Here is a 63,382-nt window from a genome sequence, read left to right on the forward strand (position 1 = left end):
GAAATAATCATTTACAGGAAGTGTTTCCTGTCATTCACAAAGGGTAGACAAACAGATAAACCATGCAACGGGACAAGATGACCATGGTCTTCAGATCTCAGGTGACAGGTGAAGCACTGTCAGAGTGTGTGTCCTGGTTTTGGTTTAGATTTGGAGCACTCAGCTGGAAAAAGTCCACTTGTTCAGAAACATCATCTCTGGTATGAAAATAGCAGCATGTTTTGGGAGACCAGCAAGACCTGTATCAGGGGCTGGGGATTTAGCTCAGCGGCACAGCTCCTGCCTGGCAAGTGCAAGGTCATGAGTTCGATTCCCAGTACCGGAGAAAAACAACAACAACAACAACAAAAAAGAAAGACCTGTATCAGTGACCATGGTGGATTATACAAGTTCTCCCCAGTCCCTAATGTACTTATAAATCAGGAATTATCATTCCTAATTCATCAAATGGTTAGGAGGCATCAGTGAAATAATATATATAAAGCTTCTAGCACAGGGTCTATCATGGAGTGCATAATCAGAATTTTTTTTTATGTTGTGGGAGTTTTAACATGGAGCCTCACACATTCTAAGTGCATGCCTCATCTCTGAGCATATCCCCAGTTCAGAAATGTTTGGTTTTGTCCCTCTTCCTTATCACACTAGGATTCCTCCACCATGAGGATGCTGAGGACAGTCTACTGCCTAGCTGGGACGACTGACTCCGTCTGGGCTGGGAAACCCAAAGGAAAAACAGGTTTTCTTCAGGAATTCCCATTTGCAGGTCCCTCTCCATCTCTTGCTCGCGAAATCTTATGCACAGAGCACACCTGAGAGTCAATCACAGGGAGCCACAAGCCATGAAAAGATACCCTTTTCATCCTTGGAGCTGCTGGACCACAATAGGGGCAACAGTACCAAAAATAAGTTAGTAGAAGCCACAGGACATGGGCCACTAAGAATACACATAAGAACACTTGAAAACATGTTATGATAGAAAGGACAAAGGCAAGTGGTGTTGATTTAGAAAGTATTCATGAAGGAAACTGTTACTGGGCAATATTTTCACAGTTGGAGAAGGGAGAAAGCTGAAAAAGGAGAGAATACCATGAGGCAGGCTTAGGAAGGAAGTGGCTAGAGAGCAGATTTACAGGGCAGCAGCGGGGAAGCCACGCTTGAGGGCCTGTGAAAAGACAGCAGTTAGGTGTGGGAGTAGAGAGATAGCTAATTGGTAGAGACCCTTGAAGCCATGATTAGGAGTTTTAATTTAATCCAAGAGGCAACTGGCACTATTGTAGACTTCTAAGAAGTGCAGTGATAGGATCAGTATGGTGTTTGAGGACAATGGTTCCTGCTGCTGTGAGCCCAGTGGATTAGATGGAGAACCTCTGCAGGAAAACTAAGCTGAGAGTGTTTCATAAACCCAGGCGTAGAGGGGCACGGCCTGAAACAGGATTCTGGGCACGGGATGGAAGAGTAAAGCTGGAACATAGCGTGAGCAGTAAACATTCATTCATTTGTTTTGAATCTGGCACTAGACACCGGGATGCCATGGGAACAGGCACAGAAGTTGGAACGAGGAGAGACAATTAAGCAACTAGAATGTGGAAAGATAAGTGCTGTGACCACTGCAACAGAGAAATTTGGAAGCACCTTGTAGGAGGAGCACCTGATTCACTGGCAGGGACAGGGGTGATCTGCAAAGTCTCCTCCTGAGAAAGTGGCATTCAAACTGGGTAGTGAAGGGAGAATCAGACACGAACTGAATGGAAAGTCACTGAAGGAAATGTTCCAGGCAGGAAGGCTCACACTGAAAGAACAAGAACAGAGCTGTGAAGGAAGAAAAGAATGGTTTCAAGAAGCTCAAGGGGGCAGACGGTGTGACCAGGACAAGAAGGGCAATTAGTCCCCAGTATGGACTGTGAGCTCTGTTTTAAGGGCAGTGAAGGAGGGTAAGGGAGGCATGATTTGTTTTCCATTTTAGAAAATTCCTTCTGGATGTTGTGGGAGGAACAGGTTGGAGGTGGTTTGGGACGGGAATCTGGGAGACTTGTTGCCACAGTCTAAGGAAGAGTGGTTGGGAAGTGGAGGTGAAGACATGGGGATGAATTCAAGAGATATTTAGGATGGAGAATTTATGGGATGAGAAAGAGACTAAAAGGAGGAGAGAGAGTATGGGAAGGGACGTCATCAGCCCAGGCAGGGCTTAGGGTCACACAGGTAAGCCTGGGGAAGCATCAGTGCTGGAATCCAAGTCTATAGCTCTTTAAACAGTATATTTCATACATCTTCTCAGCATGCTCATGTTTCCCTAATATATGTGAAAACAGTTACTAGATTTGTAACATCTGTTTCAAGTTCCTCATCTATAAATTCTATCTCTGTCATTTCTGGATCTTTCCATTGTTTATTTTTCCTGAACATGGGTTATGTTTTTATTCTTCTGTGTATGCCTAGTAATTTTTACTAGAAGCTAGACACTGTGAATTTTATATTCTTGGGTGCTAGATTTCATTGTATCCTAAAGAGCCGTGGACTTTGTTCTGACATGCTGTTAAATTATTTGAAGATGAATTTGATCCTTTCCATATGTTTTCTTCTAAGCTTTGTCAGGAAAATCTAGAGGAGCCTTTGGGACTTTGCTTATGGTCATGATAGAGTAATAAGGATTGAATTTACTTCCCACCTAAAATAACAGGCCTTCAGATAGAGTAAACACTTTTCCGTAAAATGTCTCACGTAATCTAGACTGTACATACTTACATTTTACTTGGCATGGAATGGACCCCAAAGACAGTGAACAGAGTAAAAACTGGAAGAATCCAAATTGCCTAGCAGATTTTTGCTTCTGTCCAGGAAGGATTACATACCAACAGAACTGCCTTTCTAGTGTAAACAACTGAATACTAGACAAAATATTCTAAATGACAATGTTCAAACATCTTTGCTGAACTAGGTTAAATTTAAAAACTAATCCAGCTTCAAAATTTCCAGAACATAATAGCAGTTCACACTTTAATCAACAATAATCACCAGGAAACTCTAGGTGCTTGGTGAAAACTCACCGAGACATTTGTTGGTTAGAGTTCATGTGCAAAGACTTATTAGCCATTATTCATTCACTAAGCTGAGTCTCTATTTTCTGTCAATGTAATAGAAAGTCATGCTTGTCAGTGTACATTTGCCTATGGGTAAATTAGAAAAAGTGCCTCTTGCTTTATCATAAAATTCTGATTTTAGTAGGACAAAAATCTTTATTGTCATTTGCCAGAAATTTTTCATAATAAATATTCAAGTCTACTATGTAAATGGCATCCCTGAGATTGACATGTGTCCTGGACCAGTGAAAACTAAGGTACAAGTAGAAATTATTAAGTTGTAAAGGATTAATATGGAGTCATACATAAGAAGGGAGTATCTTCCCAGCGCTGCCATTGAAAGTGACTCTATTGTGGCATTGCTCTTGGCTTCCAACTAATGTCTTTATGTATTCCTAGAACCCTGTCTTTGTTCACTAAAGGTATTTTCCATCATCTAGGACAGATGTCTTAGAGGATGACTGAGTCCATGAAAGAATTCCCCATCTGTTTGATAAACCATTATTTTTGCAAAAAAGCAAAAATGTCAAAGGCAAAACTGAAACAAAAAGAAGCCAACTAAAAGAAATGTCCAGTGTGCAGTCTGACAATGTGAGCATCAGAAAATAACATCCATTTTAGATGTTGTGGGTAGAAGATATTAGTAGTAAAAATATGAAAGTGATATTGAACTTGTTGAGCATGTATAGCCATCAGCTTATAATCATAATCAAAGGAGAAATTTTCTTGAAACAGAAAATAGTTAGAATAAATGCATAGGGTGGCAGAGTAGGATGGGTTTTTATTTTCACTGACTTTGTTAGAGGTTATTATATATGAGTATTAATTTATAAAGCACAGATTTTTTTCTTTTAAACTAGCAAGGAGGAAAAAAATGAACATACAATGTTATGAGCCAAAATATCCCTGAAGAGATGGGTTTTAAATCAGAAAACAAAAGGTCTGATAAGCACAGATGAAGAACAGATAGAAGTTGGTCAAAAGCTCTCTTTGTGAGCTGATCAACATTGGAAGCCACTAGCAGTTACTAGTGAGAAAGGAATCAACTCCATGCTCCAAGGTTATACATTACCCATTAGCTCAAGAAGTAAGATTTCTGGTAGACCCTCATAACTACCGTATGATGTGGATGAGGCAAGTAAATGTTTCCAACATACTTAAAATCCTAGCACAATAGGTAAAAGATGCAGCCAGCCTTTTCATGCAGTACTTAAAGTATACATCAGTCCTAAGAAATACACTAGGTTAAATGTAACTGAAAGGCAGGACATTAGGTATCCCAAGGGACCCATCTAATAACCTCTATATGGCCCAACCTGGATCTCTTTAAACTGCAAAACCAAGTCCCAGTTCCCAACCAATACTCAGTCAACAACCCAAATTCTCTTTGTTTTGAGAAGATTTTTTTTGTCTTGTTCTTTTTTTTCCAGTCCTTGTAAAATTAATATAATCCCAAGAAAACATATATGTAGTATTTAGTACATTTGTGCGACCTCATCATCATGGTTCAGTTTCTTTGAGATTCTGAAGCTGTCTTAAGGAGACTGATTGGGAAGTATTCAGCTGGTCAGTCTCTATGCAGAGTGAGGAAAGGATTAAACAAGGAGAAGCTGAACCGCAGTGCAGTCATACTAAAGGTCTCAGCCAGTATTCCAGATTGCTATGAAGCTGGGGTGACCTCAGGTTTATCCCAAGGGACCAGGCCTTTGCTCCTGATATAGACCAGTCATTGGATATAGGGAGGCACTCGGGAGCAGTCTGAGACTTTGCAGCTCCTATGGGCAGCTACTCCGGGAGGGCTCAGTAAAGGGCTGTCAGCTGCTGTCTCTGTAGCTGAAGGAAGGATCCTGGTGGCATACCACAGCACTCATTACTCCCAAAAATACAATTCCAGGGAGATTTAAAAGATGAGACTAAGATAGGCTAAGTAAACACAGTTTAAATATTCAGCCCTTGCCTTTTTAGCTAATTTAGTATAAAATATGCAGTTCTGCAATTATTGTGGTAGTCTGTTGTCTGCTACTCCAAGTGTGTAGAGCATTTATGAGATGAATGAATGAAAAAATGCACTTCCATATGACGTTAAGCAGAAGAGTCCCATAGCCCTATTTATGTCTTGGAAAGGTGCTGAGACTAAAGCAGAGTATCAAGCAGCAGGAAAAATGCTTGATGTCTGCCAGTGGGGGACATTAGAGAATATGTCATGGAGAAGCCAGGCGTGCACGCCCTCAATCCCACTTCTGTGGGAGTCTGAGGCAGGAGGGTCAGAAGTTTGAGCTCAGTCTGGGCGTGACTGAATGATACTATGTCTCAAAACAAAAATGAAAAGCAGCTGGGGATGTAGCTAAGTGCTGAGGCCCAGGTTCAACCTCAAGGGCTGCAAAAAAAAAAAAAAAGCAGTCATAGAGGAAGGAGTTTTTAAGCTGAGTCTTCAAAAAGGGTAGAATTTTAAAGAAAAAGATTGGAAAGACTAATGTTATTATATGTTCTAAATTTCACCATCTCTACCATCACTTTATATAACTTTTGATAGAATTATTAATGATTTGAGCAATACAGGGGTGATCAAAATATACAGTCAATGTTTAAATTTTAAAATTTTTAGTACAGTAAAAGACACAGTACTATGAATCTCTCTCAAAATACTCTCCCTTGCTTTGAACATACTCATCCCTTCATGGTTGCCACTTTCCGAAACAGTTGTGCAAGTCATGTTTTGTGAATATCTTTACAAGGTGTGATCAAAAATACAGTGCATGCTGCTACCAAGTGCCATGAGACAGAAAGACAAGCTTGTCAAAACATGGCAATGTGTCCTCATCCACCTTATTCACCAGATCTGGCACCGTGTAACGTCTAACTCTTCCCCAAAGCCAAAACGACCATGCAACGCTAGTCTCTTGAAGAGATTCAGGACATCAAGGCAGTCACAATAACAAAACTAAAGACACTCACGAAAGAGGACTCCAAAGACTGTTTCAGAAAGTGCCAAGAACGATGAGATACGTGTATTCCAAGCAAGGGGAGTGTTCTGAGAAAGGAAGAGTTTGGCTAATCCACCATCTGAATAATTCGGTCCACTACAAGGGAGCCATGCCTGTAAGGTTTTGAGAAAACACAGGCAAAAATCACTTCCTCATTTAGATGTGTCAGAAAGGGAACAACAACAGAAATCTGGCAAGCAAGTAACTCCGCTGACTCCTGGGAGAGCAGTTCTCTGCCAGAGTGGTATTGTTTTACGGGCGAGTTAAGAGCCTCCATAAGCAGGATTACTACATAAAGGCTGACAGTCACGCCGGCTTGGAGAGCTTGCCTACATTTTTAATAAAACTGTCAGATTAAACCATGCTTGGCTGCTGTATATTATTAATACAAATTCTTAACTGTCAATTAGTTAACAGGCTAGTGAAAAGAACCTGCTTAGAAGATTGTTGCTAATGAATATAACGCTTTGTGCTTCAGGAAAACATACGCTTACGTTGTGTAATTAGGAGGCCTCCTCCCTCCCTCCCCATAGGGAGAACATGTGCGGCCGAATAAAGGAGCTTATTATACCTGTGAGGGGTCAAAGTCTGGATCTGTGGCTTATGGTATTATGACAGATTACAAAATCACTCCATTATGTTAGTCAGTCTACTTCCAAGCACCTAGCAGGGAGCTCACTGGGCAGTAGAAGCGCTAAACAAGACTGCCATTGGTTTCCTTCCCGGGTCTCATGACGAGTCAGCTGTTGTTGCCAGCACTGGGCAGCTCACATGTTAGTCAGAGCCTTTCTGTCTGACTTCTGCCTCTCTCACCAGCCAAGCTCTTTGCAAGTCAGCTCACACGTCAGGCCACAAGCAGCTCCCAGGAAGAGGGCAAATGAACTTGAGACCCTCGGGTAGTCCCATCATTTACAGAAAGGGAAGCAGAACCCTAAAAGTGCTGTGGCCCTTACTTCTGACTCTCTTCCTCTTCTGCCTCTCCCTCTCTCCCCTCTCTCTCTTCTGTCTCCCTGGCTGCTCGTCCCTCTCCTTCCCAACACGGGCCTGTGCCCTCTTATAAACCACATTCAGAGAGGAGAACAGCTGGGAAAGACCTGTCTCCTCCAAAAGCCTTCGCCTTGAACTCAGTGGTCATAGGTATCTTCAACACCACTTCAAACGAGACAGGTCCAAAGGTATTTGCCTGATTGTTCAAAGAAGTTTTAAGGAAAAGTCACCTTTATTACCCCAGCAGGGTACAGTTACTCCTCAAAGATTTCCCCTAATATACGTCTATTTTCCCGGCAGGGCCTGCTGTTGGTGGACATCTGTGAGTCTCCGTTCACATTCCTGCCACCTCCGGCCTCTCTACCTAGTTTCTTTATCGGCCCGGAGTTTATGGAGACAGCCCAGTGTTGATGAAGAACTTCACTGGGGGGATTCAACATGTCAAATCACGGCATTTATAAAATGCCATGACTAGGAATAAAACCACACTTTCCAAGGACTGAAGCAATATCTGGAGGGAAAAGTATGAAATCCATATCCCCTGGAGCTTCGAACAGTACAGCCACTTCCTGAAATGGGAAAGTCTGGCTGCACCGCGAAGTCAGTGCTGTCAGCCCCCTATGCATTCAGGAGATCACACTGCTTGGAAGACACAACCATTGCTCAGCAATGAATACTTTGCAGGGAACCATTAGGGAGTGAAAATACCTGTGGTAAGGCGGGAGATGCCAGGAATACAGACAGACCAAGGGGATACATGGTGTTACCCAGAATGGGCCTTTTGGTTATAAGTGAGCTATGCCTTCTAACGGGTTTTTATCAATCATCTTTGTGTTTTATGGTTTGGTGTTCTCCCCTCTTCTGTGTATCTTGCTGCCTTATTTAATGGATCTATCCATACAATTTGCCAAGGGACTGCACCCTCTTTGTAAAGAAGCCACACAAGTTCACAGTGTTTTCACCTGATATGAGTGAGATAGTCTCTGCTCAGAGTAGAGGAGGGAGGTTGGGAAAAGATCCACTGCATGTGAAAAGTGGAGGATCTAGGTCTGGAAATATTTGAAACAACAGTCTGCACTTTAGTGCAAGAAACATGTGTTCTGTCATTACATACACCTGGGTTGGATGCAGGGCTTTCACATACTAGCTGTGCAACCTTGGAAAAGCTACTGAGCTTTTCTGGGTCCTGGTTTCTTCAAATATACCAGTGAATATATCATTGGAACTATCTTGGACAAAAGCCCATGGCAGGATCTGGCACATAGTAGGCACTCAATAATAAGTAGTTTTTAAAAAATCGTAGTTAGTATAGAAATGCTGGGCACTTCAGTGCCATCTAAAAGGCTTTGTTTCCAAAGGTGAAGGATTGGAAAACCATTCCAGTATCTTGCATTGCTGAACAAGGCTGCTGAGGCACCTTCTACGCTAATGAACAGCCCCTGTTCGGGGCAATGTACGAAAAGTAAATCACCTCTGTTTTCACAGTTAGGTTACAGGAGCCTTAGAGAAGGAAGATCGGTGGCCACATCTCCGCATCCCTAGCACCTACCATTAACAGACACTCTCACTGAGGTGTGAAAAGGCTCCCTTTCACAGTGAGCACAAGGTGACAAGGGGCTGAGGCCACCTAGGTTTAGGAAGAGTCCCTGTGAGAAACAGTTTCCTTGGGCCAGTGAGTTTATGTGTCTTACTGCCCACAACGATGTTCTTGGAGACGTCATTCCTGGCAGAAAATTCCAAATCCAGTTGACACTGTAATTTTACTTGGACAGCGGCCCACAACCCTACAGATTGTTTTATTTGTTAGCTCATAGAGTCAGAAAATATTTAGCAAGCATCTCCAGTGGGGCAGGTGTCACACAAGATACTAAAGACATGTATGATGAATAAGAACAAGAGTAAGCCTAAAAGGCAAGCAGATTTGCCCGAGGAAGGACATGGGAAGATAATATAAATGGAGGCAAAAGAAGATAAAATCCAAGACAAAAGAAGAAAAATTCAGAGCTGAAGCTGGATCACCTCTGAGAGTACCAGAGCGTTTCGGGAGCCGAGCCGAGATGTGGGTTCGAGATTCTACCTGGACTTGCCATCATGGGCGTGTGCTCGGTCATTCCCAGAGTGGCCACCACATACGTCCACAGGTTCTCTAACGGACGCAAGGAAAAGAGAGTCGCCAACTTTCCATATCAGTGGAGTTTGATGGAAAGAGATAGGTGCACCTCTGGAGTTAACTGTTACTATGTGTCAAAGGGTTTGGAGAACACTGATTAAGGAAGCATTTTCCTGATTGATGAATCAGTATGGTCATCTAACGCTGTTGGAAGCTTAAGCAGTATATTGTATGGCATTCAGTTTAGTTTACTGTGTTATGTAATGCTTAATAAAAACAAAATGGAAAAGAAAAAAAAAAAAGAAAAATTCAAAGACCAAGCTCTTAGCGTTGTACAGTAAAGTCAACCTGCTCTCTGTTAAACGTCTTCAGTAATGTTAGATTAACTGTTCTGAGCTTTTCATTTTCTCTCCTGTGCACCTGAAGGCAGAAGCACAAAGGGGCACCACACCTGGGGAAAGCAGGGAAGTGGAGGGTGGAACAGAAATGAAACCTGTGTCATCCACACACTGCACACAGCTCTCAAGTCGTCCAGATGCAGAAGTGGCTCTGTTTCTCCCCTGACAGTTTGGCCCAGAAGTCCACAAAGTTTAAAAGGGATCTTTTCTCCATGTGGGAAGTTCCCAATAATCTTAACTGAAAAGTATCCCTATTGCTTAATTTATCCAGAATCTTCTCTTAAGACGTTCGCAGTGCATGCCATTAGGGACTTCAAGGACAGATGGTTGCCTTCCAGATATTTTGCTAGGTAAAGCATAGAAAAGTATTTTGTTTTTGTTTTTCTAAATCTACTTTTATCTTTTATTGTCTACACTGGTTTAGAATAATTTCAGGGCAAATTACCCTCAAAAAGACATCAAGAATTGTCTTCAGAACTGGGCACAGTAGCCCACACCTGTAATATCAGTACTTGGGAGGCTGAGGCAGGAGGATTGGTGCAAGTTCTACGCCACCCTGGGTTTTATAGTGAGTTCAAGGCCAGCCTCAACTACAAAGCAAGACCCTGTTTCAAAGCAAAACAAGTTTTCTTTCAGTGTCCAGAAGCCAGTTGTAGGGAAAGAATATTCTTGAGCATACTAAAGAGAATTCACAATTTCCTATCCCCTCAGTGACTTAGAAAAAGTGTCTTACTGAGATTTATTCAGCTCTTCAACAAACCAAGCCTGGGGGTGGAGTTGGAGAGGTGGGTGAATGAACAATAATGACAGCACATGGCAGAGGAGGCTGGCATGGGGTGAGGGAGCGCATGGGCCGACATTGCAGATGAGCCACCAGGGCAGCTTGGACGAGGGCAGTGGCGGTGGATAGACAGAAAAATAAGTACATGCTGCAAGGGGGGAAATGACCAAAAAAGGTGATAGGCGACATAAGGCACATATGCTAGGGGAAAGGATGCCTTTATAGATTTAGCAACTGGGTGGGCATCAGTACCTGACTGATGGCATGGAAAATCAGGAACTCCAGTTTGCATATGCTCTCTAATATGCTATAACTCCTGAATTAAGCTATAACTTCTTCTGGGGAATGCGTACATTCTTTTAAATGTGGCTCTTATGGATCAACAAGGGTGAAACTAGAGCAGGGGACAGGCAGGCAGCCGGGCTGTCATTGTAGAATCAGGATAAGGCTGATTGGGATGCAGTGACATACATGTGGGAAAAGTGCAGACTCTGGAAGAACGCCCCGGCCACTTCCTCCTGTCTCCTCTCATCTGGCTCCAGGCCCTGCTTCGTGGTTGTGGGGGGGGCAGTTGTGGTTGTGGTTGTGGTTGTGGTTGTGGTTGTGGTGATTGTCCTGGTGCTGTGAATCTGAGGCTTGGTGGAGAATTTCCCCTCGGGTATTCCTGACTACACCTTCCCCTAAAAGGCTGGGTAAGACACCTCACTCCCAACCCCTCTCCCCCACCTCCAACCTCTCCCACAGCAGCACTTTGTCCCCGTCCCTGAGCTCACTGCCTTGATGGGGACATGGCTGTAGCTTCTAAAAAAAAATGGTATCTGTCCCTGGGAAAGGAGCACAATTCTTAATATCACTGAGAGGAGTGAGGGAGAAGTGGTCATTGCAAATTCACAAAAAGGGTGAGAAAGATGCTTCTGGGTGCCTAACACCAAGTTTTCTGAGCTCCGTATTTCACAAACCTTGCTCTTCTCCATAATGATCCATGCTTGGGAGGCCTCCCAAATTCACACCGAGAAGCAATTTGAGAAACAAAACACAAAACAAAGCAGAACAAAACCAGCAATCCTCACTTCAGAAGGGCTTGTATCCAAAATGTTCTGCATACCACACACTTGTCTAAGAAGACTTACCATTCACTTGGCTTCTGAGAGATTTTGAAGTACAAAACCATCCCTAAAGAAGATTTTTTTGGGGACTCTACTTATTTTGCTGAAATAACGCTGTGCAGCCTTCAAGTAAGCATGGGTATACGTATATTCTCTAGAAGATCAGCTAACCCAGAGGGAAACCGTTAAGCTTTTTTTTGGTTTTTCTCCGGTACCGGGAACTGAACTCACGACCTTGCGCTTGCCAGGCAGGCGCTTTTGCCGCTGAGCTAAATCCCCAGCCCCCCGTTAAGCTTTTATAGTCAACTTTGCTTTTCATGCAATACTAGAATTCTTTATTAAAACAGCAAAAGAAATACTGGCTCTATTTAAAAGGAGAGGCAATTTCAATTTCTAAATAAAATATAATTTCTTACATATAATTAAGTTCCATTCTCACAGGTTATAATAACCGGTATTTTCTGGTTTTGACCCAGGTCCTGACTTGGCTCCCGCCCTGGACACAAGGACACCCTGCTGGCACTGGCGTTAGCCCCCAAGGTCTGTGAGGCCAGCGCTGCAGCGCCAGAGCTTGGCACTCTTTCTGCCTTGTCTTAGGGGACTGGTGATATTTCTTCAATGAATGTGTGGACACTGTCCAGCATTGGGGCTTTGAGATAAGCTGAATTTGGTCAGATCATTTTTGGAGTTACTGAAAGGAGATAGAATTTAAGGAGTGAGTGGGAATCAAAATGGGGAGGGGGGCACAACACCAGAGGGGTATCGAATGGGCTATGTTTTAGTTTTTCCTTCCTAGGGATTTTTAAGAAGCCAAAAATGAGAGATACGGGAAGAGTTCAGGCACAGAAGGTCACGAACTTCTCAGAAACTTCTCTGGAAGTCAGGGTGTGACCAGACCTAGAGAAATGATTCACGGGATCAGAGCAAGCAAGTCCTAGGGGTCACCCCTGCTGGCGCCTGTCATGTCACATATGGGCAAACCATCCAGCGTACAGCTTAACCTGGTTCCACATAGGACCTTTCTAGACATCAGAGTCTTCCTGGAATGGCTGAGTATTTTTACAACAACCTAATAGTAAATGTCTTTCAACCAGCTACATGGTAGTTAAAGGAACTTCCATTCAAGGACACATTCCCTGGAGCAGGCTTTTCATATTTTCTAAATTATTTACATGGGGGATTAGTAGGGGTTTGTGAAGGAAAAGAAGGGTGTGAATATAACACATGTGAAGCAGATTTATTTACTGTTGTAATTCTCAGAGCCTTTAATATTAACATTTTAGCCTGGCGTGGTGGCGCCCACCTGTAATCCCAGCACTGAGGCAGGAGGATCTCCATAAGTTCAAGGCCACCCTGCGCTACTTAGTGAGATCCTGTCTCAAAAACAAAAACAAACAAAAATATTAACATTATATATATATATATTACTGAGCTCCAAGTTCCAGAAACCTTGCTATTACCCAAAATCAGTAGTTACCCAAAAATCAGGAGTCCCCCCGATCCCAAACCCACACAGAGGAGACCTTGAAAATAAGTAATCCTCTGTTCAAAAGAGTTGTGACTTAAGAATCTTCAAGAGAAGGGGTGTAAATGTTTGTCCATGTGTATCATCTTTTAGGACCAGGATTCTGCAGAACTCTTTATGGGGAAGATGGACTGATTCAGAGATCTTGCTTCCCTTTAAGCTAAAGAAACTCACCATAAATGTCAACACTTTTCAGAAATCTACATTTTCTTTTTGTGAGGGCTGGCAATAGCCCAAATGAAAGTTTAAAGATTCAAAGTATATTTTTTAAAATAAGAAGCAAGTTTTCTTCTTTTGTGTTTTTGCCTATTGAGGTCGGGGTTTTTATTATTCCTTTTTTTCCTATATCAACTTCAGTGATCATCCAAAAAAATAAAACAAAACTGCTTTCTGAAAGAACACAAAGTTAAAACAAATAATTTTAGCACAACAGAACTTTTAAAAATACATTTAAATAAGACTTACCCACAAAACCAGAGCTATGATGTGCTTTTACCACCACATTTGGGAAAAGCAGAATGACTTGCTATTTTCATATTTCCTAAGAGTATCATTTCATAATTGGCCTAAGGATTTTATTTTATTTTCTAGCAACCCCCAATGTCTGCTTACAAAAGCCTAGGTTTGGGCTGTGCAGCCTGCTGAAATTTTTTTCAGACTTATTCTCATTAAAACAAGATTGCTCTCCAGGTCAGCAGTGTCACTTACGCTTCCCAGAGGCTTCTGGGACCACAATTCAGTTTTCTCTTTTCCTTGCACAACATACTTTTCTCATAGTTAATGAGTGTGACGTGTTCTCTAAGAGGAATTTCTGGGGATTTTTTCTTTCCTTCTTAGAAAGCGAAAAAGAGTAAATTATAGGTTTGCTTACCCTTCATTTTTCTCCAAATATTTCCTCACTAATTCCCTGCATCCTTCTCCCTTCCTTTAAACAGAGGATTTGTGGGCACTGTGAGATACACACAGTTGATAGATGCAGGAAGGGCCTTGGCCTGTCATTGCTTATCATATAAAAGGGGTTGGCATAATATTCACTGTTTTTCAAAAAGTGATCTACAGCAGGCCAAGTATAAAACACATGTTAGTTTTATATTTGTTAGTTTATACACATGTTAGTTTTATACTACTGCAGGGACTTCTTGCTTGACCATGGCCTAGTCCCTTCTGCTCTCTGACGGTTGCTTCTCCTCCTTGTACCGTGAAGGAAAAGAGCTGTGAAAGCTGAGGCTATCCTAAAGGACACCTGGAGAGGAGGTGTTAGCCACACACAACAATGGGCTGCAAGATTAGCTGCCCACACCGTCCAAAAGACTCTGTAAAGCTGAGTAAGAAGGTAGAGGGTCCTGAGCTGTGAGAACTGCCCTCAATCCTTGGGGGTTTTCCCTCAAAGAACTGCCCAGACAGTCTGTTTTCTAGAAACGTCTGAATGGCGGCTGGATTCCAGAGCTGTAATTTAGCTTAGTGGTGACTGTGCAGGTTATAATTCCTCCACTTGCCTCCCGGATCCATTCTCTGTCCTTCCCTTCCCTGCTGTCTGGCCCAAGACTCTGACCCAACCCCTTCAGACCACAGCAGGAGGACAGATATTCTGGCAGGCTCCTCGCTCAGGAGACAAGTCTGCCAGGAGCGGTGGTGCTCCTGGCTGTGGCCTATTTCACCAGGCTCTACCATCAGTTTCTCCCTCCATCCTTTCAGCGCTAGGGAAAGGCTTCCTGCGGCTGCCCCACTCTGGGAGCCTGGAAATCTCTCTTCATTTCCTCAGTCCTGCCATACCTCTGCAGGTGGTCTAGCTTAGCTACTTTCTCATTGCTGGGACACCACACCCAACACCCACAACTGTAAGGAGAAAAGGTTTATTTTTGGCTCAGGTTTGTGGAAGGTTCAGTCCATAGTCCACTGGCTCCAAGGCAGGGCGGCATGGAAGAGGGGCATGGCGGAGGAGAAACAGTCCCCGGCAGGAAGCAGAGATGCTCCAAGAATGGGGGAAGATCTACCCTTCTAGGTCACACCAGGTGACCCAACTCCTGGACCAGGTTTCACCTCCCAATATCACATTTAGCTATAAATTTATCAGTGGATGAATCCACCCAAGAGTTATCAAAGCCTGAGACTTTGGGGGGGGGCATCTTGACATAAACCATAACACAGCCCCTTTATTAACGTCTCTTCACTGAACTATCCAGTGAATTCTGCTTCCTGTGGGGAACCTCAATGATGTTCCAAATACAACTTTTTCTAAATGAAGCTATTAAATGAGACCTTGAGGGTTTGTTTTTTGCTATTATTGTTGTTGTTTATGTCTTTTTGAGACAGGGTCTCGCTATGCAGTTCAGGCTGGCCTTGAGCTCACTTTGTAGCCCAGGTAGGTCTCAAACTCACAACGATCCTCCTGCCTCAGCCTCCCGAGTGCTGAGATTACAGGCATGCTCCACCACACAAGATCTTGAGTTAATAAATGTATTTTCTTCTCAATCTCAACCCAAGTGTTATTTAGAAATCATAGGCTTTTGGTCAGGCAGCTTTTTGTTTTGTTTTGTTTTTTGGTGGTGGTGGTACTGGGGATTGAACCTAGGGTCTTAGCACTGAGGTACATCACCAACCCTTTTAAACTTTTAAATTTTGAGACAGAGTCTCACCAAATTGCTAAATTCCTTAGGTTGGGCTCAAATTTGTGACCCTCTGCCTCTCCTTCCCAGAGTGCTGGGATTATGGGTATGGACCACTACACCTGGTTAGACTCATTTTTTTTTCTTCCTTCCTTCCTTCCATTTTTATTAGTATGTTTTCAATACATAATGGTTACAGTCATCTTGGGGAATTGCTACATATACATAGATATAGCATCCTAATTGTATGGTTCTAGGTATGCTTAGTATTTCTCAGAAAGCAGCAGTTTTCTCATCCAGATGATAGAGGATGATTAGGTTCAGATGAGATAATGTCAGTAAAGCACTTGGGGTGGCACAGTGCTTCAAACAGAAATTCAGTAAATTGGAGCTCCTCTTTTTATTATTAAAGTACATTTATTTCCATTTGAAACTGAGGATGTCTATCTATTAGTTGTTCAGTGTTGCAGGGTAAGAGAAGTGGCAGAGGGGATACAAGGCAGGTCTCCTCATTTTTCTAAATAATCCAAATTCCTAGGCAGAAAAGGAGAGCCAACCTGATCTCTTCCTTCCCTCCTTACCCCTTTCCTGTCCACTGAAGGAATCCTGACCCAGCTAAATCCCATCCAGATGAGCACACTTGGCACCCCTTCAACCTGGCTAGAGCCAGCAGAGACCTGAACTGACCAGTTTTACACAGTAAAACACAATAGACTGCTATTAGCGCAGCCAGGAAGGCAGAGAGGAGAGGTGGGAAGAAAGAAAGTGGTGACTGACAGGGCCACACAAGTTTGCTCTGCTCCAAAGCTGGGTTTGAAGGGCAGCGTGTGAGAAGACATGTTTTCCTCCAGCTCTTTTAAAATTTCCCTCATTTCTGCTTAAACAGCAAGGGGTTTGTTAGTTTAGTCTTGCGAGGATGTGGCACACAGTAGGTGCTTAATACTTATTGAATGAAAGGGCAGCAAATGGACGGGTGAATCTGCTGGCATCATGTTGACTGTATCTGGGTCCTGGATGTTATGAACCACAAAAAGGGAATCTGCTCCCTGGAAGAGAAGGTGTGGGCAGGACAGGGCTCCTGCTGTGCTCTGCCAGAGCTGCCTCCCACTCCAGACCCGCTCCAGGCAAAGTCACAAGGGGCCCCAGGCCACAGAGGGCCCTCCCTCAGCACAGGAACACAAGCCATGCATTTCTTGGTCCCTGACTTCTGAGAGCTCGCAGGCTAACCGAAGAGACAGCATTAGCTCATACAGAACAATGATACGAATCACACAAATCAACAAATAATCAGCCTTAAGTAATGTAGGGAGAAGTATAATTATAATTAGAGCTCGAAGAAAAGAGAGATGAGTGAGGCTGGAATAGTCCAAAAAGCTCTACTGAAGAAGCAGGATTTGACCTTGACGCAGAGAACAGGCGAATGTTCGTTCACATGGGGGGGATGCGGGTTAATTTTCTGGACCCTGCTCCCATCTGGGGCATCCCAGTGCTATTTTCCAGATACATGCCTAAGCCTCTTTTCAATTTGCCTGCCACAGCCTGATGGCAGGCGAGATTTCCATCACCGTCGAGCAGAGGGGGCTTCACAAAGCGGTGCAATTTGAGCGCTGATGAGGCCAACAGGTTCGATGCCGAAGGTCGTTATGCTGCCAGGCTGTAACACAGACGTATGAATTTGCTGCTTCAACTGTTCCATCAGGAGAATTGGCTGGGGAGCTCTAATCCTAAGCGAAACCATCTTGATTACAAAGGAAGAAAGGACAGCACCGTATCGTTTAACTGCTGAACCTTCCAGTGAAACACAAAGCGGCATTAAAGTTCTCTGCCTGTAAGGCTGTGGTTTAAGCAGTTAATCTTATTTCAGCCGAATGGCATGTTCATTACAGCAAATAAGTAGGTAACGTGTGGGATTACTGAAGAGGAAAGGAATTAAACCAGTTATGGGCATCCTTGCCATGTTTTTCCACTGTCTGCTTTAGAAGTTGGTATTTTTCAAAAGTCTGGTCTAATACTATCACTTAGGATCTAGGGTGCTAGTGTTAGGGTAGCAGCCCATGGGCACGGGCACTGGCTCCAGCCTGGAGCCTGCGGGGTTTAACTGGAGGGTTCCTCAATGTAAGGGAGGGCATCTGGCTTTCCATCAGGTAGCTGTATTTTTACCCCCTACTGTGTACTCTTTATGGGCAGCCGAAGGACTTTCTTCAAGGTTGAAACATCCCTTTCCATGGGCCTGCTACAGAGACAACTTACAACCTAACACAGAGTAGCTCAGGAATATATCTTGACATCTGTCCTAGAGAAATAGTATTCTGGACTCCAAAATCATTCATCAAACTATTGGTATAAATGACAAAGAAGAAACCAAGGTGACAGTGCACACCTATAATCCCAGCACTCTGGGAGGAGGCTGAGGCAAGAGGATGAAACGCTCAGGCCCAACCTGGGCAACGCAGTGAGAATTCATTTCCTTTTTTTTTCTTTTTTCTTTTTGGTTTTTCTCCGGTACCGGGAACCGAACTCACGACCTTGCGCTTGCCAGGCAGGCGCTTTGCCGCTGAGCTAAATCCCCAGCCCCTGAGAATTCATTTCAAAGTAAAAATTGAGGGGCCGAGGATAGAGCTCAGTGGCACAAGCACCTGCCTAGCAAGCGCAAGGTCCTAAGTTTGACTCCCAGTACCAAAAAAAAAAAAAAAAAGAAAAATTGAAACAGCCTGGTTGATGTAGCTCAGGGTGAAGGGCCTCGATTCAATCCCCAGTTTACCAGCATGACAAAAATGGAAAAGTCAAGAACAGAAGAAAAACCATAAAAAAATATCATGGCACCATGAGAGGAGTGGAATTGGATGAGTCAGAATGTATTCAGCAGGACATGGTGGAAAATGCCTGAATCCCAGCACTCTGGGAGACTGAGGCAGGAGGATCAAAAGTTCAAACCCAGTCTGGGAAACTTAGTGATTTAGCAAGACTAGCAAACTTAGTGACTTAAAAAGGGCTGGCAATGTAGCTCAATGGTAAGGCCCTGGGTTCAAGCCCCAGTACTGGAATAAAACAACAACAAAAGAGAATGTACCTGCAACCCACCTTAAGTGCAACAAAAACTTTTACCAGTACCCATTTGACTGTCTGCTTTCAGAACTAAACTTAACGAAGTAATTAAGAAAATTTCCTCTGAGCACTCTGAGAGACTAAAATAGGAGGACTGCAAGTTCAGGGCCCACTCAGGCAACTTAGCTACTTAGAAAGGCTCTGTATCAAAATTTTTAAAAAGTACAATAAAAAGAACTGAAGATGTAGCTCAGTGTGAAGGCCACAGACTCAATCACTAGTACAAAAAAAAAACCATTTTGGAAAATTTGTATCCATTTGCACTATCACAGAAGTAATTATTCTCATTTCACCACCAGATACTACCATTTCTTCTAGTATCTGCCAACCATTCGATAGAATCTAGTTTCATTATGTAGCTGCGATTTTTTTTAAAAAAATTATGGTTCATTAATAGTTAATGGAATACCTATTCATATTTCCACTGGCTTTAATACTTCTCTTGTACCGACTTTTTTGTGAGATACTTATTTACCTCTAGTTAGTTTTATCCTTTAACTTTTACAAATTATCTTATTAATCTTAAGCACACTATAGATTAAGATGAATTACTTGTCATGTATGTTGCATATTACTTCTCCCAGCTGATTATTCATTTTGTGCCTTCAGGAGGCTCTTTATTTTTTAAAATGATGGAAATATTTTGTTTTTACATAGACAAATCTGAGATTTTATGATTTCTGCAGCAGAATTCTAGGGAAATGCCTATGATGAGAAATCACCTTCAGAGAGTAGGTAGCTTTCTAGGTGGTAGCTCAGGTGACAAAGGACAAGGTCAGAGTTGTGGGAATTGTATTTATCCTCAAGGCCCACAATCTTGTGGCTGTACAAAATCAGGGTTCCAACAAGGTGACACGTGATGGCTCTATAACTAAAGGATACCTCTATTATTCAAATTTATTAGTACCCTGAATTTCAAGAATAAACTTTAACTTGCTCAAGGTATACTATCTTTTAGCACACTCATGAGTTCACAGATACTGTATTTGTAATTTTTCTTTTGGTACCAGGAATCAAACTCAGGACCTTGCACTTGCCAGAAAGGTGCTTGTGCTGCTGAGCTAAATCCCCAGCCCTATATTTGTAATTTTTGCCTCTGTTTTTTTTTTTTTTTTTTTTAAAGAAAGGGTCTCACTATGTAGTTCATGCTGGCCTTGACTCACTACATAGCCCAGGCTGGCCTCAAACTCACAGCAATCCTCTGCCTCAGTCTCCCAAGTGCTGGGATTACAGGTGTGTGCCACCACACCCAACCTTGCCTCCCTATTTTTATGTGCGATTTATTGTTTGCTTTTTGTGTCATGTCCATCAAGTCTGGTTAGAAAAGGATACTGGCTTCAACTCCCTCTCTACCTCCCTCTTCCTATTTACACTTAATCTATTTACTATATTTGGATTTAAATCTACCATCTCACTGTCCTGTGTGTTCTATGTTATCATTTCCTTTTCTTGACTTTGTTATATAGATAATTCCCTCTTCATTTCACTTGGAAATTACACCCTCTTTCACTTTTAGTAGTTACCTTAACAATTTCAACATGAATCCTAATCTCCAGTGTTACATGGACTTCTTACTTTCTTCACAAATAGCACAACAGCCATAAAACATTTTGACTCCAAGAATCCTGTGACGGTTAATTTGGGGTGTCATTTGACTGGGCCACACTCATTCCATGGTACTGCTAACTGAGATACTGGGCTGGAGCCAAGGCTACGGCCTGAGTAGACGGAGGGAAAGCATTCCAGACAGCACCAAGTCACAGATCTTTAGCCCTTCCCATAATCTCACCTCCCCAACGTATCTCAGTAGACACACAATCTACTACCAGACAGTGAACCTAGGCAAACCGGCCCTCTCCCCTTTACCATCAGACTGCACCCTGGGATCCTCAGGTACATTTCAGGACTCTCTGAGTGGAGGGAGCAGGAATTCCATATGCAGATTCTTAATCTTCCAATGCCACAGGAGAAAAGCAATGAGACAGAACACGTGTATGCTGTGGGACAGGAGTGGGATTTTGACTGGTAAGGTCCCTGAGTTGTACACACTGTGGCTTCTTCCAAGATACAAAGAGGTTTCAAAAGAGCCAAGCTCAAGCTCTTTGTATCTCAGCTCCTATTGTATGCCTGGCAGCAGCACTTCAAATGGATGCAGAAAGTGATGTGCTAAGAGGACAGAATGAAAACAAAAGCTACTCTGGTTCCAAGGCTTTTCTATTTTGGCTTCTGTCTCTGAAGACACACAGTACAACGGCCAGAACAGCAGCTCTGGGGTTCTACGACCAGATGGTCTTGAAGGTTTCTTCTAGTTCAGAAAATACAGGTAGTTGGAACACAGTTCTTCCCATTTAAAACTGTTACACAGGTCACTACTAATAGTTTTGTTCTCAAAAGCCATTGCTACTGAGGTCTGGTCTTTGACAGAAAAATAACCCTAACTACAACATCCTTGCCAGAAAACATTTCATTTTATAAGGAATATTTTACAGTAATAAGTACAGTCAGTTCATCCATAAAGCATCGCAAAGTACTGGTCCCACAGAAGTAAGTAACATTTACCAACTAAACTCCAGTGTTATTCACTGATTTAGAGTTACACTTAACATAGCTGATGTAATTTTTATTTCTTGAACAACACAAGAGAAATAATCCAAAAGTACATTTTATTTGAATAAAATCTTAAAAGATGAACATTTAAACTCAATACTTGAAAAACTGAGGTGTGATGATACATCTGAAGTTTTCAAAAAGTATTTAAAAATTATACATCATTCTAATTTCCTTAAATTCTTTTAAAGTTTCAAAAATTTGGAGATATTCTTGTGCAACACAGGCACGATCTGTCTCAGAATTTAGAACTATGCAAATAACTTTTGCTATGACTACAAAATGAAATACTTATGAAATTTAGTACAGCACTTAATACTTATTTTTGAATTCTATTACTGCTTATGCAACCTCTAAAAAGCAATGACCTCACCAGAAAAATTGTAAAGACTGTCTCTTCCTTTTTAAAGTGCTTATTAGTTTTATATTCAAAAGCAACGGTTTTTACAAACATAATATTCAAAGGTGCTCAAGTCACTACTTTGAGACTGAAAACACGTCATTTTTCTAACTTTTCATGTGTAAACTGGTTTTATCTGCATTAATGAAGATTGCTTTCAATGACCCTCAGCCACATGCGTCAAATCAAGACAGCAGTTAGCACGAGCAGCAGGAACAGCGGCAGCAGAACCGCAGCACATTTTAAATGGATCCCAGCAGATCAGAGAAACTGTAACAGTTTTAGAAATGTCACATACTGAAGGGTGGGCCTTCTCTTTCACTCTGCATACACAGTAAACATAAAACAAAACCAAAAGCATTCTCTAGTTTCTCTAACATTTTATAGTCTATGAAAAGATTCAAATTCTCTTACTATTTAACCAAACTATACAAAGGAGCCATCATATTCTCAACATTTAAAACAAAGCCTATTTCTGCCAAGAAATCAAAAAGAAGTAAATGAAATACTCTAAAACCCTGAGAAATAAAATTGTGAACAATTCTGAAACAAAGCATTGTTTTAAAGGCTGAAACACGTATTCTAAAATAGAACTTGTTTTCTGACAGTGAAGATGTGACTTCATTTCAGCCACATGGACTTCATCTCATGTGTGGGACTGAGAAGAACTGAGCATCACCCTTACCTACCCCTGCGTGTGCGGATCACCGCCTGACTCCCAGCTCCGACGTGAACCATTCCACGGTCCGCTACTGAGCAGCCCCTCACGGCTCTATTTTCTGACCCTTGAACTTACTCATTCCTCTTTTCTCCCTTCTCCAAAAGTCTCCATGTATGCCAAGAGTAATTGCTCATTAAAAAAACCCATAATTTAAATACAGTTTGATAATATTACATTTGATTTAAAGTAATAATAAATTATAAATTGCCAAATAACTTAATGTAATTCACAATGTAAATCCCTGGTAGAAAAAGAATCCATCTTGCCCCTAATATAACAAAGCAGTCCAGTGAGTTCAAATTGCTTATGAAATAAAGGCAAAAATAAGATGTAAAACACTATTTACAAAATCAAGTAAGAAACCAGTTACCATAAATCTTTTTACAAAGATAAATGTAATGTGGCTTACCACTCCTAAAAATTGTGAAGGGTGCTTACAATTAGTGATTTCAAAAACATTAAGGAAACAAGACACTGAGTGATATATTATTGTATAAATGACATATTAAATATATCCATAACAGTAATACTGCAACGAGGAATGATTCAAATTAATTTTTGGATCTGCTACCTTTTAGCAAGTGTATTTCTTTTTCAAAGACTTTGCTATGACATTAATTTTTTTTGTACTGGGAATCAAACTCAGGACCTTGAGCTTACCAGGCAGGTTCTGTACCGCTGAGCCATCTCCCTGGCTCAGTTAGTGATTTCATATGTCTTTTTTTTTTTTTTGGTACTAGGAATGCAACTCAGGACCTTGTACTTGCCAGGCCACCGCTGTGCCACTGAGCTACATCCCCCGGCCCTTATAACATTAATTTTTAAATGTTAGTCTTCAAAAACTTTTCTACTTGAGGTACTTATGCTAATAAGGAGATAAAAGAAGTCTCAAGTAGTGATGGTATGTCTACAAAATAAAGGTTTTTCTTATATTTTTTGTTATTGTAACAAATACACTTTAAAATAGACAACTATGTTTTTTAAGGAATCGGATATTCCTTTAAAAAGGGGTGAAAAGAAAAAGAAAAGTTGAAAATTCTTATCGAAGAATAAATCCAATTCCTTGCATTTCTCAATCACTTGACTTGTCGGGTCGGTTTCTCTTGTCTCTCACCACGCTGTCTTCCACCTCTGTCCACGTGACAGGTCGAATCTCCACTTTATAGGTTTCAGTTTGAATTTTCTTGAATGTGTGCAAAACTGGTACTAGACTTCAGACGTTTGGCTAGATGAGACAGAAGTATTTTAAATTTAATTCTCTAACCCACAGTATTTATTACTCCTATAAAAACTACAATATTTGCCTGTTTGAATCTGAATAGATCCAATTTTTTTTCTTTTTTGAGACAAGGTCTTTCTTTGCAGTACAGGCTGGCCTTGAACTTACTATGTAGCCCCAGCTGGCCTAGAACTTGCAATTCTTCTGCCTCAGCCTCCCGAGTGCCTGGATTACAAGCGTGTATGTTGCCACCATGCTCAGCTTGAATAGATCTAATCTTGAAAGAAACAAAACCTAAGCTTTTTCCCTACTAACCTCGGAAAAATCACTTTGAAACTACATATGATGGTTTTATTATAAGCAGTACAAACAACACAAGCATCACATATCTTCTTAAATATCACAATCTTAAATATATATTGTCAGTGAAAGTAAATTACTTAGAAAATAAAAGTACTATGAAGTATAATTTTTAAAAAGTACATATTTAGTGCTAGGCCCTGTGTTAAATCCCTGGTACCAAAAAAAGGGAACGGGGGAGAAAAAGACAAAAAAATATATATTTAGAAGTCTAAGCTAGAATCTAATCCAAATTCTTCTTAGAAGAATTCAGAGAAAACTCCCTCAATCTGATCAAGGTATCTACAAAGATTCTACAGCCAGCACTATGGTTAATTATGAAAGCCTAAAGCATCCTCCCCTAAAACCTTGAACAAGACCAAGGTACTTGGTCTTATTCAACACCACACCACAATTTAGTGAGTGAAATATGGCAAGAGAAAAAAAATGAAAGGTATAGCTATGGAAAGAAAGAAAACTGCTTCTATTTTTAGTTGAAAAGAAATTCAGGGGCTGGGACATCAGCCTGGTGGCAGAGTGCACACTTCGCATGTGTGAGGCTCTGGGTTCAACACCAGCAACACACACACACACACACACACACACACACACACACACACACAAATAACTGACAGGAATGAGGTTTACATTACACACACATACATAAATATACTGGCCACTAATGAAACAGGGTACAATCAGTTTTGATTATGACGTTAGTGGCACTGAGTCATTATGGTTAATAGAAGTAGTCATGGGTGTTTGGCTTGGCAGTATATTTTGTAACAGGTCTTGTACTGGATAACTAGGAATCTCCTGACTTCAGAAGTTTGTAGCACTGGACTTACTTTAAGGTTATAATTAGGAAGATCTGCAGTGTGCCCGAGGTACCTGTATTAGTTTTAAACTCTGCAGATAATTCTGATACACAGCCAAAGATGAGAATGACTGCTTTAGTTTCTCCCAGGGTTTCCCTTGACCACCACTGTATATGCAAAAATGACCACATCACTTCTTAAACCAGTGTATTGCTTCAGCCTAAACTAAAGGGCAGACTTGACCTAAAATATGACCTAAACAGGAAGTCTACTTCTTAAACCTTCAGTGGATTTGGGAGCCAAACTAAATCAGTAGTTTGATATTTTTGGTTTTTCTATTTATTTAAAATTACTAGAAGTGATCTAGCTTCTAATTATCAAATTACTTAATAAACTGACCAGGTAGCAATACTCATAGGTACATACACCTAAAAATTCCTTAAGCCTCTGGTCTCTATCTAATTAACCTCTACATTTTTAAAAATTCCACCCCTGGGATCATATAATGGTGAATTCCAAAACCCTTAGAGTCTTATTGTGTGGCCCAACCATACTGTGTCTCTCCCTCTACTCAGGCATATGCTAGGCAAGCACTCCACCTCTGAGCTACATTACCAGGCCCCTCGCATTGCCTTAGATGTGTTTTATGAGCACTGCTTCTGTGAAACATTAGTATGTGTTATACAAAGTTCCTATTCTTTAGTTTTGAGACACACAACCTGAAGGTCTTTACTTTATATTCCTGTACATAAGAAACTCATGAAACAGATATAGTATGCAGTATTTCTTTATATTTGACCCATCATTTTTTCACACAGAATTTCACATGACTAGTATTTTGAAAAACACTAACATTAAATATAGCATAATGTTTCATTCAACAAAAATGGGCCAGTACTTTCTAGACGCTGGTGATATAAAAGTGAACAAGATAAAATTCTTGCTTTGATGGAGCTTAAATGACTCAAATTATTTAACTTAAGTTAGTGATTGAATGCCATTAAAGATACATAAGAATGAAGGAAAGGGTGTATTTTTAACTGAGAGAAGGCTAAAAGGTCTCTGAGAAAGCAACCTTCAAGAGAAGCCCTAGATGACCAGGGGCCAAGTTAAGGAAAGTGGGCAGGGCCTTGGACAGGCAGTGGAGTGCATGAACTTGGAGTCTGAGAGGAACAGGAAGAAAGCCAACTGCCTACAGTAGCACAAGCAATGCAGAGATGTGAGGAGTCAGATGGAGGCTGGGTCACATACAGCTGGGAGGGCAGATTGTGGAAGGAAGTCCGAACTGCCCCAGGTACAGCAGGAACACACAAAGGGTTCCAAGTGGGAGAGGGACATGGTAACATCTGTGTTTAAAAAAATTAATCTGCCCAGGCACAGTGGCACACATCTGTAATCTTAGAACTCAGGAGGCTGAGACAGAAGGATTGCAAGTTCAAGCCCAGCCTGGACAACTTAGTGGTTTAGCAAGATTCTATCTCAAAATTTATAAAAATTAAAATGGCTAGGCATATAGTTCAGCATGAAGGCCCTGGGTTCAATTCCTAGTACTGAGAAAAAAATTATGCCAGAAAAAAAAAAAAAATCAAATGGCATGTAAGCTATAATTCCATCTATCACCTGCACTGGAGGTGGCTCTACCATGACTCCTAAGAGCTGTCTACATCACCATCTGCTACTGCCATGCCAGGACAACATGCCCTGCCACTACCCTTCCGCTGTCACCAACCCTGTTCTAAGGGCAATCTAGAATTGATCTAATTCAGTTAATCACTTGAAAGACACTGTCTTTTGATATTTAGTTATCTATACTTACAAAATTCTCATACACCTCTTCCATTAATAAGTATGATTGTAAAATGTAAAACACAGAGCCATTTTAGGCTTATATACTTCGAGTTCTCTCTCTATATATATACTATATACACGTATTAAAATAGATCTAAATAGATAAGGCTGCTATCTAAACAAACGAATGACTAGAAGAGAACTTACGTAGAATGAGCTTGCGTTTCTTTTGCTCTGAGTGAAGAAAGCTACTAAGGTAGAAGACGACGGGGAGGAAGAGGATGAACACAGAGACCGCGATCACAGGCACGGTGTCGCTGCACGGGACCGAGCAGTTGAAAGTTCGACTCCAAAGTTTCCGAGTAATGTTCATCTGGGAACAACAGCAAATGGTATTGTTCTCTTCTGTATTTAACTTGACTTCAATTTCTTGTAATATTTTGTTAATGTCTAAACAGGCACTAGGAATTTAAACTAAATACTCAACCCTAAAAAATATACTGAAGGTTGAAGACAATTTTTTTTTGCCAGGGAAATATACTGATTTATAATTAGTCATTGTTTACATTTACATACTGAGCAGGGTGTAACAGAATGTCGACCACTCGGTAGCTTTCAAACAGAGAACTCATATGAGTAGGAGTGCAGCAGATTTTGCTTCCTTCCTTAAAGATTATTTATTACTTATTGAGAGCCTACTACAAACTGAATACTATTCTAGGCAACAGGAACAGAGCAGTAGAAACAAAAACCCATGGTACAGCCAACTGAAGTGCTTCTTACCATCCTCAATGTTACCAGTCCATACAGTTTCTGAGATGCTATGATAATTCACACTCATTATTCTCAGCTTTTAATCTTGATTTCTAATTCCCTACTCTGAGCCAATAATTTGTTTCCTCTAACCCTCAAGTCTCAGGCATCATATTGCCTAAAAAGGCATTACTGCCATCTAGTGGTACCCCATGTAAGGGCAGGCTACCATGGGGAAAAAAGCTTTTGGTTGATCATTTAATCAATATATATTTATTCAGAATTCACTGTATGTCAGACATTATCTTACTGAATGATGAACAAAAAAGATTAGGTCCTTGTCCTCATGTGGCTTATATTTTAGTGAGTGGTGATATGCTATAAATGAATAAACACTGTCAGATCATGATAGATATAAAGAAATAATGTGATAGGAAGTGACTGAACAATCACTTTTTGAAAAAATTATAGTAAAACCTAGAAACTTCTTTAACAAGTGTACAAGAAACTGAAATATAAACATGTAACAATGCCCACACCTTATGAAGTGCCTGATTAATTTTCATTCTAGTTTGCCAGACCAGAATATTCTAAAACCTTACTATTTTATAACTACTACAATTATTTCTGATTAAAGACAACATACGCAGATTCCAATGTACCTCTGAGAGAGATGATACTGAGGATACATTCAACAACGCTGCAAAACACGCATCTCACCAGAGGGAAAGTACTTACCGCATCTTCCACGTCGATGCACAAATGCGTTCCTGGCTCAGCCTTATTCTCAAGTTCATTCATTTTCTGCATTTCACTGTACAGACTACTTAGATTTTTGTATTTTTCACGGCAGCTTTTGCACACCTCTGAGTAGTTTTTTGGTGGTAGAAGACTGTGTGTGCTCCCCTAAAATGACAAAGACAGATGAAATACAAAGAATAAACGCTACACACATCTCTGTCATGTAAACTATGGACACTTGGTCTCCCAGGGCAAGTGAAAACATGGTGTGCTAAAGTGCTGAGCTGGGACGCTGGGCAAGACACCTGTACTGTGGCTGCTAAGGGCTAGAGGCCTGCTGTGTAAGGCACACGGCAGAATATCTGGCACTTTCTAAGGTGTCCTTAAATTTTGAAAATCACTATACCAGCCACTGTTAAATGAACACTAGCTTATGTGCCAAACCACCGGCACGAACATACCAAATTCCTTAAGTTAGCTCATCATTATCTATCTGCACTTCTCTACCCTACTTTCACTGAAAAAATAAAATATGTCCCTGCCAGTGATGACTTCATCACATTTACTTGACTGAGGCAGGACTTTTATAACGGGAGGAGAAAAGGGAACAAAAGTGTGGCCCCATGAAATTCTCTTCACAAGGCTCATAATGCAGGCCTTTCTAAGCCTGTAACACTGGACACAGTGGCACATTCCTGTAATCCCAGCACTTAGGAGGCCAAGGCATGAGGATCACTGTGAGAGCAAGGCCAGCCTGGGCTAAAAATGAGTTCAAGTCCAGCCTAAATGCCATAGACAAACCCTGTTTCAAAAAGACCCAAAAAAAAAAAAAAAAAATTACAGCTAACTGTGTATGACTCATGAACATTTTCTTTTCTCAAGTACTCAGGAGGCTGAGGCAGGAGAATCACTGTGAGTTCGAGGCCAGCCTGGGCTACATAGTAACTTCAACGGCAGCCTGAACTGTCTAGCAAGACCCTGTCTCAAAAATAAAAATAACATAACATAACATAAAATAAATAAAATAAAATAATCCAGACCTTTCTAGTCAACAAAAAGGGGCAAGTACAAAAAAGAAATAGCCTACAATATGGGTAGAGATAGCATATAAATTAGTAAGTTAGCAATCTCAATTTTTACACTTTTAGATTGACATCTGCCTTTTTAATAAAAAGCTTACAACTTTGGTTTCTATTACTTGCTTCTTTACCATATAACAAGGAGGAAACACAATAACTCCACAGAAGTGTACTGCCTAGCATGCAGCAGGTCCTGGGTTCAATCCCTAGCACAACAACAACAACAACAACAAATTTTAAAAAGTATTTAAATATAAGACTCCTGCTTTAACAAAAATCTGGATTTCACGTTTCAGAGTATTTCAATTAATTATGAGTATGGAATTCTACCTTGGTCTAGGAAAGAATCAGTAGATATTGTTTAATCTTGCAAACTGAAAGAGAACTACAGATTCAAATATATTTAAAACTTTTAAGATAAAAAGATGTTTAAATTGCCAGATGTGGTGGTACATGCTTATAATGCCAGCACTTGGGAGACTGAGGCAGGAAGATTGCTGTAAGTTCAAGGCTAGTCTGGGCTACAAAGTGAGTTCAAGGCCAGCCTGCACTAAATAGCAAGACCCTGTCTTGAAAAACCAAAAAAAAAAAAAAAAAAAAAAAAAAGCTTAAATATAGAACATGAAACCGTAGAAGTACTAAAACAAATTTTAAAGATAATCCCTATGTGGCAAAAGCCTTTTTCATGTGTCACAAATACCCACAGGCTATTTAAATAACATAAATCTAACAAAATTAAAATTTTCTTCATGACAAAAGAAAAATACAACAAAAAACAAACTAAGAAAAAATGTGCAACTAACATGACATGAAAACTAATTTGCTTCATATACATCTCTTAAAACACTAATCTTTGAAACCATAAATTTCCTACTAAGTTCCAATGCCAAAATTCAAAGATCAAAGATGGAGACAATAAAAATCTGTAGGGTAGAATTCCTTGGTCTGGTCTTGAACTCACTTTGTAGCCTAGGCTGGCCTCGAATTTGCAATGACCCTCCTGCCTCAGCCTCCCAGTGCTGGGATTACAGGTGTGCACCACCATGCCCAGTTTGTAAGGTAGAATTCTTGAAGGCTACCCTGATATCATAATTCAATACTCAAAGTTATTTACTAAACAGTGCCTTTTTTTTTTTTAAACAGTGCCTTTTTAAGTATATGAAACATATTTTTAAAATATTGAGGCAGAAAATAAGCTTCCCATAGACAGAATTATAATGCACTGCAAAATATTTTATTCCATAAACAAAGTCCAGGTATTTCACTGTATTTTAATTAAATAACTGCACGGCTCAGTTAATGTTCCCATGTCCATTATCTCATCAGATCCTCACTACACAATACCGAAGGAAGGCAGGGTAGATACTACTATCCCTACTTTATAAGGAAGGCAATTGTAGTCTTAATGATTTGTAGCTAGAAGAACTCAAAAGAAATACAGATCGAGGTCCTCTACATTGCAAGTATGCACAAATATCAACAATTCATGCTATAAAAATTTAGAATTACACATCATTCATTTGTATAAAACAGCATTTTCATTTCAAATATATTTAAAATACCTGAAGGTTACTCTCAAAGCAGGTCAAGGTTTGATTAAACAGGTTGAGGAAAGATACTGTAGTGTTTGACAATTCTTCACTGTTGTTTGTTAAACAATCTGTTTTTAAAAAAAAGTGCATACATATAAGCAACAATCATTTAGTTATTGTTATTTTGTATTACTTTGTGGTGTCAGGGATCAAACCTAAGGCCTTCTACATGCTAGCTCTATCTGCTGTGGTTTGACTCTCAAGCTATCACCTCTGCTTACCACTATAGTGATTCTTTACCCCAACAAACATGAAGTATTCCACATGAGAAAAATGTTCCAAGGACACTTAAAACATACCTTTTCCCAATTAAAAAAAAATTTTTTTTTCATGAAAATCTTAATTACATACCCACTTCCAAATAAAATTTAAAGTGACAGCCAGGCTTAAACAAAAAGATTAGAAGTTCAAGGCCAGCCTGGGCAATCTTAGCAAGACCCTATCTCAAAATAAAAGAAAAATTTTAAACGGCCAGAGGATGTAGCTCAGCGATGGAGCACTGACCTAGCATGCGTGAGGCCCTCAGTTTAATCCACAGCGCTGCAAACAAAATTTTAAATTGACTTTTAATGGTGAAAAAGGTCTTAAATCATGAACATCAGCTATCAAATGTTGCCTTAATAATGCTATTTAGTTATAAGACTGCTTATCCTATATTAATTTTACCTATGCCATTTTATCCTTGCTTGTATCAAATCTAGTAGTTCTGTGTGTCTCTTCCAACTTCAATAATGGGTCATTTTTTGTAGCTAACAAGGTAATTTAATTTGCTCTTTCTAATCTGTCGTGAGCTGAGAGTACAGAATTTTGCCTAAAATAGTAACAAGTGGGACTTCCAGTGAGGTATTGTTTTACATGTGTTTATAAATCTTACATAAGTGGTATTCTGCAACTTGCTGTTTCCGCTGAGCAGTCCCTCAAGTTCATTTATTCTTTTCATCATCTATGTTTGAATATACCACACTTTTTCATTTTTGATACCAGGAATCAAACTCAGGATCTTGCGCTTGCCAGACAGGTACTGTGCCACTGAGCTATGTCCCTGGCCCACTCCACTCTTTTCATTCATCCTCCCCTTGAAAGTGACCCTACTTTTCGCCTTCCCTTCGTCTTTTCCTCCCCCTGTGGACTCAGCCCGTTATCTCCAGTGCAGGCTGACTGCCTGGCTTCAGACTGTAGAACTGGTAGCCAGCCCTCGCCATCTCAGCTCCTCAACCCTTGTCCTCTTTTCTGTCCACACATCCACAGATTTCCACTGCTTTCTCTACTCTCCATTCTGGTTATAGGATACTACTAAAAAAAAATTCTAAAATGATAATGAAGGCACCTAATTCAAATGCATGTTTTTCTGATCTCAAGGTCATGAAACCATCTCACAGACGTCCTACTAATTGTCCCATAAGAATATTCTAGTTTGCAGCCCTACTTCTGTCCTTAATTTTAACAGATAGCTTTATATTACATCCACCTTACTCAGAAAGTCACAGTCATCTGATCTTTCTCAACAGGGAGTGGAGAGAAAGCATCGGATGCTGTTGCAATAACCCAGAAGAAAAGTGGCAATGCAAACAATCTGATGGCTAAGAGAAAATAAAGCTGATGCAGCAGTACACGCATGTAATTCCAGCATTGGGAGGCTGAGGCAGGAGGATTAGAAGTTCAAGACCAGCGTGGGCTACACAGCAAGCTCAAGGCCAATCCAAACTGATGAGACTTTGTCTCAAACAAAACAAAACAAAACAAGAACAAGAGAAAGAGAAGCTGACACTGAATGTGCAGACGGCAGGCCGTGACAATAAAGGCCTGTGTACTACAGGAAAGGACAATCACGGCAGTTACAGTAAGGAAGGCTGATACAGCTGAGCTCGTTATGTTCAAGAGCTATGCTTACACTTGGAACACACTGACTCGCTGAATTACTGCAATGATTCTGTGAGACAAGAAATACCATTACCTCCACTTAAAAAGAAAGAGTGGATATTCAGAGAAATTAAGACGGCTGCCCAAAGACATAAACTTGATAAACAAAATGCTGGATTGGGACTCAGACCGAATCTTGAGGCTGCACTTTCAAACGCTGCAAAATAAATAACACACTAGGGGCTGGGGATTTAGCTCAGCGGCAAAGCGCCTGCCTGGCAAGCGCAAGGTCATGAGTTCGGTTCCCGGTACTGGAGAAAAACCAAAAAATAAAAAAATAAAATAAATAACACACTCACATCTATATTTTAAGCCATTAAAGAGTTCAAGCCTCAGAGTCATCCACATCTTGGCTCCTCCCTCCAGCGCCCAGAGATATATTACACAACACAGGGTTCCGGCATTCCCCAACCAGTCAGAGTGGGCGCCGATACGAAACCTAACCTAGTGAACAGGGCAGCAGCAACTAACACTCTAAGACTCCTTTGCGCAAACTAGAAACATCACTCCCTCTGGGTAGAGGAACTACAAAAGGGCACTGCACCTCCAGAAGCCAGCAAGCACTTAGCCCCTTTGCATTTACCACCCCCACCCGCCCAGCTCACCGTGTGTGCCCAGTGTAGCAGGCCCTCCTCACGAACCTATTCCTGGACTGTTTCTCCTGGAACTCTCTACTCTACATTCTCTGCAGCTGAATCTTAAAGAACATCAGTCTCATTCAATTCCAGTGCTATCAAAACAAAACAAAACAGACTTACTGTCAGTCCCTCTTAACGCTAGCTTAACACCATCAGGAAGTAGCCTGGAATTCTCAGGGATGAGGCAGAGTAGGTATAAATAAAAAGAAACACAGTTGTTTGTAATTGTGGATAGGATACTAATATAAATGCAGAATATTAGTATATGAGGCTAACAAGGTTGAGAAGGTTTTCAGTTTTGGTAGTTGATGGTTTGTAGAGAAGCTGAGGGAGCTCAATTTCATCCATCCAGTTGTACAAGTGTGTCATAATGAGCCATGTCATAACTGACATACAGTGTAGGGGGAGAACAGTGTGTATCCCTGCATGGCCTGCAATAATATAAAGTACAATAATATGAGGGAGCAGGATGTTAAGTGAAATAAGCCAGGCACGCAAGCTTAAATATTGCATGGTCTCTCTTATATAACAAATTCGAAATATATATGCACATGCACACACACACATACACATACATACACATATACATCTATAAAAAGGGTGAGAGAGAGCGCAAAACAGAAGATGGGTAAATAGGAAGCAGAGAAAAGTTCAATAATTCCCCAAATTATCTATTCCATTGTTTCAAAAATATTTTAAAATATATGCTAATTTATTTCATTTATACTACTAGTTTCTCTTCGTTCATGGAAAGAAAGTTGTTTCTTCTTTGTGAGAGGCAGTCTTTTCTGTCTATGACTTGTACTCTGAACAACATTTGGGCCATCCCTTTAAGATCCTGATCCACCATGAATTAACTATTGTTATTCTCTAGTTATTTTATTACAAAATTTTATTTTTTCATAAAAGGAGAATTCTTTTTATATATTCTTTATTAATATTTTCTTGTATTACATTAGAATAAAAAATGGCAAATTCTTCTATGCAAGATATATAATTAAAATAAATTACAGCACTTATGAAAAAGTGATTTATAAAGATTCTCTGAAGAACAAAAGGATTCAATCTCTTCTGCTTTACTCATAGTCATTTACTTTTTGCTTAGAATAATTTGAACATTAAACTAAAAGGTAATGTAAACTGGTCATTTAGGTAAGAACGGCATTAAGAAAATACCATCAAAATGTTTTCAGTAATTGTTAGGGCAGTGGTATTAAAGGGCACAAAGGAGTCTGAGTATGTAATGGGTTAAAATGTCATTATTAAAAAGTCCTGACTTTCCCGATTCGAAATAAAATCCAGCAAGTTCCTCCTTCACCCTTTTGCAGAAACTGAGAGCAGAAGGTTAAAAATAACGAGGAGCTATGTATTTCAGAAATTAGTATCTTAACAAATCTTAGTAATAACAAAGCTTCCTATAAGCACTAAGTGAAGTGGTCATTATGAATTTTTCTCATCTCAGATAATCAATGCAGCCCCAGGAGGACAAATTAACACAGCTTCCGTCTCAGTGAGGGCTCCAGCTTCAGCCTAAGAGACATTTTTAAATGTGGCAAGGACCCAAGCCAGGACCCTACTAAATCACCCCAACAGGAATTATGTGCTTTTAAATACAGTATTTGTCATCTATTAGGAGTTTATATAAAGAACTTGGCTATTTTCAAAACTACTTTTATAGAGAACACATAATCACTAATTCCTGAAAAACAGGTCAAGTTTCAAAAAATATAGAATAAACTGGGCAATTTTGTAATTAAACTTAATAAGAAAACTAAGACATTTTAAATTATAAGATACACAATGACTCTAACAATAAATTTCCATCTAGATAAATTATTGGAACAAATTCTGGTTTACTGACCTACTTAACCAGTAAGTTTTACTGTTGATTTTTTAATCATCAAGACATACGTTACATGTACCAATTTAAAGTTAATCTTCCTTTGATGAATCAGAATGTACATCAGAATTACACAATAGTTCAACAGCATCCTTATGCTCATAAATGATTACCCAGGTCACCGTAGATATGAGTCACTCAAAAAAAAAGAATGAGTTTTCAGTACATAAGAACAAATATCTGAACTCATTAATTTGGGAGTATTTCTTATTACAATAGTACTTCATGTTATATATGGTTTACCAAAGATCTAAGACATTTTACAATAAAGCAGTCCATGGTCTCATCAAATCCAGTCACTCTGTGAATTATACAACTGTAGTATGCACAAGGTAACCAACAAGGGTCTCCATAACAAGGCTATCTCTAGGTCAACAATTCATTCCTAATAGCAGGTTTTTAATTCTATACAGCAGATAGACCTTCCTTACCTTCTTTACTTCTTAGCAGTCATTCTCCAGAAGAAAAACACTAGTTTGCATTTTGGGAGTACTGTGAGTAGGAAGTGCTGGGCTCTTTGGACTTACACCACATCCAATAACCCACTTCCTGCAGACTATCTCATTCAGAGACACAGGGATGCTAAGGGGTGGGGATAAAAGTGGTACCTGCATGGCACTCTTCACTTTAACTCCTAGCTTTCCTTTCATCAACCAGTGCCTGCAGAAGCTAAATGCCAACCCCATTTCAAGCTACAGAGCAGAAATGAACACGAGGTTTTGGGTAGTGTACTAATTTTAATAATATTCCTTATAATAAGTTTATCTTTTGTACTTTTAAATAATTTTCACAAAAATTGTGAAATAAAAATTCACAAAATTTTTCTTCACAAAAATTTCAAGTGTCACCTAATGGTTTGAATACTGTTACACATCACTTAACAACAGGGCTACATTCTGAGAAGTGCCTTGGTCACTCTGGTGTGCGGACATGACAGCGTGTACTTAGAAAAACCCAGATCCATACCTGGGAAGTAACGTGGAGTCTATTGCTCCTCGACTACAAGCCGATATAGCATGTTACTATACTCAACTATAAAACAGTAAGCATTTCTGTAAACAAACACATCCAGGCTGGGCGTGGTGGCACATACCCATAATCCCAGCACTCAGGAGGCTGAGGCAGGAGTGGGTATGAGGCCAGCCTGGGCTAAAAGGGAGTTTAAGGCCAGCCTGAACTGCACAGTGAAACTCTATCTCAAAAACAAAACAAAACACCCATCACTAACAACAACAGAAAACATACCCAAACACGAAAAATGCACAGTAAAAATATAGCATAGGAGATTAAAAAATGGTAGCTACACCTGCAGAGGGCACTCACCATGAAAGGAGCTTGCAGGACTGCAAGTTGCTCTGGATAAGTCAATGGTATGAAATGGTTAGTGAGTGTGAAGGCCAGTGACATTATTACACATATTACTACACGTTACTATAGCAATAGCATAGTAACAACACTGTACATTTAGGCTATACTACATTTATTTAAAGTTTTTTCTTCAACAACAACAAAAAAACAATCTTTAGCTTGCTGTAACTCTTGTACCTTATAAACTTTCAAAGTTTTTATCTTTTGGTCTCTTTTGTAACTACCTTTAGCTTACTTGTGTTTGGACATACTCGTCAGCTGGGCAGAAATATTTTCCTTCTTTTTAAAATTTTTTTCATTCCTTTTGTGCTTGTGTGTGTCCGTTTCCTGGAGAATGAACCCACGGCCATATCTGTGCAGAGCATATATTCTACCAGTGAGTCAAACCCCTTAACCACTATTTTTCTTTCGTATAGCCTTATCCTATAGCCTTTTTTCTGTTTTATCTATTTCTTTATTTTACTTCTTAAACTTTTTTGTTAAAACTCAGAGCACAAATGCAAACATTAGTCCAGGACTACACCAGGCCAGGACCTTTAATATCGCTGTCTTTCATCTGCACAGCTGTGACCCAATGTACTGCCCACAGGGCAGAAGTTGACCTAACTCAATTTCTTCTTCACCCTAATCTTATCTTTGAGGAAAGGGTGTCTGGAGGCCAGAAGTTCCTCTTCAGGTGGGCCAGTCAAAACTTGCTGGATCTAAGAGGGCTACCAGAGTGGCCATGAGACAACCTGCAACTCCACTTTAATTCTATCGGCATGCTAAATGACACGCTTCCTAGCTCCAGGACAGTGGACCACTGCAATGATGGCCACTGGACAGAATCATAAAAGGACTAAAATTCCCCAAATCGCCACCCATTCTGAGAAAAATCATGAATATTCCTCCTCTTTATTTAGCCTATCCCTGCCCCTCATTTTTTTATCCTATAGCTGACCTCTCTAACCTCTACAGTTTGAGAAACTGATTCACAAGTTTATTTCTTACTCCTATTCTTGGCTAAAAATAAAAGCTTCCTTCACTACCAATCAGAGCTGGGTGTCATTTATTGGTTTCATGATTCTGAGAGGAAAAAGTGATCTGGTTTGGAGTCAAAAATTGCTCATACCTCTGTCTCAGTGGAAGAGCTTCAGGGACAATGACAATCATGGACAGGTCAGTGATGATCTAGGTCCACGATGGCGAACCTTTTAGAGCTTTCAATGATAATAAACACGTGTGCCATGAGTTCGCCACCACAGCCCTAGTGATACCTTCTTCTCTAGGCAGCCTGAAGGACCTGCTTGAGGCTGTTTTACAGTTAACTTTTCTTTCCTACAAGTAGGACTATATTCTAAAATAATGATAAAAATATAGTACAGTAAATATCAATGACAGTCATTTACATCACTGCCAAATATTAGCTACTATATATAATTATATGTACTACCTTTTCATATAACTGGCAACAAAACAGCTTTGGTTTGTTTACATCACCATTACCAGAAACACGTGAGTAATGTGTTGTGTCAGGACCACTACAGCACTACAAGGAACCCTTCACCTCTGTTATACTCTTACCGGATCATCTTTGTGCATGTAGTCCGCTGTTGAATGAAATGTCATTATGCAGCATATGACTGTATACTCCCCAAAACTCATGTGCTGAAAAAACTTTTTTCAGGCGGAGTCTATGTTGTCCAGTCTGGCCTTGAGCTCTTCAGTTCCAGCAAGCCTCTTGCATCAGCCTCCCAAATAGCACTACAGGATATATATGTATATCTATAGATCAATATATGCATCTATAGATATACATATATATCTATAGATATATATAGAGAGAGATACAGATATATATATATAAAATTTCTGGTACTGGAGCTTGAACCCAGGGCCTCTTGCATGCTAGGCAACTACTCTTACCACTGAGCTACACCGCCAGCCCCCTAATCTGGTAATTTGTTGATGAAGACTAATCAGAACCAGAGAGGTAGAGTGCTGGTATGACAAATACCTAAATACATGGAAAAAGTAATAGGTAGAGGCACGGAGGACTGTGAATGGAAAAAGTCTGCATTATGGTGAATGAATCATTAAGTGCAGTTCTAGTGAGGGCTCAGAAGAGGAGAGCTGTGGAGAAAGTTTCAGTCTTAGAGATTTTGTACACAACCATGTAGGTTATAAACAAAACATTGGTAGAAATATGGACAGTAAAGGCTGTTCTGATGAAGTCTTAGAAATAAGTAATACCTTATTGGAAATGGGAGGAAAGGCCATCAGTGCTAAAAAGTAGCAAAGAACTGAGCAGAATTATGCTCTGTCTTACTGCTTTGTGAAAGGCAGCATTTAAGAGAAACAAACTAGGATGCTTGATGGAAGAAGTCTCTTAGCAAAGGGTCCAGGATGGCTGCTCATAGTAAAATGAGAAAAGAGACAAAAAAAGTTAATGGTGGAATTTACAGTCAGAATGGAAGCACAACATAGAGATCTAGAAAATTCGGCCATATAAAGCCTGGCCATATAAAGCCTGAGCCTGGCCATATTAAGAGTGCATTTGGAAGACAAAACCAAGGGTATGACCAAATTGATACAGACGTTAGTACAGAAAAAAGGAAGCTCCATGTCACTCATGAAGACAATGGGAGATTGATCTAGATAGCAGTTCCAAGATCTTCAAGGCTGCACCTCCCACCAGGGACTCGGGTGCCAGGGCCTGAGGGTAGCACAAGTTCAAGGAAGGCCTCAGTGAGACCTGGAGGTGCAATGCCCAAAGCAGTCTTGAGTGTCTGATGCCCCCGCTCCCCTGTAGAGTGCTTCATGGCTGCCTCAACTGTGGCTCAAGTAGGCCCAGGTGCAGCGTTCACCAACTGCCCCACAAGGAGCTGTAAACCTGGGCAGCACATATGCAATGTTAACTTCGCAGGCAAGCAGTATTCAAGCTGTGGAGGCATCGCTACCTCCACTTGGGAGAGCCCTGAGGATCAGGCGAAGAAATCCCACAGGATGCAGCTGCTGCAGGGTTCCTTCTAGATCAACGCCAATGGAGCTGTGGGCGCAGGGCTGTCACGGAGGACCCCTGACAAAGCAATGCAGCTGAGTTGTGGGGTCAGAACCACCAGAGTCTCCACTCAAGCAATGCCTACCAGAACTGTGATCCAGGCCACCAGAGAGGCTGGACACAGGCAACGGCTACAGAAACTATGAGGCTGCTCTACTACCAACACTCCAGACCTGCATGGGGCTCCAGACTGGGCAAGCCAAAGACTGAGACTCCAAAGCTGATGGTGTGGAGTCACCCAGTGCTTTAGGGACTCAGGTCCCAGTGTGTCTAAAAGCAGGACATGGAGCCAAAGATGATGCTAAAGCCTCAAGGTTTATTACTATTTGGTTCAGATTTGGGTTCCCCTGAGACCCATTACCCTTTCTTCTTTCCCAGTGCTCTCTTTTGGAACAGAAATGTATCTCCTGTACCTGTCCCACCACTGCATTTTGGATACGTGTAACTTGTTTACCTTCTCCAGGCTCACAACTGAGTCCCTAAATAATCCCACTGTGAATGGGATTAAGGCCTTACAAAGAAGCTTCACATGCAGTTTTGTCATTGTTAACGTTTCCACTGTTCTCCTATGTGTACACACAGTATGCGCCCCTTTTGTCCTTTCTGTCCCTTTTGCCAGGTAAGAACAGAAGAGACAACGCCACCTTTGAGGAACAGAGTTTCATCAGACACTGAACCTACTAGTGCCATGATTGTGGACGTCCAGCCTGCAAAACTATGCAATAAATTTCTGTTCTTTATATATTACTTTGTCTGTGATATTTTGTTATAATGGCACAGACTAAGATAGCCCCTTTAATACATTTAAGAATATTTTTACCTATATAATTACAGTTTTGTATTTAGTAGGGTAAGAAAGGAGAAAGGAACAGTTATTTTATATCAAAAGATACATTCTGCTAGCTGTAGTGGTACACACCTATAATTCAGGCTAGAGTGGGAGGATTCCAAGTTTGAGGCCCATGTGGGCAATTTAGTTAAAAGATCCTATCCTAAAGTAATCTAAACTAAAATTGGATAGGGATGTAGCTCAATGGTTAAATACTTTCCAAGCCATCTATGAAGTCCTGGATTTAATCTCTAACATGGGGTGGGGGATTACTGATCTTTGTTCTTCTTCTGTAATTTTTTTCTTTCTCATTTTTATTTGTAAGTACTAGACTTTAAAAAAATCTCTAATGTTGGTATCACTTAGCTGTGTATATGCACATTTAAAAATCAGATCACTAGAGAAAGGTAAAAGAAAAATCATTTGTGCTTAACCATTTCACATAGATTCTAAGAAAACTATCAGTTTTTCTTTGTGGCAGATAAAAAAAATTAAATAAAATGGCAAATAATCTAAAAACTTGTTTTTGAATACTTACATTGTGCTCTTTTATATATGTATACAATTAGTTTAAAATTTTACAATGACCTGACTGTCTTTTTCCATTTTACTAAAAGAGCAAATACACTTTATATTCCTTTACACTTTCTGAAAGGCTAAACTGGGCATGGTAGTGCACACTTATAATCCCAGCACTCAAACTGAGGCAAGAGGACTGCCATGAATTGGAGGCCAGCCTGGGCTACATAGTGAATTCAAGGACAGCCTAAACTACACGATAAGACTCTGTCTCAAAAAAAAAAAAAAAAGGGTAGTGACTTAAAAGAAACAAAGACCAGATAGGTAGGAAGTTGATGGTGTTTAAAGAAAATAAGGTAGCAAATATCCAACAAAATCAATGGCTTAACAGATCTGAGGTTGTTAAAGATGTGGATGCACGAGAACCTGATGCTGCCAGGGATACAGCTCAGTAGAATGCTTCCTAACTCCTTCCCAACTCAGTTCTGTAAGGCCCAACCTGGGGGGGACCTTTGATGCTTACGCTTTCATCACTGCTGAAGGTTGGCATTAGAAAATGTACAATTCTACTTTAACAATTTTCTTTCCTATTATGTAGTACTAGTTGATATTTAGGGGAAGAAAGTGTGGATTAACACATATTTTTAGTAAAAGATTAGACTTTGTACATATGAAATATGTCTGCAGTATAAAAGTTAAACTATACTGGGCCTAATTACAGTGTATTTATATTTCTTCAAATGAGAGACAGCAATGAATTTGCCAAGTGGTAGTATAAAAAACAAAAGCTTGCAGTAGAACATGTGCTTAGCATTCTCCCATATGGGTTCAATCCCCCATATGAAAAAAATTTAGACATTAACTTATGAAATACACTGTCCACTCAGATGAACAATCATAAAAGCTTTGGATTCAGTTCTAGATTCTATCTGCAGTTTTTCCACACTCTTTCATCCTCCTCATATCTCACTGGGCTTATCGTGAAGCTCACATTTAGGCAAGGGTTATGAAAACAACGTAACTTGGGAAATTATATTAAATTGTTGACTTGTTAGTCACCTTGCTTAGGTTCCATTTTTTTCCTTCCTTCAAATTCCTTTACTCTTGTTACAAGTATCTCACCACACTGTAAGAGACTATGCTTTAAGTAAGAAAGCTCTGTTAAATTTTGAAGTTTTAAAAATGATCTGAATATTCTTGATTTTTCAGAAAAATTTCCTCTTACCTTTATCAAATATGTATGCAAAGTGCTTCCATGTAATTGGGTAAAGATTATAGTTAAAGTGATTACTTAGTAAGATAAAGATTATAATTTCATTAACGCATATGTTTGTCTTCCCTTGGTAATATTTGTAATATGTCTTTCTCCCTCATTAAATTATAAAGGTGGGAAGGTAAGAATACCTAGCAGCATTCAAAACATGTCTGAATTCAAAACCTACCTGAATTTGAAATAATGATTTAAATTTTTCCAAGGAATATCTGAAAACAGATATTTTATTACATAAAAACAAACCTACAAAGCTGGTGATGTTACACCCCCTACACACACGATGTGACATATTATAAACATCATAACTATTATTATATCAAAATTAACATTTCTTAAACATTATGCGCCAAGAACTAAGCTAAGTCCTTCTGTACAATTTCTTTCATTTAATTTTTAAAACAACCATTTAAACACGTTCCAATATTACCACCAATTTACAAATGCAGAAACAGAAGTCCCAAGAGGCAAAGTTATTTGCCCAAAATCTGACAGCTAGTAAGTCATAGAGTTTAAAACCAAATCCATGCCTGACTTCAAAGCTCATCTTATTAACTGCTATACTTTTCTAATGCTCGGTATCTGCCCAAGTAGTTACCACTAATACCCTATAGCGCTAATGCAGTTCACTTGAACTGAGTATAAAAAATATTACCTAGCTTCAGAGACTCTACACTTCACAAAAATGAAACGGTATCTATACTACTGAGTTACAACTAAAACACGAAAATGAAACCAAAACATGAAAATGAAAGAATTACTTACTTGCACAGTTTGCCTCCTGCCATGTGGTATTAAAAAACTCAGAGAGAACGACAACTATCTGCATTCTATCTGCCATCAAGAGACTTCTGGCACAGCTCTGACTTTCTGAAGTATTCTGCAACAAAAGAAGACAGAAAAATGCAATCTGAGTATTTTTAGATTCCCAATCAACAACTCGAGGTGATAACCTCTTAAAAAATATTCACTGTTTTAAGATTTTATTTGCTATTATCAAATAATGATGGCATTAATAAAGTGTTACACAGTGGAGGTAAATAATTGTAATGGCAAATTATGAAAAATGGTAGAATAGGGTAAATGTTAAAAAGTGATAAACTAAAAATGGTAAATTGTTAAATGGTAAAACACAATTGTAATAAATAATTAGTAGCTAACATTTATTGGCATCAAGTTCACCTGCAAAGGAGAAAATTTTGCTTAACTAAATATTTGCTGTCATAGTAAATCTCCACTTCATCAGCCCAAATTGTCTGTGTATCATAATCTCTTTTTATGCACAGGAAATAATTCTGTTACACTATTCACCAAATTCAGCAGTAGGTATCTCTAGACAATGAAAATGTGGCAATTTCTATTTTCACTTTTGCTTCTCTTATGCTGTCTAAATTTTTCTACAGAAAACACTTACATATATTTTTAAAATGTTGGGTAAATGATCACAAATTGTTTGGTTTCATACATCCAGGTAGCACCCAGTTTGTACTTAGATTTTAAAAATATGTTTTAGACAGATAAAGCTAAATGCTCAAAGTACTTAATCCTTATCTACTTCCTTTGCCTGCAGCCCTTCATTCTTTCAAAGCTACTGGACTGCTACTATTTATCAAGCACTAAAAAAATCCTGGAGTTTTGAGGACGAAAACTCCCATGTATACTCAGCCATAAAGTATAAGAGAATGCTATTAACAGTGGGGCTTCAAAAACCTCCCTGCAGACAGACAGACAAGGAGTTACATAGTGTGATCCCTATCAGTCCAATATTTCCAGAAAAAGAACTGACCAGCCATGTGGGGTGAAAAGGAAGTAAGGTGAGCTTGAAAGAAGAATTCTTGCTTTAAAATATTGTTGACATTCATTTTGCAAAGATTGCCCTCTTTGTGGCTTACTGTCATCTCATTAAAAGATGAATCCAAACAAATGCTCGCTTTTAAAATAGTGAGTGGAACAAAACATTTTGAAAGGTCTTTCTTGGAATTATTTCCAGCAATACAACTGTAGAAGAAAATTTATATTAATACTTTGTAAACAGAGCTTGGCCAAGAAATCAGATAAATGCAGGTCACGGCTGATTATATTGGCAGCTGACCTAACCTCTCTAAAGTTCAATGTCACAGTCTTGAGTCATATAGCTACTATTAAATGAAATAAGAGGACTAGGGTTATAGCTCTATGGTAGACAGCCTGCCCTGACGCACTCACTCCTGCATTCAATCCCCAACACAACGCATGCACGCGCGCACACACACAAGAATTAACACACATTAATCACTTTGCATACTGTCTGACATACATAACTGATATATGGGAACTAGTTATCTTGTTGCCAACCTGGAATGCTCTAAGTGGGTGTATTTGGGTCAATATAATCAATTACTTAAGTTACATCTTGACAACTAGATGACTGGCTATTGAAAAAAATCAATACATGACTTCTCCGAGGAAGACAGAGCAGTGAACAGCAGAGAAAGAGCCTCTCTGAGGTTTGGTGTCCTGATACTAGAATATAGCAACACCAGGAAGAGGGGAAGGGAAGTGAGTCTCCAGGGCCCAGCAAAGATCTGAAGCAAGAACTAAAGCACGCCAGGAGAGTGAAGAAAGAGACTTCAAATAAGAACAAGGAGGTGGCAAGCAGCACTTGCTCCCTTAGCCCTGACTCACTATGTGGCAGTGGCAGTTCAAACCTGGAGATGTACAGTGACTACTGGCAACTGTAGAGGCCTCCACAAAGAAACATATTAGTGGAACAGAAGATTGGCCATAGTGAAGTGCAGTGGCTGGTGAGTCATTTGGTTTCAGATGCCCCCCAGGAGAGGGTGATTGGCTGGTAGCCATCTTGGAGAGGGGGCAAGCTTGGGACTCACAGCAGCTGTGGGGTGGCTCCACCTAGCAGCTCCCAGTGTCAGGGTGAAGCTGAAGCCAGTACAAATCGGCAGGAGTTCAAGACAGTTCAAGTCAGCAGGCAGTCAAGAAGCCAAGTTCAAGCCAGCAGGGAGCTCAGTTCAAGCAGGCAGGAGGCACACTGAGTGTCGCAGGCTGAACAAATAGGGTTTCATACTCACCGCCAGAAACCCACCTGAACTTTGGTGGAACTAAAGGTGCAGGTTTGCTGGGATTATCTACACCCCCAACATAAATCTATGGCTGGCTTGCTGGGATTAATCAACACAGATCCTGAACTCTGTCTGGCCACTTTGTATGACTTCAAGTAGAAATTACTTTTCTTAATTTCTTTTCTTGCTTTTGTTTTGTTTTTCTTTTTCTTGATGGTTTGTTTTCGTTTTTATGAGTATGAACATTTTTCTAGTTTTTGTTGTTCTTTGTACTGTTATTATTTATTTCTTCCTTCTCTCTTTCCCTCCTGCCTTCACCAGTTTCAAAATGTTTACATAATCTTCCTTTGTCTTCCTGCCTTGCTTCTAATCTCTTCCTCTTTTTCTACTTCTTTATTTTTCCCTCAACCCCTTTTAAATTTTTGCCCCTGGGGGTAAAATTACCATACTGAGGACATATTTACTATATACAATTTTCTAGCTTGTTTTAAATTTTGTTCTATAACTACAAATCTAGTTCATACAATTAAAGGTGGCAAATTAATAGTTACCACAGTTTGTCATTTTCTAGGATGTCTGATATTATTGTTACTGCTGATTATACTTTAGCCAAAGTGACATAATTGCTCTAGTCTGTTGTTCTTTATGGTATGCAAAGACTGAGATTTCATAAGGATCAAAAAAAAAAAAAAAATACTATACACCAGTGCCAAAGAACCAGGGGCTAGGCTAAATAGGCAGTAACTTATCTCCAATAAACTCAAGAAGAAGGATCTTGCATCAGACTCAAAACCCAAAAGCCAGCCTCATCTGGGAGACATTTCTGAGAAGTAGTAATTTCCTAAGGGAATTCAGTTTAATTATTGGGTTGATTCCTGAGATTTGGTGTCCAGATACTGGAATGTAGCAACACCAAGAAGAGAGGAAGGGAAGTGAGTCTCCAAGACCCAGCAAAGATCTGAAGCAAGAACTAAAGCCCACCAGGACAGTAAAGAAAGAGACTTCAAAGAAGAACACAGGAATCAACCCAGGAATTAAACTAAACTAAAAAGGAAAAAAAAAAAAAGAAGACACTAAGAAAGATGCAACCCAACTTCCAGCTCACCAAAGGCAAACCCAGAAGGCAACAACATAGAACAATCTGAAAGCCACCCACCTGGACTCTCTGAGGTAGTAACAGCAGAAGTAGCAAAACAGATGAATGAGGCTTCAGAAAAAAATTAAATCAGAAATAATTTCTCAGATAACTATAGAGATGGTGACCATAATGAAAGACATGTTTAGTGACTCTACAGCAGATATACATAAAAAAAGAGGAGCTTAGGAAAATGATGGAACCATGAACCTCCAACATAGGAAAAAAATGAAATCCACAAAAACAGATTCAAGTAGATACCCAGGAGATAAAAAATTCCATTGAAAGTATACACAGCAGAATGAGCCAACAGGAGGACAGCACATCAGATATAGAAGACAGGATTGTGGTTAGTGATCATGAAAAAAGTTCTTAAAAATAGCAAGGGGTCCCAAAAAATCAATACAATAGCTGCTAGATCAGGTAAGGAAGAATAAGATAAGACCGATCAAAGTCAATAAAAGAGCAGGAGATAGTGCAAATGACATTAAAAAAAGCCTATTCACAGAAGTCATGGCAGAAAACTTCACAAGCATGGAAAAACAATTTTACATACAGTAAGTGAGGCATATAGAACTCGAATTAGCCAAGATCTTTTTTTTTTGGTCTTTTTGAGACAGGGTCTTGCTAAGCAGTTCAGGCTAGCCTCAAACTCCCAACAATCCTCCTGCCTCAGCCTCCCAAGTGCTGGGATTATAGGTGTGTTGCTAGAATATAGCAACACTACACTCAGCATAGCCAAGATCAAAAACAAATCTACTCCAAAGCATATAATAGTCACAATTCCAGAAATTCAACATCAGAACAGAATATTAAAAGCTGTTAGAGAAATGCAAATCACCTATAAAGGAAAGCCTATCAGAATCACAAGAGACTTCTCAACAGAAACCCTCAAGTCAAAGAGAGCTTGGAGTAAGCTAGGGTATTTCAAGCCCTAAAATAAAAAACAACCTCCAGCCCAGATTGGCATACCCCAAAAAACTGTCAAAGTTGATGGAGAAATAAGACACTTTCATGACAAAAAACACCTGAAGAAATTTATGATCACCAAACCAGCACTTCAAAATGTTCTGAAGACTACAAGGACCACAACTCCATGAACCCCAACAAAATGAATCTACCATGCAAGACAGGCAATTAAACAGGGCCGGGGGCGGGGGGGGAAGGGAGCCAACAATGGAAAATAAGATGACAAGGATTAAGTTAATACAGATCAGTTATAACCATCAATGTTAATGATCTCAATTCACCAATCAAAAGAAACAGACTGGCAGATGGATCAAGAAGCAAGATCCAACAATGTGCTACATACAAGAAACACATTTAATTTAAAAATAAATTCACAGACTGAAATTCAAAGGATGGAAAACAATACTCCATGTGACAGGAACCTGGAAAAAAGCAGGGGTAACTATTCTCTGCAGACAAAGTGGATTTCAAGCCAAGACTGATTAAGAAAGATGAAAAAGGCCACCATATCCTTGTAAAGGGAACAATTCAAGAGCAAGAGAAAACAATCATAAATATATATGCAACAAATACAATGCACCCAATTACATAAAACAAATATTAACGGCCATGAAAAATCAAATAAGCACTAATACAAGGGTAATAGGGGACCTCAGTATAGCACTGTCACAAATAGATCAACTAGACAAAAAAATCAACAAAGAAATATCAGAATTGAATCAAACTTTTGAAGAAATGGACTTAGTACATGTCTATGGAGTGTTGCACCCCACAACATCAGAATACACATTCTGCTCAACTGCACATGGGACATTGTCCAAAATAGACCACATACTAGCTCATAGAACATGCTTAAGTAAATGCAAAGGAATTAAAATTATGCCATGCATATTATCAGACCATAGTGCAATGAAATTGGAAATCAATGACAAAAGAAACCACAAGAACTTCATAAACACGTGAAAACTAAACAACACTCTCCTGAACAACCAATGGATCACAGATAAAATTAAAGAAGAAATTAGATAGTTTTTATAATTAAATAATAATGCCAATACCACATATTGGAACTTACAGGATGCAATGAAAGCAGTCCTAAGAGCCAAATTTATACCAGTGTATTTCCATTTCAGAAAACAGAGCAACTTCAAGTGAACAATCTAATGTTGAACCTCAAGCTTCTAGAAAAAGAAGAGTAAGTCAAGCTCAAAGCTCATATGAGGGAAGAAATTATAAAGATCAAAGCAGAAATTAATACATTGGAGACTAAAAAAAAAATACAAAGAATTAATGAAGTAATCGTTCTTTAAAAGAGTAAATAAAATTTGACAAAACTTTAGCCAATCTTATTCAAGGAAGGAAATGCCTCAAGTCAATGCAATTAAGAATGAAAAGGGTGAAATCACAACAGATGCTGCCGAAATCCAGAAGATCATCTCATCTATTTTGAGAACTTGTATTCTAATAAGATGGAAAACACAGAAGAAATGGACAGATTGTTAGATACATATGAATTAGCAAAGCTAAATCAAGAAGATATAAAAATCTTAAACAAATCAGTATCAGTCAATGAAACTGAAGGTATAATTAAAAACCTACCAACAAAGAAAAGCCTAGATTCACTGCTAAATTCTATAAGAAACTGAGAACACCCAATGCTGCTACCTCTTCAACTCTTCAATGAACTTGAAAAGGAAGTAATAGTCCCAAATTCATTCCTGGAAGCAAGCATTACCCTGATACCAAAACCAGAGGATCCAACCAAAAAAGAGACCTATAAGCCAAGCTCCTTAACAAACATAGATGCAAAAACCCTCAATAAGATACTGACAAACAGAATGCACCAAATCATCAAGAAGATTATACACTATGACCAAGTAGGATTCATTCCACGGATGCAGGAATGATTCCACATATGTAAATCAATAAATGTAATATACCATATTCACAGAGCCATGGACAAAAACCATACAATCATCTCAATGAGTGCACAAAAAGCATTTGACAAAAGTCCAACACCCATTCATGATAAGAAAAAATCCAACAGAAAATTGGAAGAGATGGTCTTTATCTCAATATGATAATAGCCATCTATGACAAACCAATAGCCAACATCATACTAAATGGACAAAAGCTGAAAGTTTTCACTCTAAAATCAGGAACAAGACAAGGACGTTCACTGTCACCACTTGTATTCAATATAGTTCTGGAAATACTAGCCACAGCAATTTGACAAGAAAAAGAAATAGAAGGAATAAGGATAGGAAAGGAAAAAACTAAATTATCATTATTTGCAGAGGACATGATACTCTACATAAAAACCCCAAAAACTCTACCAAGACTTCTAGACTTAATAACCAAATTCAGTAATATAGCTGGATACAAAGTCAACACTCAAAAATCAATTGCCTTTCTGTACACAAATAACAAACTCACTGAGGAATTGGTGAAACAACACCTTTCACAATCACATCAAAAAAAAAAAAAAAGAAATACCTAGGAATCAATCTAATGAAGTAAAAGACCTTTACATTGAAAACTATAGTACTCTGAAAAAAGAGATCAAAGAGGATATCAGAAAATTGAAAGATATCCCTTGTTCTTGGGTAGGAATAACCAATCTAGTGAAAATGGCCATATTTCCAAAATTGTTACACAGATTTAATGCAATCCTAATAAAAATACCAACAGTATGTCTCAGAATTAGAGAAAACAATCCTAAAATTCATTTGGACCCAGAAGAGAGCTAGAATAGCAAAATCAAATCTGGCCAACAATGACAAGGCAGGGAGCATTACAATCCCTGACTTGAAATATACTACAAAGCTACTGTGATAAAAATAGTATGGGGAGGGGGCAGATCCAAGGATCAATGGAACAAATTGGAAGATGCAAAACAACTCCAAACACACTCAGCCAGCTTATCTTTGACAAAAGAGTCAAATATCTTCACTGGAATAAAGAGCCTCTTTAATAAATGGTGCTGGAAAAACTTTCCACATGCTTAAGATTAAAACTAGATGCATCTCTTTCACCATGTGCTAAACTAAAATAGAAATGGATCAAAGACCTAAATATTAAAATAGAAACATTAAGTCTCCTGGAGAAAGAAGAGGCAAAATTCTTGAAGAAATTGGTGTAGGCAATGATTTTATTAGCAAAACCCTGGAACAATTACAAAGAATCAATAACTGGGATCTCACCTTATTAAAAAGCATGTGCACAGCAAGAGGAAACACCAACATAGTAAAGACACAACCAATGTTGCCAGGTGTTCCTTAGACAAAGGACTACTATCTAGAATATATAAAGAACTCAAAAAAATCAGACTCCCCAAACTGAAAGACTCAATCCAAATATGGGCACCTGAAATGAATAGACACTTCTCAGATGAAGAAGTAAAAATGGCAAACATATGAATAAATATTCAAAATCACTGGTCATTCAAGAGAAGCAAGTTAAAACAACACTGAGATTCCATCTCACACCAGAAAGAATGGCTATTATCAAGAAATCAACCAATAACAAATGCTGGCGGGGCTATGGGGAAAAAGGAACCCTACTCCACTGCTGGTGGGAGTGTAAACTGATACAATCACTGTGGAAATCAGTGTGGCAATTCCTCAAAAACTAAAATTAGAGGTTCCATTTGACACAGCTATTACCCTTCTTGGTATCTTCCCAGAAGAATTAAAAGCATCATACCACAATGTTTACAGTGGCACAGCTTGTAATAGTTAAATCTTGGAAACAGCCCAAATGCCCACCAACCAATGAATGGACAATGAATATGTGTTTTTTTATACACTGGAGTACTACTCTGCCATAAACTAATGCATACACCTTGAGACCAGACTGTTAGGTAAAATAAATCAGACACACATGTTTAAACACCACATTGTATCTCTGGTATGAGAAACCAAAAGTGTAAGTAAGGACCAACATGTATAATGGAAAATGTTCAAATGAGAAGAGGAACAAGGGAAGGGGGAGGAGAAGAAGGAAAAGGAAAGAAGGAACAAGAAAAAAAGAACAGAATAAGAAAATCAATATAGTGGTGGTATATGCCTGTAATCCTATGAATCTGGAGGCTGAGGCACAAGAAATACCTAGCCTGAACAACTTAGTGACTTAGTGAAACCCTGTCTCAGAAAAGTGGCTGGAGCTGGAGATATAGCTCAGTGGCACAAGCACCTGCCTGGTAAGCCCAAGGTCCTGAGTTCGAGTCCTGGTACCAAAAAAGAAAAAAATGGCTGGAGATGCAGCTTGGCTGAAAGGCCCTTAGCTTAATCCTCAGAACCACCACGAAAAAAAAAAAAATCAATACAACACCACTGTGTAAGTGGTCAGTGTGTAGAATAGTTCAGTAGAGGAAGATACTAATGCAGCTGGGACAGATTTAGAAAGAGTTCATGAGGAAAGCAGGACATGAACTAAGCCCTATATTGAGAAAGGAAAAAGAATTCTAAAATAGTAAGATAAAATGATCATAAGGTGAAAGCGGAAATGGTTATATGGTGCTCAGGAATACTCAATATGCCAAAATAGCTAAAGTGGAGGGCATCTCTATGAAAGCAGAGGTATGAGAAAGGTCAAGATATTTAGAATAAGGAAGCAGGGAGACTACTTTAAAAGATCATGAAACTCGGTCTTATCTTTGTACTCCCAACACCTAGCACAGTGGCCAAAAAAAAATCAGTCCTTAATTTATACCTAGAACAGCTGACAAAAATGTCACAACCATTTGACAGAACCCTAACTATCATGAACCAATTGTAATACCTGCACCTAGGAAGTTGGACACAGCTTTCTCAACAATGAATCCACAATCTGACACTATATTCCCTACTTTCGCATTGCTCATTCTTTCCTCTTTGCAACCACTACTTCAGATCTTCTCCACACTCCCTGAACCCACTCTTTACTCCTAAGAGAAGATCTAGCCTCCTAGCCCGCAGAGAAAAAAGCCATCAACCTGAAACTCTGACTTGCCTATTTCCACACCTAGCCTCTCCTCCTACCCTCTGATCACAGTGGAGAAAGTGCCTGTCAGAGCTTTGCCTCTGTGGATGCCCTATCCCAGTGACCGTGAACCTGTGAGAGCTTTCAACGATAACAAACAGCCAACTAGCTACCACACATTTGCCACTGCCCTATTCTACCAACTCTGCTTTCCAAGGAAACTGACCTTGTCTATTTCCCACTCCCTCCCTCAGGGTTGCTCACCTCCACAAGGTCTTCACTGTCTCTAGAAATCCCTTCCATCAACATTCAAAGGTTGTCAGGTACTATGGAACACACCTGTAGTCCCAGCGCTTGAGGCAGGAAGATCTCTTGAAAGCAGAGTTTGAGACTAGCCTGGGCAACACAGCACCCTATCTCCAACAACAACAACAAAAACCTATTTAAGTTGTGCATAGTAGTGCTGCCTATTATCCCATCACTCAGGTGGCTGAGGCAGGAGGATCTGTGAGACTGAGGTCAGCTTCAGCAGGATAGTGAGTTCAAGCCTGAACTACAGACAGACACCCAGTCTCCAAAAACAAACAAATAAAATGACTCTTGTTAACGTCACTCTTTAAGTCAATGTTGATAGATGCACTTCCAACCCTCTCAGCAGATTTGACACAAAAACCACTCCTTTGGTTTATAAGACACTAAACTCTTAATTCTCCTTCATCTCTCTGACTCCTTTTTAGTCTCCTTTGATAGTTTGTCCTCTATCTCAAACTTCAAACTAAAGAGCTTATTCTTCAGTTAGGCTCATCCATGCCATGGTTTCAAACACTATTTTTATGCTGACTACTGCCAAAAGCATTATCTCCAGTGCAGACACCTAGATGTGTACATCCAACCATGCAATATCTCTGTTTAGATGGCTCAACATATCACAAAATCAACAAGTTTCAAAACTGAATTAATGATTTCCTGCCAAATAGGCTCCTCCTTCCCTAGTCACTAATTTGCTCTTAGTAAAACTCTGGAAATCATTCCTCTCCCTCACTCCTCACTCAATTAGCCACCAAGACTAATCATTTCTACTTCCTAAATATCTCTAAAATCTACCCAATATCTCTCGATTGTAATGGCCCCATGTGCCCTAGCAGCCACCATTTCTCACAGCACTGTGACAATCGCCTGATTCATCTCCCCACAGATCCTCTTCTCCCATCTACCCAGGTCCTACCCCAATTCCTGTCATGTTGCCCACATGGTCTTAGGAAGCACAAGTCTAAGCATGTCACTCCACAGAATTAAAGCTTCCAGTAACATTGCACTGCTTTCAAATCAAAGTCTAAAATCCCTCGTAAGGGCTGGGGATGTAGCTCAGCGGCACAGCACCTGCCTGGCCAGTGCCTGCCTAGCAAGCAAAAGGTCGTGACTTCAATTCCCAGTGCCTAATTAACTAATTTATTTAATCCCTCATATTCCCTACAAGGCTCACATGATCTAGCCCCCAACCAATTTTTCAGGCATAGCTCACTAGTCTCCTTGCTAACTGTGCTGAGTTCTTTCAAGTCCTCAAACACTCTACCCCATCCATCCACAGTTCTCACACCAGAGATTTCTTTACACCTATCCTCACATTTTAAGTGTCAACTTTACTCACCAACCACTCTGCCTACTCCCAACTATACTTCAGATTACACCTGGTTATACAGTATGTGGTTTTTTTCTCTGCAACATTTACCACATTTGAATTAAATAATTACCTACATAATATGTTTAATGTCTATTTTCAGACTATGAGTTCTGCTCATTCAGATATATCCTTAGTAATTATCATAACCTGTACATAATAGGTACTACTTTTCAATAAATGCATAAAAGTACCTACATATTCACCTATCTAAATTTTAAACTAAGTGGAACAGGATTGAACTTTAAATTCAAAACTTCAAGAAGCAAAAGTTCTGATGATGCTGAACAGCTCAATAAAACCATGCCCCTATCAGTTTAAACTAAAGGACTGGACACCTCTAAGGAACAGGGAACCCGTCAGTTCCACCACTCAGGTTTCACAACCACTTCTTTACTGTGAGATTATAAAACTGTATGTGAGCTGGGTCCCATAGTGCATGCCTGTAACCCCAGCTACTTGGGAGGCTGAGTACAGAAAATTGCAAGTTCAAGGCTATCCGGGGCAAGTTAGCAAGACCCTCTCTCAAACTGAAATAAAAAGGGGCTGGGGACATAGTTCAGTATGAAGCACAGGATTCAGTCCCTAGCACAGAAAAAAGAAAAACATGAAACTGTATGTGGTCCTTGCCCCAGTAATTCTAGGAGGAAGTGACATGAACATAAGATTTGCACTAGATAACTACAGTAGAGTTAATTAGCTTGCGGTACCATATAAACACCTTCCTAGCTTCTACCTCAGTTTTCTTCTCGCCCTGTTATACTTTTGTCCTCTCTCAATCAACCCTATCCACTCACCCTAAAGGTGAGAAATGATGCCTTGTTCACAATTCAGCCTGTGGGTTGCCCTGATGAACCAAATCTACCATGTTCTGTTCCCTGCTGTAACTCATACTCTCCTTCCCTTTACTCTACATTGCTATCATATGACTTATAACACACTGGTGACATTTTCCTTTTTCTTTTTCTTGATATAGTTTTATTTTCTTTCCAACTACACTGATGCTCTGAGGCCTGTTTTTCTATATCCTTTTACCAGCCCCCAACACAAGAACACTAGGTGTTGCTAATTAAACTGATGAGACTGAAAGACAGTCTAGTAAGTCAAAAATCTGTTACTCTGGACAAATAACCTCCCCAAAAGACAACTAATTCCTTCATGTTAATTCTTAAGACACTCAGAACATATTTTTCCATAGGTTCGTTATTACATATATTCGTTTAGCTCCCAAACCAGTCTACAAAAGCCTATGGAATCCAAAAATTACCTGAGAACTACAGAAATAAAATTTTTAAGCTAATGAACCACATTCCGCTTTACTGTAGGAAGAGGAACAATGACCAAAGTCTAGAATGAATTGGATGAAGGGTTTTCCCACTTCTTTTCACCCTTTTATTTCTCCACACTGGGGTGAAGTAAGCTGGGTGCCCATGTCAGTGGCAGAATCTGAGGGGCAGGAGGTAGAGGAAGGCTGCATGTGCATCTCCCATATTGGGAAACCTCACTAGACAGTGGAGAATTCATGCGGAAAGTCACACCTAGACTGGGTGATGCCCATAGTACTACTAGAGTGTGGGATAACTGTTTAACTTCTCAGTACCTACAGAAATGAGAAAAGCATTTGCTGCCTCAAAAGATCCACACTTTAGCCAGGTGTGGTGGTACGCTTCAGGAAGCTGAAGCAGGAGGACTGCAAATTTGAGCCCAGCTCAGTCACTCTAGTGATTTAGGAAGAACTTATGTCAAAATAAAAATTTTAAATGTTGCTCAGTATGAATGTTGCTCAATATGTTGGCCTTGGGTTCAATCCCCAGTACCACAAAAAAGAAAAAAAAGTGAGAGATAGAGCTAAGCTTTGATCATGATTCTGACCATAACACAGACACTTGCTTTTCAGAGTAAAAGGCACCCTAAATATAACTCACTAAACTGCTGAAAACCAAATATAGTGTGGTATATCCTGCTGTAGTTGACAGGAACAAGCTTTGAATAAAGTTATATATATAATTATGCATGGAAAATATGACATGTAAGCCTCAATTTATTTAAACTACTTTGAAAATTAGCTCTTTAGAGAAAGACTGACCATAGAAGTTGATGCAAATAAATCCCTTCTTTGTGTAAAATAATAGCTTTCTACAAATAGCAGGCTGACTTAAAGCAAGATGAGATTATATACAAGCCTATATTCAAATCAACTATGATTTATGAAATTCCAACCATATCTTCATCAGATTATGTGCTGTCCCCTTAGTACAGGAGGAACTTTCACACTCCGCAATCCAATATTATTCCTCTTGTCTTCCCTTTGCCAGGCATCCTCGTGACTCTCACCAGGGCTAACTCTAATCCTTTCCTATTCCACACCCTCTACACTACTTGGGGAAGGGACTGTGCCTTCCTTTTTCTGGTCCCGCAGCACCTAGCAAATGGGCATACGAGCTCTTAGGCTACCAAAAATGGAGGGCAGACTTACCAACCCCTAAAATTTTAAATCCCATACACAGAGAATTATTTCTCTCTGCCAGTTTTCTAAGACACGCTTTTATCCCCACTTTATAGATGAGAAAAGAGGCACAGAGAATGCAACTTGCCCAGAGTATAATTGCACTCCTGGCCAACTAACTCTACACTTTCCTCATCACTAAGATGAACGCCCCAATATATTTCTCTTAATACTTGTAAGAGCCACGTCAAGGCAGCTGGTGGTTTTTCCTTCCTCGCACTATATAGGAGGAAACTAACGCTCTGAAAAGATCATTAATCCAAAATCACACTGCTAGAAATTAGTGGATCTGAACATTTCTGCTACAAAACTCAACCTTCTAGCCACTACCAGCTTCTCCGCTCCATTTGTGGTTTCAGAAAAGGGTCCTTTCTGGGAACTCCAGACTGAGACGGAAAGAAGCGATGGCGGTGTTGAGGGCATGGCGTGAAGAAGAGGAAGGTAGGGTTAGGGGAGCACGACTCCCCAAGAAAACCAGGCATAACCTATCTGCAAACAAGTCTTTACAGGTGTTGATCCCTAACAAGAGGGTGCCTAACAGCACCTACAGAGGTACAAACCCACCAGCTCACCCCCATCTCCATACAACTGGAAAAACGGAGAGCTCTACAGCTGACCATCGCCGCCGCCTCCTCCTCTCCCAGCCCTCCCGCCACAGCGCCCGGGCGTCTCCTCTACCCACCCCCACGGCGCGGCTGATGTTGTTCATCTTGCCGGCGACCAGTTGGAAGAGCGGGTAGCAGGTCTGACAAAGGCGCACGGGCCGAGCGCTGCGCACCAGACACCCGGTCAGCTCTGCGCTGCTGTTGGCGAAGTCCAGCAGCATCTCCCGGCATTCGGGATCCAGATCCGGCAGGTCCGGAGGCAGCGACAGCGGCCCCAGAGCGCCACCCCGCATCAGGGACAGGGTCAGGTCCTCCACCTCCAGCAACCGCGGCTCCGACCAGAGGTCCGCAAAGACCCCGTGCGGGCTGCCGGCGAAGGGGAGCGCGCCCAGGGCCAGCCTCGCCCACAGCAGCGGCACTAACGGCAGCCACCGCAGCAACGACGACCTCCGCGGCGCCACCGTAGGGACGGGCTCCATCACTGGGTTCAGGAGCCCCAGGTCGCGGCGTTCCGCTCCTGCGCCCCACGCCGGCGCCGCCACAGCCACCGCTTCCGGCTTCCGCGGGCGCAGGCCCGGAGTGGGTCACGAGGCGCGCGCGTCACGGCCCCGCCCACAGCCCCGCCCACAGCGCGCGGCGCTCCACCCCATTGGCCTCCGCCCTCCTGGGCCTGAGGTGGCGCTGGAGGGAGTGGGAGCGCGGGCTGGGAGCGCCGTGCGCGCGAAACCCGGGCCGCTGTAGCTTCAGAGTGTCTTTTGGGTCTTGGCCGTGGGACGCCCATTTCTCTGAGCGCTTCCTCCCTTCTAGAAGTCCGCAGGGTTCCTTTCGTCAGGACAGACAGGGCCTCCGCGTGGAAATTACTGTCGAGTGAGTTCCAGAGAAAACCGACCGGCAGCGGTGGGCTTTGGAAAGACGCTTTTTGGGGGTGGGGTTTTGGGACTTGAACCCAGGGCCTTCTTGCTGAGCGACGTCCCAACCTCCCATTCCCTTTTTTTTTAAGGCAGAGTCTTGTTAAATTGCCAAATTGCCCTAGCTGGGTTCAAATTTGCGATCCTCATACCTCACGCCCGGCTGCCTGGCATAATTTTTACTTGGTGTTATTTGCTCAGCGTATTTTTCCCCTATTTGAGGAAAGTAATATCTAGTCTGATATAATTGTTGGTGTTGGGACTAGTGGGTTTAAAGGGTTTTGTTTTGTTGTTTTGTTTTTACTGTGCGTATGATACTGAAGATGGAGCCCAGATGCCTCCCGCGCGCTAGGCAAGGGCTCGAACACGGCTACGTCCGGAGCATTTTGTTTTTTAGGCAGGGTCTTGTTAAGTTACCTAGCCTGGCTTGAACGTGCAGTCCTCCTACTCGAGCTTCCCAGGGACTGGGGTTACAGGTATGCACCGCTGCGCCGAGATTTTAACTGTGTACAGCAACGCCGCCATATAAAACTTCTTGCTGTGATGGAAGAATTCTACATATCTGCTCTAACAGGGTAGCCACTGCCCGCTGAGCACTGCGCTGTTTAGTTCTTGAGATGTGGCTACTGCTACTGAAGAACTGAATTTTCAATTTAATTTAAATAGGAATAGTCACATCCGGTTGGCGAAAACTGTACTGGACTCTAGACTGAGAGGAGACCACTAAGTTTCCTTGGAATTAAAGGAACGCACGAGGTTCAGTGCTAAAACCCAGGAACTCCTAGGTAAAACGCTGAACTTCAGAATTCCACCCAGTTTATGTCAAGCCCAGGGCAATTATGAGGGACACTAGCTTGCCTCTTGCTACCGCTGCTGGGCTATAAAAAGAATTTATGCTTAAAACCTAGAAAGCCACTTTCTGACCAATATCTGAATAACAAATTTGGTAGGAAAAAAAACGGCTTCGAGACTGTTTTGTAAATTGAAGAGCTACTGCATTAACTTCTATTGAGTTTCCAGGCCTAATTTATGTTTCTTAAGGTTCTCACAGTTACTTTTTACCCCATCTATTTAGTTACCCTTGGTGTTACTAAGTTTGCTTGTGATAGCTAGATTTTGTTTCATTTTTGTTACCTAGAAACTTAACAGAAAATTTGGTTTGTGTAACAATAAATGTATTTTTAAAAGAGAAAATCGGTTGTCTTAATCTTCTCAAATGTCATTATGTAACCTGTAAGTCTATATATTAGAAATACCGTGGTATGTTTTTTGTGGATAGGTACATTGTTAAACTTCTGTAGAAAGCAACGTAGCATAACCAACATTACAAACGTACTTAATTTCTAACCCAGCAAATTAACTTCTAGAAATGTATTTTAAATATACAGTGGCCTTGGATGGATGTGATTACTCATTGCAATTTTGTTTGTAATAGTAAAAAAGTGGGGGTTCAAAAGGCATATTAAATAATTGGAAGCCCTTTTCCCCAACCTTCTTTTCCCTTCCCTTCCTGGAACCATTCATTCATAAAGGTCGAGTAGAGCAAGGTACATTCATCTGTGATTGGTAGGATAGGGGTTTCAGGGGCCTTACACAGGTAAGATGAAAGCATTCACATGGAGAGAAGTAATATCAGCCTGACGCAGGTATTGGATCCTGAGTAGGATTAGAAGAGTTTCCATGCAGGTGAGAGGACAGCAATGGGAATTTTTTACATGCAGAGGGATTGATCAAATAATTAAACGAATTAAAGATAATGAGAATCCACCTTCTCACTGTCAGAAAAGGGAGTTACAAATATGAAAAGAGAGGTGAACTCTGTATTATTGGATTTGAATGAGAAATAATGCAAAACTCATGGCTTAAAATATATAGAAAGAAATAAATATAGATGTAAATATGTACTTTTTAAGTGTGATGAGATGGGCTTTTTGGAAAAAGATGCCAAAGACAACGTACATTATAGAAGAAGAGAATGCAGTGCTTGTTTTGTGCTAATGCAAGCAGGGATTTCAAAGTCCAACCCTTCCCATCTATCATTCCAAGAATCCACCAACTTTCAGGAATCTAAGGTGCAGAAGAGCCAGTTAATCATTATGTGGAGGTCCAACAGCAAGGCTTGGGTTGTTCATATCTTATCTTGTTCACTGAGTGGATCAATGAGGCCTTTGGTCCTGCGGTGAAGAAAACCTTTTAGACAAGAGCCTGCCACTGAGACCCTCTCTGGTTATGGGTAATGCTCCTGCTCATCCTCCAGGCTTTGAGGACAACTTACTGGAGGAATTCAGGTTCAGTAAAGGTCAAGTTCCTCCTTCCCCATACAACCCCAGTCTCCAGCCCATGTATCACAGGTCATTGGAACTTTACAAAGCTTCATACCAAAGCACTATCCAGCAATGCCTCAGAGAGACCAAAGAAGTAAACCTTGTGCTCTGAGAGTTTTGGAAAAATCATTTCCACATCATGAACTGCCTCAAGATCATGAGTAAAGCCTGAGACGGGAGCACCAAGAGAACCCTCAATTCTGCTTGGAGAAAGCCATGATCTGATTGCATTCTTGGACATGACATGGAAGGGCTTGCTCATAAACAGGAGCTATCAATTGTCCATGAAATTGTGTTCTTGGGGAAGACCATAGGAGATGAATGAGGGTGATATTCAAGAGCTGGTAAAGGAGTAATCCCAACACTGAAATGGGTGGATCATTGTGATTTTGAGGCCAGCCTGGGCTGCAAAGTGATTTTAAGGTCAGCCTGAACTGCATAGCGAAACTCTGTCTCAAAAAGATAAAAAAAAAAAAAAAGATTAGGGAGATTTGGAAAATGTGAGGAACGGTTAAATTTTATAGTAAAGAACTACCTGAATAAGGTAGCCATGTGAGCAATGAATCTGTGTGATGATAATCCAATGTCACATTTCCATGAAATCCTCAAGAAGAGGCAAAAGCAAGTATCACTAGATAGGTTCCTTGTTAAAGTTGCACAGAAAGAGAAGGATTCCATCGAGCCAGTAGACAGCAGGGATTCTCTTAGTGAAAGTTATCCTACACAGTAACCTTCCTCTCTCTTGTCTCCCTCACACCAGCCACTAAGGTTTTCAAAGTAAGTGCATGTTAATTTATTTTTTTATATTTTGTATTTTCTTTATTATTTTGTATTACAATATTGTCATTTTATATGAGTATTTTCACATTGTGGAAAAAAATTCTAGCAGTAAGATGGACATTTGGAAGGGCAGGATTGAGACTGCGGTAGTTAAAAAACAGTAAAGGTTTAAGTGGGGGCCAAGGTAAACCTTTATTTAACTGAGGTGGGAAAGAAAGATTTGATAAAAGATATGTTACATACAGAAGGAACAAGAACTGGTGATCAGTTAGATCTGAAACATGATCCAGTGATGGTTCTAAGGTTGCAAATTTGGATAACTGGATAAATTATAGTGTCATAGAGAAGAATAGAGAGTACAGGAAAAGGACAGCATTTGAAGTGGAATGGAAATAATTCAACTAGAATTGTCAGCGCAGCATCTTTTGGTAGAGACAGCAGGAAGACTTAAACTTCAGATTAGATGCCTGGTAGAGATAAGTGGGCTAGAGGTTTAGCGTTGAGAATCATTGAGAGTTATGCGGTTGAGTCTTAAAAGGTAAGTAAGTCACCCAATGACTGAGATAATAAGATTAATTCATAATTGTTAAGATAATATTCATTATGATCTACACAGTGGTCCTTGAATATAAGAATAAGGTCAAAGTAAAGGTCTCGTCTTAAATGTAAACCCAATAACAAAAAAAAAGTAATGTTCTTGCCCAAATTTTTGCCCAAATTGTCATTTACAATTTTTGCCTACATTATTCTAATAGCAAAGGCTAGCAAGCAAAGGGAAAAGGCAGGAAATTTGGTATATTAGTCCTCTGTTACTATAACAAATACCTAAGATGGACCAATTTTATACTGAAATATACATCTATTGTAAACTGCAACTTAGAATTGGCACAGAAACAGGCCTGTGGATGAGTGGAACCGAACAGAGTATGCAGAAGCAAACCCAAACACATTCAGCCATCTGGTCTTTGACTGAGGAGCCAAAAACTCAGGCTAGAAGAAAAGCAGCTCCTTTTGCATTGGTGCTGCACTTAGCACATGCAAGATTGAACTGTGACCCATATCTCTCACAGTGTACTAAACTAAAATCAAAAGGGATCAAAGACCTAAATATTGGGCCAGGAATACAGCTCAGTGACACGGTGCCTGCCTGGCAAGCACAAGGTCCTGAGTTCGATTCCCACTTCAAAAAAAAATCTATTAACACAGGAACAGTCAATCTTCTGGAAGATAAAAATAAGTAAAACTCTTGAAGACAGGCATAGGCGTGAAATTTCTGAATAGAATCTTAGTTGCACAAGAAATACCATCAAAAATAAAAAATGGGATCCTATCAAAAAGTTTCTGTACAGCAAAGAAAAAATGCAACAGATTAAGAAGACAACTACAGAATGGGAAAAATCACCAACTACTCCTTGGACAGAAGACTAATATCTAGAATATATAAAGAACTGAAAAAAAAATTAGACACCCCCTCCAAAGAAAAGACTCAATTAGAAAATGGGCAACTGAAAGGAAGGGACACTTCTTAGAAGTATGAATAGCCAAAAAATTCTGAAGAATTGTTCAATCTCTGTTACAAAAATGCCAATTAAAACAACACTGAGATTCTATCTTACTCCAGAAAGAATGGCTATCAACAAGAAGTCAAATAATAAATGCTGGCAAGGATCTGGGGAAAAAAGGAACACTTCTGCATTGTTGGTGGTAATGTAAACTAGTACAGCCACTTGAGGAATCATCATTGAAGAATTACTCAGGAAACTAAAAATAGGTTCCATTTGACCCAACTATTTTCCTTCTAGGTATCATCCTGAAAGACATCATATTACAGTGATGTATATGTTACTTATAGCCCACAGCTCTGAATAGCTCAGTTGGGAGCAGCCCTATATGTTCATCAATAGATGAATGGATAAGGAAAATGTATTTATACACAGTGGAGTACTACTCTGCCATAAAGAAGGATAAACAGAATCATTTGTAGGAAGATGGGTGCACCTGGAGACCATAATGTTAAGTGAAAATAATCAGACACACAAGCTTAGATATTGCATCATTTCTCTCATAGGAGAAACTCAAAGTATAAGTAAAGCAAAATGGCTGGGGATATAGCAGGGGCAAAGCATCTGCCTGGGAAGTGCAAGGTCCTGAATTCAATTCCCAGTTCCAAAAAGAAAGAAAGAAAGAAAGAAAGAGAGAGAGAGAGAGAGAGAGAGAGAGAGAGAGAGAGAGAGAGAGA

At 40.1% G+C, this 63,382-nt stretch overlaps 1 protein-coding gene across 1 annotated transcript; it reads right to left on the bottom strand.

Annotated features, from left to right (window-relative positions):
• Window positions 1-21,125: 21,125 nt before the first annotated feature.
• Window positions 21,126-57,710, bottom strand: Ostm1 (osteopetrosis associated transmembrane protein 1). Its single transcript, XM_005377842.2, has 6 exons — window positions 57,209-57,710; window positions 42,986-43,100; window positions 30,707-30,804; window positions 28,063-28,230; window positions 26,779-26,944; window positions 21,126-23,632 (listed from the first exon to the last, which is right to left on the bottom strand). The coding sequence occupies exons 1-6, from the start codon at window positions 57,608-57,610 to the stop codon at window positions 23,577-23,579; spliced, it is 1,005 nt and encodes a 334-aa protein (XP_005377899.1). The 5' UTR covers window positions 57,611-57,710; the 3' UTR covers window positions 21,126-23,576.
• Window positions 57,711-63,382: the final 5,672 nt, after the last annotated feature.

The sequence above is a fragment of the Chinchilla lanigera genome, unplaced genomic scaffold (assembly GCF_000276665.1).
Source record: "Chinchilla lanigera isolate Chin_1 unplaced genomic scaffold, ChiLan1.0 scaffold00010, whole genome shotgun sequence".
Classification (NCBI taxonomy): domain Eukaryota; kingdom Metazoa; phylum Chordata; class Mammalia; order Rodentia; family Chinchillidae; genus Chinchilla; species Chinchilla lanigera.

What these genes read in the sequence shown, in the direction of transcription:
- Ostm1 (XM_005377842.2), bottom strand. Translation starts at nt 57,610, where the DNA reads ATGGAGCCCGTCCCTACGGTGGCGCCGCGGAGGTCGTCGTTGCTGCGG. An exon ending in GCAGGAGGCAAACTGTGCAA is followed by an intron (nt 30,805 to 42,985) that starts GTAAGTAATTCT and finishes TTTTAAAAACAG; the next exon opens with ATTGTTTAACAAACAACAGT. An exon ending in GCATCGACGTGGAAGATGCG is followed by an intron (nt 26,945 to 28,062) that starts GTAAGTACTTTC and finishes TGTTGTTCCCAG; the next exon opens with ATGAACATTACTCGGAAACT.